General features: G+C 38.9%; 1 protein-coding gene and 1 long non-coding RNA gene across 6 annotated transcripts; one reads left to right on the top strand and one right to left on the bottom strand.

Annotated features, from left to right (window-relative positions):
* Positions 1 to 6,875: 6,875 nt before the first annotated feature.
* Positions 6,876 to 38,178, bottom strand: CPSF6 (cleavage and polyadenylation specific factor 6). 5 transcript variants are annotated; one of them, XM_054846715.1, is made up of 11 exons: positions 38,036 to 38,166; positions 29,597 to 29,806; positions 27,000 to 27,103; positions 26,048 to 26,193; positions 25,129 to 25,302; positions 23,509 to 24,013; positions 22,198 to 22,290; positions 21,082 to 21,197; positions 20,600 to 20,753; positions 19,394 to 19,588; positions 6,876 to 11,720 (listed from the first exon to the last, which is right to left on the bottom strand). In XM_054846715.1, exons 1-10 carry the CDS (start codon positions 38,093 to 38,095, stop codon positions 19,399 to 19,401), a joined length of 1,752 nt encoding a protein of 583 aa, XP_054702690.1. In that variant the 5' UTR covers positions 38,096 to 38,166; the 3' UTR covers positions 6,876 to 11,720; positions 19,394 to 19,398. The 5 variants fall into 5 exon arrangements, with proteins under 5 accessions (XP_054702690.1, XP_054702709.1, XP_054702726.1 ...); XM_054846734.1 differs by having other exon boundaries at positions 19,394 to 19,585; XM_054846724.1 differs by lacking the exon at positions 6,876 to 11,720 and adding an exon at positions 11,727 to 19,252.
* A 302-nt stretch (positions 38,179 to 38,480) lies between these two features.
* On the top strand, positions 38,481 to 45,403 carry LOC129214739 (uncharacterized). The gene is made up of 4 exons (XR_008579789.1): positions 38,481 to 39,480; positions 39,780 to 39,892; positions 42,350 to 42,492; positions 45,127 to 45,403. It is a non-coding gene; the product is annotated as an uncharacterized LOC129214739 (long non-coding RNA).
* Positions 45,404 to 58,877: the final 13,474 nt, after the last annotated feature.

Below are 58,877 nucleotides of genomic sequence, written 5' to 3'. Positions count from 1 at the left end.
CACTTTTTGGGTGCTCTGCCACCATGACGTAACTGTTGAGCCCAGCCTCCATCCAAGCATGCAGTTTAGGTGAAGCTTTATCATACGCGGCTGTTGTGAAAGAAATGAGCCACTTACAGGCAGCTGGCTGCTCCTCACATCGCTGAGTCCTTCACCTGCCAGATACTGACATAACCAATAAATAAAGAACAACTTCCAACTCCAGACTCAGCAAAATTACCGCATGCCTCAGCGTCCTTACCCGGGTTAGGTCAATCCAATATTTAATTCCAGACCTGTGGTTTTAAATTTGCCTTTTTTTTTTTTCCAAGTTAAAGAGAGGTAGGAACATTTTTATTCTTTGTAAGGGCATTACATACAATTTCACAGGATTTGGCCCTGCACATGTGTCATATAAGACTTTCCTCAAACTTCTTCCAGTCCTGGAAAGGACGAACCTGAGTGGGGGAAGAGGCCGCCTGCTCCAAGGATCAGGCACAGCTGGAGGTAGCAAAAACCCAGCTGTGGCAATGAACACTATACTGCTGTCCCTCTTGCTAGCCTCGAGGGTTTTAACAGACTATTAATTTAATTTCATGGTAATGCTTTTTTGGTTTTGGCAACTTGCCAGTTTTCTAAATAAAGACTTGAATTTTTAGAAACCTCTTCTTCAGTAATGCACCCAAGCCCCTCACAGTTAAAAATCCAAGCTAGTTATTGCTGTAATTATAACAAAAAAATGCTGAAGGAGGTGATAATGTAGGGTTAAGAGTTTTATTTCTAAATTCATTTTGAGTAAAAGGCATAAAATGACTTTTTTTTAAAATACTATAACTAACTGAATGGAACAATCGGGATAACTTAAAATTATGAGGGCACAGTAGGGATACCACATGACAGAAAAAAGAAGTTATTTTTCTGAAGTATCATACTGTTAGCACTGTGAAAGAAACACCAAGAAAATTTTCCTGGACTCCAGCTGAGATGGAAGCCAGCCAGCAGATAGCTTTAATCATTATGGAGAATTTATACTTACACAGAAAAGCTCAAAATACAGCTTTTCTTGTAGTGAAAAAGGCTAATCACTCTCATCTGTTTTTATAGCTGCTAATAAAACATTGGCTTCTCTGACCCTTTTCATTGAAAGTACTTTATGTATTAAAAAAAGAACCCACCACACAATTTAGATGTTATTTCCAACAGTTTCTTCTGCAGGGCTCTGTTGGCCATTCTACACCGTTCACCGTTTTCGTTACCCTTACACTATGGGTCTTTGAGAAAATGGGGCATGTGGACCTTCATCTTGCAAAGATTCCAGGCTAAATGATTCAGGAAAGTGAGAACTGCAGTTTTAATTACATATAGGCTCCAATTAACTTTGTGAGGTGGGAGCCCAAGTCCCTTACAGCTTGACCCATGAATAAGGATTCTGTTTGGGATGAATGGTCTGTTTTCATCCCCTCCCACCAGTGTGGAGTGGTAACACATCCAGGCAGAGCCACGTATTTTTTAAGGGAAGTACAGTTGCAGATTGTAAAAGGTGGCGAGGGTAGCTGCCTGTCTGTCAAAAAGAAGTACATGGCTGACAGGGAAAGGGGTACCAGTGAGATTTAGAAATCAGTTTTAAGCATCAATTTAACCATTCTGAAATACAAGTAACTCTGCAGAGCTCCTTGCTCCTTCAGAGGCAAATGTTGCCTGTCCTGCAAGGGAATCCACCTACCTTCTGCCGGGTTTTGGAGATGCCTTCAACTACAGCCAACATTTTCTCATCCTGTGTGGACACTATCTTCCAGTGTTTTCAGTGTGAAAGGCAGGCTACTGAGCATTAAAGCATTTCTTTCACTCCAAGGGTATTATATAGGAAAACATGCACAGGAGTTTAACAGCAGCGCACTCAGAAGGCAGTCAAAAGAATATGCAGAAAATAAGGCAAGAAACACAGACTTTTTCATGAGATGGCAAGACAAGGACAAAAGAAAAAAAAAGCAGCTTGTTTATTTTGTGGAAAAAGGGGAAGAAGCAACTGCTAATATTTTCTTGAATTTAGGGCAGTTGAGGATTATCAAATCTAGTTCTGCTGACAAAAGTCATAACTCATAAGGAGTTGGACATGTGGGCTAAACGACCAATGTGTGGACCTCACAGTAGTTGGACAAACAGGGGTCACAAACAACAATTTATGAGATTATGAATTAAGTGGAGAGGTTTTTTCGTGCCACTAGATGGCAGGAGGAGACCCCTTCACACCACTTGTGCACATCTGCACCATCTCCGACCTGTCCGTCCTTGTGTGACAGAACACCTAGAGGCCTAACTTCACCATTAATATACAGGATAAAAAGAGAAAATCTGCTCAGTGAGTGCCAGTGCTAAGTAGATTCAAGTGTTTTGGAAAAAATGTTCAGCAATATGTATATATTTAAAAAACACCTGTTTACACTGGGTCATTTTCTGTAAAATTGGGAAATTCTGTTTAAGAAATTAATTCTATTTCCCACTTATACAAAGGGTACAAGGTTTACAAGACTTACAGCTACTGCAGTCTGACAGGAAGCAGAGCGCCAACATGATTTTCTGCAAATTGTTCAGAAGAGATAAACAGATTCAGATAATTAAAAGGCATCACAATCTTCTGCCTGTAGCAAAAAGACCTGTATTTCTACAAATAAAAATGGCTTGCAATTGTTTTTCACGCCATCTCTCAAGGAGTGGTAAAAGATCAAAGTAAGAAAGGTAGAAGGTTTTTGATCACTTTTGACTTAACCAGCAAAAGTTGCACCTGTTTGTTTAGCACCAACCCTTCTCCCTCCCAGGGACAGGGACAGCACCAGACCGCCCAGCCTGCAACGTCCTCCAGAGTAAGTGTGCTGCCGCTGCATCACGCTGCTTCTGCGCCTTTCACAAACCCTCCTTTTGTCTCTGGTTGAAGAAAGGCAGTATGTTCCCACCTCACTCTGGCCTCGTCCTGTTTCCCCTCCAAATGCTCTCTCCTCCACGCCTCCAAACAAGTTACTTTTCTGGGATGTGGGGCATCTCCCCATCTCCAGCTATTTACTCACAGTTTTCAGAAGCAGTCGTTTGCTTTTCGATATTCTAAGAGATGAAATAGATAAAAATCCAATGTGACTGATACACTTTCTTCCTCCTGCACTCCCAGTTAACTGTCCATCTCTTACACGGCAAACCGCTGAGCAGCAGCGGCCTTACCTGCTCTCATACGTGAATGAGCATCAACTCTTTAAAATTAAATTCTTCACTATGCTTGGAGTAATTTTGTGGTGTTAGCCAAGATGACTTCAGAAAGTCAGACAGGTGTGTCATACTTTAGGATATGCCAAACCCACTGTTAGAGGCGCTGAACATGCAGACTACATTCCTTCAATGAATACACTATGCTACCAGAGGGTTCTCTCTGGAAAAAAATGCAGAGGTTAATTTGGGAAACATCTTTCTCAGCAACTGAGAGTGTGATGCTGCAGGCCTTCAAGAGGATTCAGGAAATTTCCAATGCAAAACAGAGGTTCTGGACCCAACGTGATTAAATCATTGTCTGGCATGTCATGATTTGTTATAGTCCATCATTTCAGGATGTTGGGAATAAAGACATCCAGGTGCCTGCATCTGATTTTCCCGTTAACCATGTTTGTAAAAAAGGTATCTTTGTGATCACAAACTACACAGCTGCTACGACCTGTTATCTTCCCTTACTCAGCCCACACAAACGAACTTACCTTTCACAGCTTCACAGACTTCACTTTGCCAATTTTGGAGTCTGATTTGCTTTCTGGTGCTCTTCTCTTTTGCAACTTACTGTCTCCCCTAGACCAGCTACAATATTATGAAAAGGTTCGAAGGACGAGCCAGAGGAGAATAAAAAGGTAGAGAACAGCACTAACACTATGAACCCGAGCAGCTCTCCCCTCCTGCAATCCAAAACCGACCCTTCACCTGCAGCCGGCATTAAGAACCCACAGCTCACACAAATGATTACTTTGGGGCCCCCTGCTAAGCCTCCCGAAGGCCTTCCACCTCCCTCTCCTCCCAAAAACCTGCCAGTCAGTATTAAGGGCCACAGAATGATGCCTCTCAGCCAGGACAGCTGTGCTCAGAAACACGTTTGTCCTGGTGGAGGTCATTTGGGTTTTCGGTTTTTGTTGTTCGTAGCCCTGAGAATAGGGTAGATGGGGTTACCTCTCTTGTCCGAGGCCAATCTGCCTGCAGCAAGAGGCAGCAGAGAGGCTTCTGCACCAGTTTCCACAGTGCTGGGGACTGATGGGAGCACAAACAAGGACAATCATCTTCTGCTGAAGCCTGGATTCCAGCAGGATCTCTTCGTCCTGGCTCACCTCGGGCTCCGGGCCTTCCAATCTGCAGCAGCTACAGAGGGGACACTGTAGAAGGTTGGAGGCAAGGTTCTTGCAAGTAGAATCGAGCAAGAAACAGCTCTCTCCTACTAAGTATTATCAAGTTATTTCCTTGTCTCTAGGGATGATATTTTCCCTAGAGAGCTTATGTGGAGGATAAAGAAAAAAACCCCACACTTGAGTGCTTACCTTCCTCATTCTTCTGAAACCGTTTCAAGTCATGCCTTCAGGATCTGGCATCCTGGCTAGCTGACCTATGCTTGGATGCTTCCACAACAAATTCATCCATGTACTACTGAATCCTCACTGTGTTTAACTTAGAGTACACACCCTGTGTTTTGGGGGACGGGATGCTTTACAATTCTCTCCCATTCAGTAATGGGAACTGCTGAACAACCTAACCTGGAGGAAAATTGCAACAAGGTACTTTAAAAATCAAGTTAGTGCTGATTTTCCCCTGTGGTCTCCCCCCAGAAGGAAGCCTGGAGTCTCCTGAACCTCACGAGCCGCAGCCCAACGCTCCTTCCACCCTGTCCAAACCTTCACTCCATCAATGAAGCTGAGCTACAACCCATGCTCATCTAGTTAAAAAACCCAGCTCAGCTGTGAAATTCAGACACAGTGCAGTAAAGAATCAGTGGCCAAGTTAACAAGCAACAGGATGGCAAAACTATTTTGAACGATTAAAGTTTGAGCCCTGTAGAGTAAGTGAACAGTATTTTGGTTATTACAGGTTTAGAGCACTAACCAAAGAAATTCAAGTTCATTTTCTAATGAGCATGTTGTTTCCTCTACACAGACCTGTACAATCGCCCACCTTCATTCCATCAAAAATCATGTTTAAATAAAAATCACAAATGTTGTGATTTTCCAAGCCAATCCGATTGCATTTCAGACTTCTTTTTGAAGCTATAAAGGTTAGAAAAAATAGTATTTTTCCCAAATGAAAGTCAGCCTTCTCACATAATCTTCTCACTGCCAATGGTGGAGGCTCATCACAGACAGAAGTTGGAGCCGACAACACTGCAAAATGGTACCAGTAATCTAGGTACAACAGACACAGCTCATTTTGTGCTACACTAACTGAACTTCAGCAAATGTTCGGAATTATGGCAACATGAACGACTTTTTGCATGTAACATACAGATGTGTTTTACATATACAATGTTCTGATCTAGCAGCAGAGTAAAACATTTGGCCATGAAAACAGAGTGCCAAAAGTCATTTTACATCATTACAGGATGGATACCTCTGTCGTTGGTACCACAGCAACTGTCTGCACAAGATGAGCTGACAACAGTTCGAGATGCCATACAGCTGTTTGACCTCTGCTCTGTTTAACACGCACTTTGTAACAATTAACATTTGCCAGATCCAGTCAACTCAAGAAGTCAGATTAAAATAAAAAGATTTATCATCACTGGTTTGATGCCTCCTATATAGAGGCACACAGCTCCAAACATGAATACATGTTTGATTCTGAAAATCTAATTTTAAAAGACTGAAATTGCTTTACACAGCTAGCTTTTGGGTTTTTTTCTTAAGTTGACACATTACATGTGGGTCCCTGCATTTTACAGAATTACTGACAAAAAAAAGAGCTTGCCTTAAAAAAAAAGTCTGCACTTCTCACTGATTTTAAACTCTGCAAAAGTCTTTAAAGAACAGATGAGAAGGACGAGCTAGTTTCAACAGAACTATTTCTGGACTCAGAAATAATTTATAGCACAGAATCTATCTGTAACTATGTTACAATGTCCACGCTCTAAGTATTAATGTCTGAATATCTGAAAAAGCTCTGACATAATGAGCACTGCAAAGATATTAGACAAGCTGAAATGAAGACAGACAAAAGTATTTTTTAATATAAAAATGGTCTTTATTTCTTCAATACAAGGTAAACTACTATTGCAGTTTAAGACCAACACAAAAGTTGGACAGCAAATTGCTTAACAGTCTCCTAAAGGCTGAAAAAAAAGAAACCCATGAAAGCTAAAAGTTATGCAATAGTTCAAGTATAACATCTAGAAAAGATGAAACGATCCCTAAACTTAACTAAGTACCTCTGCTGAAAATGTATTAAAATCTGCATTTGCTGGGATACCATCTTACCTTGTTGAGAAATATAGGTCTCCAGAAACTCAAGTATTTAACAGACTCTTTGGCCTGCCAGTATCAGGAAACTGTTTACTTATATATATATATAAAATCCTTTGGAGTCAGGCATTCTGACAGGCAACCATTTCCTTACATTTTGCTTTGCAATCCTGCATTCTGACTTAGACAAGCCCTCCTGCTGTATTTCAAAACCATTTCTTGAATAGTTTACTCATACATCCTTGTGCAAAATGGGAATCAGGAAATGGAATGGTACAGGAAGACAATACAGCCTTTTGTTTAGAAAGTCAGCAGTGCTGGTAATCGTCATAAAAATGTTAAGGAATGTATTTCACCTTTAAACACTTGGTGGTTGTTTTTTTTTTTCCTTTGTCTTATTTTAAAAAAGGACACCTGCAGTATTAAGGAAACTGAATTTGCAATCACTTGTATTTATAAAAGCACACACATTCCTCATTTTCTTACATTTCAATATCAAGGGAATGTCTGTTTCATAATGTAATAATAATATGCACAGTTTAAAATATTTTCTATTACAAAATACAGTATACAAGAGGGTGAGGCCAAAGTCTATTACTTGAATATACTCCAAAGTGTTAGCACTGAATCATGTAAAATCACATTACATGGTACGAATATATGGGAATTTTTACAACTTAAATGCTCCATTTCATTGGGATCAAAGGTATACTGTTCACTATTTTCAAGAGACTTCAATAAAACTAGTGTATTTCCAAAGAAACTTTAAAATATTTAAGCATAGACATAGGTTATACCAGAACCTAAAACCCGCTGCAATAACTGAGGCTATAGAAAAGATTCAAGAACTAACAAGTGTAGAATCACAGAATGGTTTGGGTTGGAAGGGACCTCAAAGATCATCTAGTTCCAACCCCCCTGCTGCGGGCAGGGACACCCTCCACTAGACCAGGTTGCCAAAGCCCCATAACATACAAACAGAATGAGATGCTTTAGCATATTTTGTCCAACATGGGCAAAAAAAAAAAAATCCCACGAGAACATCAAATTGAGGAACTTCTATGCTCAAAACTACATTCTCTAAAGCTAAAATTAATCTAAAAGTACACAGCATGTCAGATTTTAATGTCAGGGGTGGGGAGGGGAACAACAACAAAACCAAAAAACCACCTCAACGCCCCCACCCACCTGCAATATTAATTGCAAGGCAGCATAGTAAACAGTTGCAAGAAACAATATTTGTGCATGAACATCATGACAAATTAGCATGCTGCAATCATTATGTTTAAGACTTCAACCATTATGTTTAAGACTTGTGCAATCAATTCCCAAAATAATTTAAATCCTAAACAAGTCCATGTTGCTTCTTTCCTACATCTAGATACTTGTTTTGGCAATAATTCAATCTTCTTTAAGTATTTGCACACCAACCTGCACCTTCCTTCTCTAAGATCTTGAGGGGTTTATATTTCAATGCAGAAGCAATTTAGTGTCTTGGATCTCTGAAGACTATCAGTCTTAAACATGCACATTTTATATTTGAATCTACATGACTAACAGTATCTCAAATGAGGATCATCTTAAGAAATTTAAGGCTGTACCTCAGTTTACACAAGAACCAATGATAACTTTAAGAGGCTACGTATAAAATTCTATAAATAAAAATAGGAGCAAAGTCTGCTTAACCTGTACACAGAGAGCAAGTGGATAAGAAAAGGAAATCAGGAATTAAGTATTTCTATAAAGAATGCCATGTATTTTTACTAGAAACACAGATGACAAGTATATACAACATTTCAATCTCCAATTATCCACATACAACTAGGAAAACATTTACAAGGGTTTGGGTATGCAACTAAAGAATCAAGTAAAAAAATAGTTAGAAAAACTAAGCCTCACCAATTTCAAGAGGAACAAAACCAGAAAACACTCACTCCTTTAAAACAAAAAAAAAAAAAAAATCAAGCTAATGCCTAAATTTAATAAGATATCTTGTTTAACACAAAAACAACAGCTATCCAAGCTTATAAGTCACATTGTAATAAAACTTTGAAGAAGTTCTGACAAATGTTTTTCAAAATGCAATCAGAACTAAAATTATTGGCACAGAAAGCAAAAAAGGAATGAGGAAAACAAGACTGTACAGTTTCCAAAATGCTATGTTGTTCTTTTGAAGTATTTTTGACCTGTCAAAACATACAGTCCAGTAGAAATGTCACTTAAAAAAACCCCTCTACTTCTAAAAAACAAACCTCTAGTAAAACAACTTCTGTTGCTAAAGCACTGCCCCTCCAACCCTCAGTCACTACTTGTTGGTTTTGTCTTTCAAGATAAAGGACAAAGCCTTAAGAAATTATTTTCAACGTTACTTATAAAATCAATATTTGAAAGAAATAAAGTATTTCCTCATAGACCATTTTGTCCTTTCATCAAGCAAAAGGAGATGAAATACAACTGGATGAATATCAAAGAGCACAGCAGTAGCCGTCACAGCATCAGCAGCAGTCAGTAAATTACCAAACTGCTATTTCCTGAGCGTGCACAGGAAATTGCCAGTAACGTTTAATAAACCAAAACCTGGTAAAATTCTACTACAGATCCAGATATACATGATGTGCATTAGACATATTCCTTTTTTGGTGTCTATCAGGGTCTTTGGATTTTTTTCTGTACATTTTTTGTTTCATTAAAAAAAATAATCTAAGAAATGAAACTCACAACAACAGAAGAGTATTATCTAAATTGCAACACAGTACATCTATCAGTTAAAACTAAGTATTTGGAAAACAGGCAGAAATAAGGGGCTCCACACAGGGACCTCATCTCTCAAGTCACAATGATCACTTAGTTTAACTTACGTTATTTTCCCCCTCCTACTCCCTCCCTGCTATTTCCATTGCCAGCAATGGAAATCTGTATGCGAGTGAGAAATTACACTCTGTGTAAAAAGAGCAACAGTCTCCTTTAAGTCTATTTCAATGTGGAGTAAAATATCAGTTCCTGCATAAAATGCTTGTAAATTTAATTTTTTATTTTAAGATTTAATATATCTACGCAATGGAACATTACTTACCTGCTGCCTCTCCAGTATTAGCTATTCCCCATGTAACAGCTACAGGCAGGTTATTTCTTCCTTAAACTTATTACACACAGCAGTAAACAATGTTTTTAAGTAAAGAAAAAAAAATTACAACAGTACTGTTTGTAACCAACACCTATTCACAAAAAGCAGAAAATGAGTCATGACTTGTTTGATACAACTTTCAGTTTTACAAAATTTTAAAAGGCAGTTTTCATTTTCAAACAGGATTAAACAAACATGTCAAATATCTTCTCAGTAGCAAATAGTTCAATAAACACCAGTGATCCCATGCATGAGGAACTGAGGTACACATTTTAAGATTAAAAAAAAAAAAAAAAAAAAAAAAGGAGGGGAGAGTCTGAAGCTGTAGCCAAGTCCAACAGCATCAACCTGGCTGCAGGAAACCCGGCTGAGTGGTAGGTGACAAAAATATTAGAGCACTTCAAGCTTATGCAAAACTTTCGCAGTTGCACAGGCTACTGGTCCCAACTCAGTAAAGCATAAAAATCACTCACGTACGCAAATAAGGTACTTAAAGCAGATGTTTACATTCCTTGAAATCTATGGAATGTAAGCACATGCTTTAAATGCTCTGGAAAACCAAATGGATTTAAGTGCTTTCCTGAACAGGGTAACATTTTTAGGTCAGCTGTAAAAATCTTCAAAATTGGTAAAAAAAAAAAAAAAAGAAATCAAGAGGTGTCCAAGAGTTGCCTCTCAAAGCCATCTGAGGTCTTGAAACTTAACTTAAAACATTAAGTGCAGCTATTGGAGTAAGTGAAAACTCCAAGAATAAATCCATTACATAACGATTTACAATAGACTAAAAGTGAGCCTTTGCGCAAGGCTGCCAGCAACTAAGTTTTTGCAACTTATATGAACTTTCTATTCGCTTGCATTTCACACTTAATGAAATATAAAACAAATTCTTACAATTTGAAGTCAACTTTCGCTGTGAGCTCCAATAATTTGTTTTTAGGTAAATTTACAAAACCTCATCTGACAGATTTAATTAGCGCCACTTTTTGCTAAGACATTTAAATATTGTCCATCACTGAACAAGGACATACAAGTGTACCTTCTCTTTTATATGCATGTGTGAATAAACCCCAAAGTATTAAGAAAATACCAAACCCATAAAGTCTGAGAAATGGGAACATCTGGTTTCTTCTGGCACATTTCTAATATACAACTATGTACAGACTGCTACGGCCTTGGGGGCGGAGGGGAAACACACACAAGCACTATTACTATAAAACTGTAAATAACTGCAGGGTTTTGTTTTGGTTTTTAAAGCTCACCTTTCAACCCCTCGTTATGGAAAGTTCAAGTTCATAGGAACAGTTTCAGTTTATATCAACTGTAGTGTCAATCAGGATCAAGGCAGTACCAGAGAGAAAATTTTCAGCTTGCTAAAAATCACAAACCTGGGACCACCTCTCCTCAAAACAGACCACAAAGAGCTGCAGTTTTTACAGTTTTATATATCAATGAGCAAATTCACAAGCCACCTAGGTAAACACTGCTAGAAAGCAAAATAGCATTAAAGTTTTTATGTAACCACCTATTTTCAGATCAAAATTGAATGTGTGAGAGCAACATTAGTATGTTTAACTCACTGAATGCAAGATTAGGTTGAGGCATATGCAAGAACTATTGCGATGTTTTTAAAGACAGCATCAATGTTTTCATTGTAACATTATCTTTAAATATTGCTGAACACAAGACTTTCCCTGAGGTGTAAACATAAAATAACTTGAACAGCTTTACACATCAGCCCCATTAAACAGTTTATTACAACACTACATCTACTGTAATCAAAGTGGTGCTGTGTACAGACATTATCATATGAACAGTTTAACATGAACAAACTACTATAAAAACAAGCATTTACTTGACTTTTTCCAATTGCTTGCACATTATAATTGCCAAATGTATATAACCAGTAATAAAGTTGCAAAAGCTATAAGGTTTAAATCACACAGGTTTCCCTCAAATAAAACAGTTAAGCAACATAAAAAAGTAAAAGAGCTACTGGTTACCATGTATGCAGATTTGCTTTATTCAGATCTATTCCTGTTCATTTTATCCATGAATCCTTACAGGCTCAGTTCAATCACATGAAGCAAACTGCTGGACAAGCATCTTTCCTTGAAGAATGTATCTTGTCTTGCACGCTGTTCCTCTTCCTTCAGCTGTAATGTGTCAAAATTTGTGATGTAGATTTTGCTAGTCCCCATAATACACAGAAAATTGTTGGCTTATCTATACATACACAAGTCGTGCATCTACTTCACCATAATATAAACTAACACAAAATACCCGGAAGCAGTAGCTACTTGTTTGTGCACGAAGTTGTTCTCTAATACAATAGCTAAAAATTAAACTAATGTTGTTGTACAACAAAGTTGAAAGAATATCAATTTCACAGTTGAAGTATCAAATGATAAAGGAAGAAATAGCTACTGTTCCTGTGACTGATGGAAACATTTATATAGAACATTTCCTGAAGTATGCATTCTGCAAGAGTAAATGAACAAGCACATAAAGTAATTTTGCCACAACTAGATTTTTACATTTTTACCTGCCCCCTTACAGAAGTTTTAAGCTGGTTTGACATTTAAGTAATGCACTGATTGTATAACGAGGTGGATGGCTCACAGCTCAGTAACATTTAAAAGTGCACAGAATCTGATACCAGTACTTCAAAATTTTCAGACTAGCAGCAAGCAGGATGGGCTTCACACATCTAAAAATACACGCCTGCAGTTTAATCACAAGAACCCACTTTTCAAATAATACAACAGAGAGTTGCAGGTTTCCTCACCTACTTGCCCTAGAGAAAAAAAACCAAAACAAACCAACCCACACCCTATTTCCTACTCTCCTCTATTTTGGCAAATAAGGAACCACACCCCACACCATTCAGAGTTAATTACTGTAAGAGTTCACAAAATACTTGGGATGGTATAATTCCATACACTGGATTTCAGTTGAATTCCGTTACAAAACAATTAGCTGTCTTCATTTCATTAATAATTCACAATTTCAACATTCAATAATTTCAAAATAATTTAAATAAAATTGTTCAAAAAACCAACACATTAAATTGTTCATTTGAAAAACAAGACATTTAGAGGAGCAATTTCATGAACGTGCACCAGTACACAGCTGTCAAATATTCTTCTGCTAGTACAGTAATTTCAAAGCAGTTGGGAAAACAAAGTACTCAATTTTGGCACAAACAATTGACACATTTCTGCTTCCTTTCCTCAAAGTGACTGTTAATAACTTTTAAAAAACATATAACCAAGTAGGCTCTATACACTACAGTATGCACATAAACTAATCCAAATCCAAAGCACTGACTGGAATTTTTTTTTCTTATTCGCAGACTTTGTTCCCAAGTCATGAATGTATCTACCAGTAACTACTTTTGGGGAAGTTCCTTCCCTGGAGACCAAAATTTCCATAGGTGTTATGGACTTTTAAAATCAATTAGTAGCAAAGTGACCAAGTGCTGCCTCCACAAGAAGACGCGTTCAGAGTTGCGAGCTAAGTTAGCACAAACAGACGGGAGAATCTCAGGTTTTTAGTGGAGAAAGTATATGACAGCTGTGAGACTGCATGTCAGAATTTGCTGCTCTCATCGTACAATTGCTGCGGCAAGAATTATGGATCTTTATCACTTCTATGGCGACAGTTAACAGATCCAAAGCACCATATATATGATTTATAATACTAGCATAAGAAAGCTTCAGTTCCTGGGAGTAATTTGCTAGATTTGTAAGGGTACTTATGGAACTACAGGAACTTTAAAGAATGCATGATAAACTGGGTTTAGGATTAATACTATTCATTATAGGGCTCTTAAGATGGTCAGCACCACACTGAACCTTCACTTAAAAAACCATGACCAACTAAAATTCAAAGTGGTGCACGTTTTGGTTCCAAATATTCTGCCACTATCTTGGCAAAACCGGAAGACCTTTGGTTTCAAAAGGAAGAAATAAATCCGTATGGATTATACCTTCATGCTCAGCCCTTTTCAGTATTCTACAAGCAAGTAGAATATTGAAGTAAGAAACAACTTTAAAGTAAAAAGAAAAAAAATTAAATCTCTAGTCAGTACTTCTCAGCAATGTTGTTTTCCATCTGCCTCAAGCTCATATAAGCTAGCCGGTCTCAAGCATGTGTTAGGTTTGTACAATTTAACACCATACAGCAAGCAGTTTTTCAGCATTTCTACTAATAAACCCCAAATTTCAGACTCATCTGTTAGTTATTTTGTGGTTTAGAAGTTACGATTTTATGCCAGAACATTTCACAAATGAAATCCCAGAACTTAAGTGATCAAACATTTCTGTATTTAAGCAAGATGCAACTTAAGCATTTTTTCTCCACATACTCTTACAACAAAACCCAATAGATTTCTTATATATATATAAAAAGCATCTTGCAGTAGCAACTCTAGGGTTTTTTCCCCTTTAATTATCAAAAAAGCATATAAAAGCTTTAAACAGCTTTTAGAAGTATGAAAATTCTACAGTAGTTTAAAGCTGTATGTGCATACACCATTCAAGTTTAGTTCTAGCAGTGTAATTTCTGATATTTTTCTGAGATTGAATTTCAATCTCCCAACATGATCACATTTCAGTAAAATGCATGATACACATTTGTCATTATATTCTAAGAGCTCCTAAGAATTACTTTATGTAATTCTCCTTTATTTTATTTTATACATAAAGAAAAAAAATACACAAAGCAAAAATCCCACAGAAAGTATCAGCTTGAAAGCCAAAATTTCATTTGATTTAACCTACATTCCAGAACATCAGAAACCTCCAAATACTGTGATGCTTTAGCAATAACACAGTGAGAAAGAAGGAATTTCAAACTTAACTCTGTATTTGTCTTTCTGTGTGTAAGCTGAAATACATATGTGATTCTCTTCACCATACATGTACAGACTATTTTACCACCACTAGCATCTTCTTCCATTTGTGGCATTCCACCCCCCCACCCCATTATTAGTGTACTTACCTGGTATCTTTTTTCAATCTTAGCGTATAATTTAAGATCAACACCAGAACAATTTCCTGATTTTATAAATAATTTTACATGGGAAGGAAAAGAACGCTTCCAAACTAGTTTCATTCATCATATGTCTTTCTCCTACTATCCCAGCCTGTCTATTCACCAAAAATAACTGATGAACAGAGAGGTGTGTTCAGAAAACTCAATCTTTAGTTTGCAAATTAAAAAGATGTGAATTATTGGCAAGTATCTTTCACAATAATGTATGAGGAAGACACAAAAAGGTAGATCAGGCTGCCACAGGAAAACATGAAAATGGAGATCACTCTTTTATCTCTTTTTTTTTTTTTTAAAGAAATCTTAGTTCTCAAACCACAATGAGCAAAAGGAAAAAAACGGGATTTGTTTGTTCTTTGGAGAACACTGCACCAAACCAACATTTTCACTTGCAAGTAATCTCTCTATGTTTCAGATGCTATAAAGCCTTGAAGTTTCTTGGGGAACCTTCACACAGCTCAAATGTGTCAAAACTACTGATTTCACAAACAAAAGAAAAAAGCACAGGATGCAGGGAACACAAAAATATAAGCGTGTCTAAAGACACCTCATAAGACAACAAAATTACAGCAACACGTTCATGGAAAAAAATAATAAAAGTTATGCAGTCATGCATTTGAAAATAACCAATAGCGTTAAGATTTTCAGTTCGGTTTTCAAATCATCTGATCACCCTCAAGAAAATGAGAGAAATCACTGAACATTAAGAAATAACTCTATGTTTCTGTAAAGCACCAGAGTAGCCATACAATAGACTTTAAGAAGCACATAAAGCAGTGGCACTGCTTGCCTCTCTCACTCTGTGGTGGATTTCAAATACTGAATCAGATGCACAAAGCACAATTTCTCTGCTGAATGTTAGATGCAACAGAATAGTGCCAGCCCCACATATGTGCTTCCTCAAAAATACACATTTTTTTAAAAAAGAGAAACTACATACATAATGTTCGTAATAGCTTAATACTAAGAAAATCTGAAATAATCCTAGACAGGTACATATACCCAGGTCTTGAACAATGCTACCACATGATTCACTTAGAATTCCATTATTAACTAGGAGCTTATTATTAAAATAACTTATAAAAATAGGCATTTTCCTATTAATTTACAAGGTTTCTTAAAAGACTAATTTCATACTTCAGTTGATGTTTAAGTGGCTGCTAACACACTGTTACAGGACAGTTCCTACTTATACAAGCAAAATTACAATGAATATTACTTCAGCTATTAGTACTATTTCCCCTCCTACTGACACCCAAAAAATTCCAACCATGTTAGTTCTTAGATCACTCCAAAGCTGAAACTATTTCAGAGAGCTGAGAGCAGTTTTTGAAGAAGCATATGAGCCTCAGAAGTACATTAGACTTTAAATTATTTTGCTTACAGTGGTTTGAGAGCAGAAAAATCAGAAAAAACCCCATGAAATATGGAATACAAAGTCTACATACATATCAACTGTTACAATGTTAGTGTGTTTTTGTTTTTGCAATTCAGTCCAAATCCAGTTTAAATAGGAAAGAATCAATCAACCCAGTAACAAAAACATAAAATGAAAAATTTGACATTCAGCAATTATAGAAATTCAGACAGATTAAGATTGGGACAACGTATCAGCTAGAAATACATCATTGAGTATCAGTTAAACTAAAAAAAAAAAAATCTGTCTAAAAAAAGTCAGGACTCATGCTGATGAAGTTACATTACTATTCTGTTTGTACACATTAATTTTGCTGTTAATCCTTCTAAATATCATTCTATTGTATTCTTAAGTTTTTTGACTAATAGAGGTTAGACATTTGTCTTAAATTCATTGTTCTCTTTTACATCTATAGGCTTTCTATAAGCAAGATGTTTCAAGGAAACATTCAGTTTACAGTAATTCTGTAGAATGGATTATCAATGTACATGAAAGCCTTACTCAAGTGAAGGCACAAAAGTCTTGCAAGAATTTAATTTTAAATCATGAAGTGTACAAACAGAAGTGTAAATACCCACTAATGTACATCTAAACTTTTTAATAGTTTTATTATTATAAACACATTTAGTAAGTTATTCCAATTTAACCCATCTCTATAAATGTAATACAGTACAAACTGAATTTCACTGTATACAAAAATGTTCACAATGGACCTTTAAAATCCTTCTAAACTAGATGTGTAACACTTTAAAAAAAATGCCAGTACAGTATCACAGTTTTGACTATAGGTACACAATAAAGAGAAGTATAGGTGCCATTCATAGTGTCCAGGCACTGAGCCAACTTCATCTTATCTGGCAAAACACAGTAATATGGGGAGTAACTCTTTTCAGCACTGCTGATATTTATTAAATGACTGAGACTGTTAAATCAGTTTATGAATATTAATCAATGTAAAGAACGAAACAAAAAAAAATGTATGGCAACATACATCTTAGTGAAAATGAAACACACAAACCAGGAGATAACTGTATTTCTTTTATATGTGTGTGTATATAAATATATAAACCTGTGTGTATATAAATATATAAAACTACAATAACCAAAACTACAATAAAGCCCTTCTTCATTAAGACAGCAACAAGACAAAACATTTACAACTTAACTTTAAAAAAAATACCAAATGCTTTCATTTACATGCAGCATACTAAATTTGCCCTTTAAATCAAGTTCTTAGGACCTATTTTCTTCTTTGCACAAGGGAATCTTACCTACGCAACCCCTCTGAAAGAAAAGAGAAGTCCCAGCACACAACAAAGTTGAAGGAAGTTGCATATATAAATCCCACCTGAACTGAGACTGAAACCACAGTCCTGTTTTAAAATTGTGCTTTGGAAATTATAAAATGCACCATAATGCTATTTGATGTGTTTTCTTGGGGACAGGGTAGGGAATCTGTACTTGGCACAGAAACTCCGTATCTACATGCACAACACCAAATACACAAAAATTAAAGCTAGACTAATAAAGTTTGCCAAGGGTAAAATAAAATTATCTTAAATTCCAGGTTATTAACAATTTTTAGTATGGCTTGCTCATCTCCACCAGAAGGAAAACACTGGAAATGCATCCATCAATCAGCTTAATGGTTACCTCCTGTTAATAACAACTATTTGCAAACATCACAAATACTCATTTATTATAAAAAGTAAAAATCCAGTTCAACAAAAGAAACTACATTTACTTTTGTTAAATCTGTATTTTTATGTTCCAATATTTTACAATTAAGAACCACAGTTGCTATTTTTACGCAATTCCAGAAATATTTCTACCAATTCATTTTTTATGACAAGTGGCATTAACAGATATATACTGTCAACTTTATTTCAGCTGCCACATTTCACCTTTTTAAGCCTTTGACTCCCCTTCTCTAGGTGGATTACTGCTTTGTGTGTCCTGTTAGTATATGAACCTGAGACAATGCCCAAGCCAACACTCAGACTAGACCATTTAGTATCAGAATTTGTTCTTTCCCAAAGGAGTCAGTGACACAAAAGCCTGACTGCAAAACTGACATTTAACTAATACAAAACTGTATTTTCACTCAGGAGTATACTACATTTTGTATGATTTCTAAAAAGTTTTGCTCTACTTAACTTCTGTAAATGAACTTCCGTGAATAAATACCACATGCAAATCTGGAAATGAAATCTGAGGGTAAATGTAAGAACCAGAAGTTGGGCAAACAGGCAAGTCTGCAAGCTTCAATTTTAGTGCAGATGTAGTGGGAAAATCTTCTAAAAAGGGAAAAGACTACTGCAGAGAAACTAATAGGTAGGGTTTTTTCCAGTTGTCAAATATAAAGAATCACGTGTAGCTTGAATTCCCAGTCCTCAAAATGGTACATTATATAACGTGATGAACATTTCTATGCATTTTAAAGTTCTCAGCAGTACACTGACAAAAGCATGATTTAGCATGCTACTCTGTAGCTATCTAGACATTTGATGCATGCAAGACTGCAGATATATGAAATAAAAGAACACATTAATTTGTGAACAACCAGAAAAAGAAACAATCCTTGTGTCATACGTTTGTTTGCTAGTCTTCAGAAAATCTTTACTGTCATAGGGGGGAGGGAATGAAAAATCAGGGTAGTGGGGAACAACTGATCATAAACCTTAGTGAACGTAACACCTGAATTTAGCTAGAAGGCAGAAGGTACTGACAGGTCACATTTCATAAAATAAAGAGCAAAGTCTGGCTATATTTCCTGAATTTGAGTAAAACTCACTGGAAAAAAACCAAAACCAACCAAACCCCAACCAAAACACTGCCGGACTTGTGCAAGGACAACAACTGTATGTACATGTGTTTCCTAAATTGAAATAATGCACACATGACATATAAAGGGCTAAATGCTGCAGTCCTTACACAATTAGATTTTAAAATACAAAATTAGTATTTTAAAATACAAATAAGAAATACAACCGTAAATTTAATATCATCTTCGAAGATTACAAAGAGAGCAGACTTATCAGTCTGGCTTACTGCTTTTTTAAGAATTGGTTTAATTGCATTTCGTAAAAACTGCAAACATTAATACCACCTAAAATTAAAAAGGCAGCATGCAAACTGCAGAAGATAACCACACAAATGCTCCCTCCCTCCAAAGACCAGTTACCTGTCATTACTTACCCATGGTCATGTCAGATGCTGCAAGAAGAAAGTGATTCAGTACATACTGCAGGGCCATTTAAATGCAGATATTAATGGTGTAAATAATCCCAAACCTAGAGTAGCTACTTTTAGTAAGTCAGTAACAGTGAAGTTCAAGAACATGAAACAAATGCTCACCTTCTTTAACGATGACGATATTCTCTCTCTCTGTCTCGTTCTCTGTCGCGATCTCTGTCGCGATCACGGTGCCTCTCTCTTTCACGGCTTCTTTCCCGATAATAGTCATCGTGACGATCTCTACTACGTGATTTGTGGCGCCTACTTTTTTCTCGTGACCTACTGTGGTCCCTCTCTCTGGATCGCTCACGTCTTCTAAAAGAAATTACTTCATTAAATTTTTCTTGAAAATACAAGCCACCCGCATGCCAATTTTGTAGTCTGTTTAAGAGTATGAATTTCATCAAAAAAGGATATGAGAGAAATATCTGTTCATTGTGATGCAGATATGTTTTTGTATATAACATGTAAGATAGCTGGTATAAAAGGTGGTGGCTAAGAAATCAGTTACAGATAGTGAGGTGCATCCACCTTCTAACCTATCAAGAAAAAGTCAGAAAGTACACGCTCAGAATGGAGGACAAAATGGCTGAAATCAACTGGGGGAATGCACCATACCCCAAACAACCACTACAACATGGCTGCTAATCTGCATGCTGAAAGTATGTGCACAAACCAGCTGTCTTTGTGTTTTTAATATTCAAGGCCAACTACACTACTGCTACAGTATCCAAATGAACTAGAAGCTCAGTGTTTGTCCTGACTCTGAAAGGGGCATTACTTAAGTTTTGAAAGAAACACCAGTCTCTTATTTGTACTAGGCAGAAGACTCCATGGATTTCAAATCTACCTACTCTCGATTTTTAGATTGTATGATAAAGGGCAACAGACAAAATCATTCTGCCCAACTCTTGTATTTCTATTGTGACAAGCGTGGAGAAAATTACTTTTAAGCAAAATGAAAATTGCCAGCAAATATCATCCATCTTATTTTTCAATAGCAAATTCTAATAAAAATTACGCACCGGACATCTTAATTGGTTAACAGATAATTCTATTTTGAAGTTTACACATTGCAAGAGTAACATGTAGGAAAGGATACTAAATAAAACAAAGAGTTAAATTTAAGCTAGTCAGATCAATTTTGAAAAAAGGGTTAAGAGGCAGCTAAGTTGGGGAGACTCCTGTTTGGTTCTTTCACATATTTCTTGTGCAACTCAGCAAATCACTAAGCTTCTTACATGACTTAGTTTCTTCTCTGTGAACTAGTCCTGCACTACACCTTCCCTTTTATTAGTAAAGGTGGATGGAAGAGGAAAGTTTTACCTGGATCCAGAACCATAAGACTTGGACTCAATCCCATGAAGGCAGTCCTGAAGAGAGCTAATAAGTACTTTACAGCGATCATCTGCAGATACTTTGGACTGTTTAATTAAGGAAATTGCAGTTACCAAGGTCTCTATAGCACTTCCATAGTCCCCTGAAAAATGACATAAGATCATGATCAGAAAATGATGCAAATTAAAACAAAGATTTTTTTTTAATCCGTAACAGTATTATCTTCTCTTCAACAGCCATCCAGATCATTTACTGTAGAACCAAATATTAAAATACTGTCCAGAACAGTACTCAGAAGGAATTCTCAGAAACTAACTGGAGCACAGTACAAAATCAGTCATAGGTTGTACCTAAATTCAGCCTCCTATTAGGAAAATGTGGCTTCAGGACTGCCAGTTTCCTAATAGAAAAAACTTTAAAAACTTTTCAGCTGGGTAGAATAGCAAATGCATTAATTGAGTTTTACTAACCAGCACTGGCATCTGATACAGCTCTTGAAATGGCACTGCTTGAGATCGCCCTATTTCTATTCATGATTTCTTCAAATTCCGCTTCACTTAGAGGTGTCCTTGCAGCATCCATTTCTCTGCAAGCAATAAAACTAGTATTTAAAAGGTTAAGAAAAACTTCAGAAGATATCATTGCAGTTTTAATAATCCAAGTTTGCAACTTTAAGCAAAGTGACAAACAGAAAAGAAAGCAGGATCTGGGTTTGGTTTTGGTTTTTGTTAAGGACCATGTTACAGTACAAAATCCTGAAAGCTAAAAAAAAAAAAAGAAAAAAGAAAAAAAAGAAAAAAGGTAAAAAACAATTAAGACATTGCTGTATAAATAGACTTATTCTTGTTCATCCCATCTATTTTGAAGATTCAGCAGCACTTAATATTGTGCTTTACAAATATTTATAATTTTCATAAAATCCTTGAAGGTATGTAAGTAGATATTATCCCAATTGAATGGATGTGGAAATGCATGTACATAGGCAATGCGACTTTGAGCAAAATTAGAGATCATTTTTATAACAATACTGGAATTAGAACTATATGATCCTGTTTCCCAGATCTTAACTAAGACCAGAATGCTATAACTTATGAAAAGCAAATAGAGTCTATCATCTTTAAAACACTCAATTTTCTGAATGATACTTCAACATTTTACAGCTAATTTTGGTTTTTTATTTCTGGTCATGTTCAAAGTACTCCAATTCAATCTCCAAACCGGTCACAGTAAGGAGGAAGCAATAAAGCAGAATCCTTGTACTCATTACGTTTTTTTACTTTAATTAGTAGCTACCTATATAGGGTTTCCAAAGTAACAGAAGTTAACCTATACATAAATTTTCCTAAAAGTTTTGCAGTGTCCTATTAGCCAGTCTCTGTATCATATAGAAAATTTGGAGAAATGTGTTAGAGACAAATGCTGAGACTGTTAAACTGGCCCACTGCTTCATTTTTCTAGAACAGTGTTAGTTCTTCTGGTAGAAAGAAAATGCAGAACAATAAGCAATGCTATCCTCTTAATTGCAAGAAGTGGAACAAGATCCTATAGCCAGTTTAGCATAAGAGGAAATGTCTAAAAATTCATACCTCCCTGAGTTTTGAGTATTATTTTTCGTGTGCCTCCCATAGAATGGAATATGTAATTTTTCTCTTATGGACATGTTATTTCCAGTGAAACGCCTATGATATATAATTAATGACAATTTAAATAGTTATGGATGATAGTTTTAACATTATTAATGAAAATACTGGACAGTAAGTTAAACTGTCCTATTCCCACTCCTTCCCTCCCCAGACATTCTATAAACTGCAGACAACTGATGACTTTGTCCATCAAAAAACAACCAACACCTTATCGTTTTATTATATTTCAGGCAATTAAGCCAAATGCTTGAATTTCTATAGTTTCTGTATGAACACAGTATGTACAGATGCGTGGGGCTTTAAAATTTGTGATAAAAGAAGAATCAAAACAAAGTGTCTTTGCAGAAAACATTTTAAGCAAGAGAAGTGTCTCATGCTAGCAGTAAAATCACAACTGAAAAATCCAAATGTAACTATGTTAAAAGTGTCTTTCTTACAATTAATCCCAAAATTTTCTGTGACCAATACAAATATGGTGAAAATCAAGAAACAGCAGCAAGACAGAGATGCTTGAAAGCAAAGATGAAAAAGATGTTTCAAACAAGATGTGAAAAGCTTGACAAGTCAAGTCAGAGAGACTCAAAAACAGTCCCAGGTAGGATTAACCATACGAAAAGCCACTGCTACAAACACAGCAAGGTTGCACCAAATGAGCAGAAGCATCTTGACAGAAAAGGAAGATGTAAGTCTTGCAGTAAATTCACGCCTGGCTTTTGAGACAAAGACTAACTTTGAATTGAGTCCTGAAGAAAAAAAAAAAGGGACAAGCAGAGCTGCTGAAAGATGAAAATGGAATGAGCTTGGTGTGGCACTGTACTCAACATACACACATATTCAAAAAGGAGAACTCCAGAGCATTCTAAAAAGACAGCTTGCGAAGCACGATGATAAAGGTACAAGTCAGAATTTCAAGTTAAGACAGAAGCACAATCAGAAGCTGCTGCATGAGAAGTGATATGTAAGTTTGCATGTAGAACACATGGAATGGTGACACTGCCAAATACAAACAGTGAAGACAAACAGTTCAGAGTGAGATTACTGATGTTGCATTTCAGGATTTTCTTACTGCTACAAACATGCTTCTGAGAGATATTTCACTGAGAGAAGTGAAAAGGGGCAAATTAGAAGACTGTTGGGATCCCTTCCAGCTCTACTTTTCATCATTTCTAACACTTGCATTAAAAAGGAAAATAAAATGCTTCCTACAAGAGGAGTAAAATCTGCTACCAAGCACATTACACCAAAAGCACTCACCTTCCAGGTGGCCCATAGTCACCTCTGTCATATGGTGGAGGTCGGCCATATGGATCTGTCGGAGGTGGGCCACGACTGTCTGAAGTAGGTATGCCGCTATTGGCGGGTGGGGGGAAGAAAGCTGGATTCACATGTGGTGCAGGTGGTGGAGCACCTGGAGGTGGCCCAGGGAGATGTGGAGGAGGAGCAAGAGTCAGGGGTGGCCCAAGAGGGCCAGGCGGACGAGGGGGAAATGGACCCGGAGGTGGAGGTGGACCCTGCTGAGGTGGTGGCGGACCTGGTGGTGGCCCGTAGCCTGGTACTGGTGGTGGAGGGCCTGGAGGAAGTGGCCCAAGTGGAGGCTGACCAAAAGGTTGTCCTGGAAACAGAACTGGTGGTGGTGGACGGTCACCACGATTAGGAGGTCCAGCTAATGGAGGTGGGAGGACCTGACCAGGAGGTGGAGGGCCTGGTGGGCCTGGTGGGCCAGGAGGACCTAAAGGTGGACGTGGGGGAGTTTGTCCAGCTAAAATAAAAATAAATAAATAAATAAAATGGAGTTAATAAATATAAAGAAATAAAAGACTTAGCAAAATAATTTAAATTCTTATCTTTAAAAAAAAAAACCCACACCGAAAAAAATCCATCCAAAACACAACAAAAAAACCCCAAAAACAACCTTCACTGAACAAGTTGCAACTTACACAAGACATGCATGGTCCCACTTTGGGTCTAATAGCTTAGAAAATTTAAACAGTTCCTTGACTATCAATCTCTAAAGAGAACAACAACTTGAAAATTGACAACCCGCCCTCCACCCCAAATCACTTAATCACCTGTTATTGTTACCAAACCCCCCAAAAGCTTACAAAAACTAGAAAACATTGCGTCCTACTTACACCTGCAGCTAGTCTTTCATGTGGGGCATAAGACATTAGAAATATGGGAAAAGCTATTTTGGAGAAGGTAAGGTAAATGCAGTATCCAAATCTACTATAAGGTCCTCACTAGTGGTTTTTCAATTTGACCATGACCCTTTGACTGTTAGTAAACAATCTAATACCGAGTGACATTTATTAAAAATACTTAAGCTGAAATGAGAACTTCACTGCAATGCAAGCCTGTTTAACAGAGATTTCTCCCCTATCAGATACCTGAATAAACATGAACACCTGCTCTTCGAATTTGTGGTATTCTAACTGGCAACTAACTGACCTGTTAGTGGGCATGAATCAAAGCTGAATCTCTGATGATGTGCAAAATTGTAATGCAATAAGGAACAGAGTTACTTTATGCTCTGCAACAAAGGCATTCTCATCCCACATAGCAAACCAGAAAATCTGAACTACACTGCACTAAAAACATCTACTTGCTAACATGATCTATCTTAATTTTTTCATACTTTAAAAATACATACATTGATGCATTATAAAGAATGTCTCTCAAAATGTTATTATATTGCTATGAAATTTAGGACATACAACTCCCTGTTTGAATATCAACAAAGAAATATTGTCAAATTCTACAATCCAGCTGTGAACACTGATTACAGCACATCACTCAATTGCCTTGATCTTTACAATTCCCCAAATAAGTATGCCACACTAATACAAGAAAACAAATGAAACTGAACTATTTTACCTGGGAAAGGCGGTGGTGGCCCTCCTGGCCCTGCCGGTCCAGGGAATCTGTCTCCACCTGGAATGGCACCTGGAAAACGTCCTCGCCCTCTATTACTAGGTGGAAACGCTGCTCGTGAGCTTCCTCCTGGGGGACCAGCTTTACCTTCCCCAGACATCTGGCCAGACTGTGTGGCTGCAATGGAAAAGCAAAAGTATAATTACATAAATCAAAATAAGTCAAAGCTTTTCAACTCTTGATCTAAAGTTTTATGCAGCGCTAAAGCATGACCTTAGGAGCACCAACTTGTTCCTCGGTACCCAAATCCAAAGCTATTTGTGAAGGAAAAAGTGCTTTGCTAAAATATGGTGGTGTTCCAGCACGCCCATACTAATGGAATAGCATCTGGGGAGACTGTCAATCCTTCCTTTAATGCAGCCCAAGGCCACAAAGAATACATTTACACATTAGGACTGGGAAGCAGAACACAAGGTCCTGGAGGAAAGCACAAGACAGAATCTCTCTTCCCCATTTTATCATAAGCACAACTTATCCAGACATCAGAATTTAGTCCAATTTGTCTACAAATGTTAAATTTCTAAATGCTGTTGTGCTTTAAAAAAAACACAATAAATTAAATCGACAAGAAAATGAGAAAGCTTCTCCAACTCTAAGACAAGTTTCACAAAGCTGCAACCTTCTTCCAGTAAGTGCTCTCTTGCCAGAACAACAGATCTTCAGTATATTAAGTGATTTTTTTTTTTTTAATTTCTACTTTTATTTTTAAGAGGAACATCTTTAACCAAAGCTGCAACTTACTGGAAGTACTTTATAGCTATTTTAAACCATGTTGAAATTATCAGATGCTGAGAGAAAAGCTGCAGTACTGCTTTTGGAATAAACTTCTATTTCTCTAAGACAGTACATAAGAAAGGCTTACTTTTCCTTGACTGCATTTCAAACTGACTCAGAAATTGTTTATTACATGGAGTCACAACAGGATTCTGCCCATGCAATTCTCTTTTAGGCAATAAATCCATCAACTTTTTGGAGGATGCTTCTGATCCCACACCCACAAGGGCAAACCTGAAAGAGAGAGAAAGAGGAGAGAGAGAAAGAGGAGAGAGAGAGAGAGGAGAGAGAAGACAAAAAAGTTACATCACAGTTTTTTCCATTTCCTGGATATCCTGATGCCTCATGAAAAAGGTTACAGAAAAGAAAAGCAAAAGAATACCTGAAAACTAAATACAGAAACAGTCTCACAGGTCTTAGTCCAGTTTTCAGAACAGATACAATAACTCATTCTAGGACATCTAAGAACCACCACAAGTGCAAGTACAAGATGCACCAAAAAATATCACAACAAAGGCAGCTTTTTGGTAGAGTATCAATACGCTATATATGAATTCATATGATCAAGTTATTATTAAGCACCTAGTGTGTTCTCATTACTCTAAGGAGAAAGAAAGGCACATTCATGCAAGGAAGATTACGTTCCCAGTGAAAACCTGGCTCACGTGCTCACTTTCAACAGGTAATGGAAAATAAAGCATGTAAAGAAAGATTTAATAATGGAGGTTGGGGGAACAGTATTTAGCTATGAGGAACAACAAATATCACCACCACACTAACTGAAATCTAGGAATAGAGTCTTAATGAAGATTGCCAACAAGATTTAACTCACAATATGAGATACACAATACCGTCATAACAATTTATGCCTGAAATTTAAGTCATTAGTATGAAATTATATACCAAATCATTGTTGGATATCAGTAAACAAAGGTTATCAGTTCACATACTGACAGTTATGAAAATTGAAAACTTTTTCCCCATTTCTACCCTCCCAAACTTCAGTCTATTTACAGAAAAAACAAATGACAAATTCTTACCCTTTAGACTGGCCATTAGCGCGATTTTCAAAAAATTTTATCTCCAAAATATCATTTACCCCCAGTGAATGAACTGCTTCAGTTAAGTCTTCATCTGTTGTCCACTGAAAAATATTTTTAATATTAAAATATGAAAGCTTACCTAAAACACCATGAAAAGGGCGACTAAGCTTTCCGATCCCTTTTTTTTTTTTTGGTATGAAATTGGTCAAGAGGAATACTTTATTCAGACTATCAATATTTTCTAATTTGGAGAGCAATCATTTATATTTTACAGTTCTCAGAAAATTAATTTTAAAAATACACACACTTCCCCACATGCTACATTGCATCAACTCTTCCACACAGTATACCAGCTACAGTATGCCAAAAAAAAAAAAAAAAGTATTTGAGTAAATTTTGTTTTCTGAGAGTGCAAGGCTTCAACTGAACTATTTCAGTAACTGTTACTTTTTCCACAATTGATCCATTTTTTTCTCCCACTGATTCTATTCTTTCCACAGGAAAGTCAATTTTAAATGCCATATTAACCAGGTGCTCTTTATGAGAACTCTAATGAGTTTATTATTTGCACAAAACCAGCAGGATTTACAGACAAAAGAAGTGAAACTAGTACAGAAACTGTGGTTAGAAGCAACTGCGTCCATGTAAACAAACCTACTTGCTGTAACTTCCTAGTAATTACTATGTAACATTTAACAATTTCACTCATATCCGAAGTTACACAAATATACCAATACTTATAGTTTTCTTTCTACTTCTGTAACTCCATCACCTCTTTAAATTTCATATGGGAAGTGCAAAGCAGGCTTTCAAGATTCTGAACTACTTATGTGATCTCTCTCAAATCCAGGTTTCTTTCATAAATTCAACAAATTACTTTCCTGAGAGCTAAACACAAAGAAAAACACAACAGCAATGCTAAAGTAAATAAATGCACTTTTTGTGGATAACTTCATTTGTGAAGCCAAATAATGAGCAATATAGCTAAACTGCTGCACATTGGGCCACCTGTTTTAGAAATTGTGACATTTGACTTGAATGAGTTCAGCTAATTCATGTGCATTTTACTGACTCCATTCATGTATTTTAGAATGATAGAACTGTTAAGTCAATATTCCTTTACATACCTCTTAGCTCCTGAAATTACGATACTGTAATAAGTAATGAAAAAAACACCTAAGCCCCCATAAAGCATTATTTTCCAAGTTTAGCACTAGTAAGAAATTCAGGGGAAAAAATCTTGAATGAGAACTTTTCATGCATGGGGTTGGAAGAACTTTATTTCAGGTAAACAGATATAAACTCCAGCTAATTCAGCTACTGACCAGCTCTCGCACTTTGTTTGCTTAACTGCAGTTGACTTTAAAATGCTTTAATTCTAACAAAAGTAACTGTCTTGAGGGCAACTACAGTTCAGTGAGTTATCCCAAACTGGTTACTCCCAGGACTACAGAAATAAACCTCAAGGCAAATACCTGAAAACCATTTTATCGCAAGAGTCACTGCCCTGGAAAAAGGGAAGTGGAAAAAGGACTTGGAAAAAGGTGAAAAGTAATTACAAGAAAATCCCACACAATCTTCCAGTTCCTTTTTAAACTAAAAACTTCAGCAAGGGTTTACTATCAGAAATAGTTTTGTATCAGAAACAGGACTAGTGATGTGATCGTCCCCCTGTACTCAGCAGTGGTGAGGCCACACCTCAAGTATTCTGTTCAGTTTTGGGCCCCTCACTACAAGAAGGACATTGAGGTACTGGAGCATGTCCAGAGAAGGGCAACGAAGCTGGTGAGGGGTCTCGAGCACAAGTCTTAATGAGGAGCGGCTGAGGGAACTGGGGTGGTTTGGTCTGGAGAAAAGGAGGCTGAGGGGAGACCTTATTGCTCTCTACAACTACCTGAAAGGAGGTGGTAGCCAGGTGGGGGTTGGTCTCCCAAAGTAACAAGCAATAGGACAAGAGGAAATGGCCTCAAGTTGTGCCAGGGGAGGTTTAGGTTGGATATTAGGAGAAATTCCCTCACTGAAAGGGCTGTCAAGCACTGGAACAGGCTGCCCAGGGAAGTGGTTGAGTCACCATCCCTGGAGGTATTTAAAAGACATGTAGATGTGGTGCTTAGGGACATGGTTTAGTGGTGGACTTGGTAGTGTTAGGTTAATGGTTGGACTTGATGGTCTTAAAGGTCTTTTCCAACCTAAACCATTCTATGATTCTACGAAAAAACCCAGGTTCATTCAGTAGCCATAAAGTATCTGCAGGCATAATTTGATAGTTTAAGCTTGTTCTCCTCTTTCATTCAGTTCTCTGAAAATCTTAATAAGATGGTAGCACAAATATCCCTTCGTAACACTTAAAACACAAGAAGAAACTTTAAAGTTCATATTTACTGAAGATTTCATCATTTTTTTGGTCATCAAGACAGCTCCAGACAGGCTTACTAATTCAGGTAAAAGAAAAAAAAATCCAACCAAAACCCACTTGCTTTGCTGTACTCTTAATATTTCATATAAAACAAATTTAAAGCCAAAATATTTACAAAGAACTACGTTCATAATTTTAAAATTCCTGGCTACCACCTAAACAGTAATAAAATACTTACCCAAGTAAGATTTCCAATGTATAAGGCAATTCTTTTTCCAGTATATGTATAGACAACATTTGGTGCAGCTCCTTTACCTACATCATCCCCAACAGATGGTGGGAGAGAATCCATGTAATCACGATCTTCTGGGGCATCTCCATTATTTGCAGATGGAGAAATTACATCATCATATAAATCAATCTGATCATGTCCACCATATTCAGCTTCCTGAAATACAAAAGACACCTTGATTATATTTAACGTTAAACACTCGTAAAATTTACTTGAAACAAAGCACTGCAACAGCTGCCACATTCCACAGACGTGGTCAGTCTGATCCAACACCTACGCAACATCCCTGCTGAAAAGCTAACCCCCAGTTTCAGCCACACTAAAGTATACAAAATTCTTATGACTTCTATTATATTCTAAATTGACACTTGGAGGGGGGGGGAATCCACAAAAATACTTCCGGACACTGTTTTGCAATACTTTTGGATTTCTGTTTATATCACAAGGGCAAAAATCCTACAAGCCCTACTCCCAGAACTAGAGACATGAGCAAATATGAGTAACGTGCAAAGTAAGAGGCTAACATCCACTCTCAAGCAAATCTTTTTTCCATCAAAACATTTAGTGGAGTGAACAGATCAAGCTTCAAGAAGAGCCCTACTGACAAACACAACATTATATCTTTCAGATTTCTACTGCATTCCTAACATGATTTTTAATCTCCTTATTCACAGAAGGGCCAGACAGGGACAGAATTCTGGTTTGCTTCATTAAATTTAATAAACCCAAGGGTTTGTATTTATTATATATTTATTTATTCATGGGCTACAGAGGGATTATTCTACAGCGTCACAGCTGCCTCTGGAACATTTTGGTTCAGAAAAGCATCGTGAGGTTTTGGAGTGAATCGCTCCCTTCTCCCTTGGGTTGGTACAGGTTACAGCACAGTTCTGGCCAAGTGAACTAGATTCCTTTCAGAGGGAATGGAAATGAGAGTTTCTTTCCAGCAGCTCTGCTTCATGTGCTCAACAACTGCATCCTACTGGCTAAATGGGAACAGATGGGTCAAGATCAATCAGTGGTCCTTCAGACAGCTTTGAATCCTAAGTGTGGTAGGAATTTTTGGTCCAAAAGGCCAGACTAAATTTAGTCTGAAGTAGACCATGCAAACAGCGTGTTAGGTAGACAGAGGGGCCTGAGCACCAATTGCCTCCATCTACTGATGTGTTACTTTTTATTACAGAGAGAGCTGTACTGTCATCACAGAAGACAGACAATTAAGAGAAAGGTAAAATATGTTGACTGTAAATGATAATAATCTTCACAAAAATATGCAAAGCTTAATTCCAAATGTGAAGCTGGGTGGTTGCCTTAAGGAACTATTTTTAAAACAAAGACTTATTTTGATACTTGCCATTTTTCATCTTATATACTGTCACTCATCATATTCAATGGTGATCAATTCCACAATGGGCTGCTGCTATCCTTTTTTACTACCCTAGCAATCACTTATGATAGAACAGCCCAATCCGCGTGAGAGGCGCACCATCTAAATGTCTTCTGACAGGAAGGCAGTAACTTGTCAGTGAACAACAGTGGTCTTACAAAGCTCAGAAGTCTAGCAGTGTTTAATGTTAACCTCCAGCTTTTATATTAACTTTCACACATTGCTTTGCCACATGCAAAAGTTGGACTTCCAAAGCCTGCGGAGGGTTCCTGGACTCTTCCACCCTGATCCAGAACAGAAACCACCTCACCAGATTTTGATATCAGAGATATTTAGGATCCACTATCTTGTGAATTTGTATCTAGAAACCCACACAAGCATCCTAGATAGAATAGTCCAAAGTACCAGATACGGCAACTAGAGATAATCAAATTGGATTCCACAAAAAACAGGCTGCAAAGCTAGCAATCACAGTTGAAAACCCAATATATCCACAACCATCATCAGATGTCTTGAAAATATGAAAACATTATCAACTGCTACTCACGCAGAGAGAGTATCAACAAAAATAAAAAACACAAAACAAAAAAACCCACCACACCAGATAAGGTAAGTTTTGGCATTGTCAATCAAGTAGATTTGATCGTCAGTAAACTGCGCTGTCCCCATCTACCCTAAGCTTCAACGGAAAATTCATCTCTCTTAAGGTGAGTTTATCATCATTAAATTAAGTAAGGGTTTTGTATTTTCACCTAGTCTGTTCAATTCGCCATCTCAGTTTGATTCCTCCTGTCATCACAGCTAATGAAAGTAGGTTCAAAGAACTGCCTGGGACAAGCTGAAACATGACATCTTACAGCAAGATTAAGGGTGATGTCACAAGGCAATTAAGGAAATCCTCTACTAAACATGCAGTAATTCTAGTCATCTGTGTGTGTATGGATGATGACTTGAGGGAAGCAGAATTCAGTCTTGGTAGACAGATCCAAAAAAGCAGCCACCAGTCTTACAGCAGATCTACACTAACCTATCACTCCGAGAAGGCTGAGGTCACCATTGCCAAAATACCAGAGTAGGAAGCAGACTACAGCTCTGCTGCACTTCTGTAGCAGCAAGAAACTCCTCTCAAACAGATCAAATTTCTATCACATAGGCTTTAGGTTACCAACAAAGGAGGAAGAGAATTATCAGGGCAGCGCAGTCTGCCCGTAACTTTTGAGGGGCCCAAAGTGCCCGATAGCATCAGTGCCTTAATTTAAGTCAATAAAGACACAACAGAAAACTTGGTGTTGCTCACCATAATCTCTTCTTACATCGTGCTGGTTTTGCAGCCAGCATGGAATTAATTCAGTTACCAGTCTGTCAACAAGGTTAAGTGTGGTTAAGTGATTAAGAAAGATCTGAGTCAGCAACTGCAAGTGTAGATGGGAGAGAGGTGTCCGATGGCTGTTGCACAAGATCCAACAACTCTTCCTCCTTCATATGGGTACCATGAAAACTTACTTAAACACACCCTTCTTTCCCAGATGCATATGATTAAGAAAAAGCATACAGGAAGCATTACTTCTCTAGTCTTAGCTATTTCAACAAGTGCTCAGCCTGGATTAGGAATTGTTTTTCACCTCTTCCTTAACAGAAGACCATCAAGCACAAAGAGAAATTATTTCTGCTCAATTATAGTAATTCACAATCTTACAGATAAACATGCTATGAAATAAAATCAGCATCGTTATTTTGGCCCCCTCTACAACAAGCTCAGTGTAGCTATGCATTTCCAAAGCCCATGTTTTAACTAGACCACAGTCTGAAATACTAAATCATTTACTCAGGGAATTCCACATTCTGTGCTAATAAGTGGGACTGGGTGAATAAAAAGGGTACTGAAAAGATATGCTCTCAAAGATTCATGCCAGACTAGCTGTTACATTTCCAGTTACTTAGCCCTTCCTCAATATTTTGCATTTTGATTACTGTTTGCAGTGTTTTGCAACATTCAAATATGGAAGCCATAAACACATGGAACATGATGGTCATGTCCAGAAGGGACAAATTAAGTGTATTATTTCTTTTTGGAACTTAGCAGCCAAACTCCTCTGAGTTGCAGAGAACTGGTCACTCCCTTTACAAATACTGTTTTACAAACAGCTGTTTGTTTTGGTTTGGTTTTTAAATAAAATTTCTTTAAACTGTATATACATCTCTGAGATTTGCTTTTTCTGCACAACTCTTAAATTTAAGAATTGACCACTAAATTACATTTCCCAGAAGATGTTAAAAAAAAAAATCAGTAATGTAAATAAAACGTCATGAAAAAAAATTCTGCTATTTTTTCTGAAAAAAACATTCATATAAGAAAAAGCAAATTATTCAGCTTCTCCCTTATCACTTTTTTCATTCAAGTTACAACATACGTGATCAAAACCTCCAAATATATGTTAGCATACTCACTTTAAAACAAGTTTGTAGGTCCTGAAGTTAAAGAGATAAGCAAAAATCTTTCTGATTTCAATTAGCTGTCTGAACACACAGACTGGAACCTTAACAAAACATCAGGCCTTTGATGTTTCTAAAATAGCATGCTGCCTACAGCAGAAACACCCACCACGGTGGACAAGCACACTTACATGCCCAAACACTCTCGGCTCTACAACTCTACACCACTAAAATTTATGCAATCTGATCCCTTGTCAAACAGAGTAACTAAAAATTCACAAGTAGTCAAAAGTATAAATTAAATGTAGGTAGGATCGCTGTTTGCATTAGGACAAAGCTAAGAGGCACCAGATGAGATGGTCTCAAGTTTTCTTTGTAGTTTGATATTTGCAAACATACAAAAGTTATCTCTTCCCTAGGCCCCTGTCAGCAGATCAACAGAACTGACGAAATACATATGCAATAAGGTATTGCACGTACATTTTATAATACATGCAGGTCTGCCAGCTTATGTTGCTTATGACCAGGACAGCTCTGCCCTTCTGAGCAGAAATTTAGTATACCACAATGTGTCCATCCCCTCCCATAATGAGACAACTGTCTTCCTGATATAAAGGCAGTTTTTAATAACCTGGTTTATGTGGCCATTAAATGCTAGCTTTTATTATTTATTACACAAAAAATATTTTCCTCTCTCTGTTATAGACAAGATGTCAAGAGAGTAACTAACACGTTCCTAAGAATCTGTAGCCACACAGGTTTTCAGGTAATTAGCCTCTTTGCTGCTTACTCCATCTAAATCACTTTTATTATCCAGTTACAAAATACAAAGTCAAAACTCTTTCATTTCTAATTTGTTATCATTTAAATATCAAACTGGAACACTACATGCACGTTTAGACGTATCCACAATGCAACTATGCAAGTGTACTCAGAGTACAAACAAAGCAAGCGCTTTTCCCACAGCATTAAAATAAGAGATCTTTAAATTGTTTTGTATGCTCTGTTTGGTTGGGATTTTTATACATATACATATGTATAACAAGAACAGGTTTTTATTGTTTAATTAAATGCATGTGTGTATGTGGGGAAAAAAACCTTGGAAAATGCAAAGCTGATCAGAGCTTCAGAGAACTTGACAATGCATGGTCACATCTGGATGACTGCAGGAAAGTAACTCAGTTTGCTGGCCAAAGTTGCAGGCAACCTTGAGTCAGACCCAAGCTGGCCTCACGCACAGGCTCCTCATTATTTCAGTATCATGCACTGATACTCTAGGTTTCTGTATACAAAAACACACCCTAGTATTTGCTAAAACGCCCCTAATCTTAGTGTGGTCTTCTGCCATCCAGAGAATGCCAGCCTCAGCTATTTGTATGCAGGTAATGCAATTCGTGTGTGCAGCAATCTCTTTTTCTTGAAGAGCAAGATGTAGAACGTGTAGGGAGATGGTCAAAGTAAAATATGCCATGCCATACCTATTTCTTACAGGTCACAGGCAATGTATGCAGGAAGTATTACATTTATGAGACTCTCTCAAAATGAGATTTTAAATAAATATGAAAGACCGCTGGATGGGGAAGCCAGCTTAGAAGAAGAAAATGAAAAATGACTCAACCACATTCACAAAAAAAAGGGGCGGGGGGGGGGGAAGGGGGAAGAAAGCACAATTTAAAAAAAAAAAACAAAACTGGTGGGACCCAAATTGAGTAAAGCTGTAAGCCCAAGGAAAGAATATGATTATGATGAACACTAAGTTAATGAAAGGGTAAGAAGCAACACAGACAGACATAGTTTTGATGAGCTCCAGATGGAATGGGAAAGATGCATTTTCACTAAAAAGATCTGACTTCAAGTTAGCCAGCTCATCACAACCAAAACTAAATACACCCCGAGACAGTTCTCAGTTGTCATCCATCTTAGCCAGCTTGTAAACTCATGGCTCTGTGGTCTTTATTTCACCCTTACAACCTACGGTTCATTTAGCGCTAATCAAGCGGAACATCCCTACCCCCCTTTCTCCTGGAAAAAGGCATTAAAAAAAAAAATCCCTGAAGAGCCTCAAGGATGAGTACTTGAGGCCCAAAACAATGAAGGGAAGCTCATCCAGCTACAAGTCCTAAATGACCCATTTGCTACAGATGCAAACAAAAGTTTTGTCCTAGCTTACAGTATAACTGTATTTATACCTACAGAGGAGAATGACAAAGCTACACAGTATATTCTTCAGTCCTTGCTACTGGCAAAACTAGTGGAAAGGGTTCTTACAGTGCAACTGAAACAAATATTGGTACGTCAAATTAATGTAGCACAACACAATCCAAAACCAATAGCTTATTGCTTTACACATAAAGCAAATTTTCCTTACCAATATGGTGTTCCGTAAAATGTCTGCTACATAAACAAATTAATAATGCAAATCACTTTCTCCCTACAGCATTTTCTCAATTGTCATCCTCAACCATTCACAGATATGCAAAACCATGTCCCTTCTTATCAATTTGTCAGCTTCAAATCAGAAACAGTATTCATGAATAGAAGCTTCTAGACCTTCTTCACATAATACTGTAGACAGTAACAACCAGCCTTCTTTTGCACTTGACAGAAGGAAATGGGAAAGCACAGAGGTGTCAATCTCTCCCAGTAAAACTTTCAATTTTAAAGTAATATAGTTCAACTGAGCAGGTCCTGAGACAAAGTGAAAGTCACCAAAAATGGAACTTGGAAAAGAATGAACAGCAAAATTTTGAAGAAAAAGAAAACCAACGAAAAAACCAAACCAAAGCCAAGCTGAGGGAACGGGGGCACAAGCCTCTTCTCACTTTTCTGCCCTACACTTTGCAAGGTTCACAAACTGAGGAAGCAGACTGCAGAAACGCAGGCCCAGCAGGAGAGCAACTGGAGTGAATAAAGCAAAAAGAGCAAAAGGGTCTCCTGACTGCTGGAATAAGCTAAACCAAATTCACAAGACTCTCATCTGTACCACTACCCTTCCTTGCACAGTGGCTATTGGGAATATCAATATTAACCGTAACCTGAGCAGACCAGGACCGTGTAAGTGAAACTCCATCACTTTTGTTCTGGCAGTACCTGTCTGCACTATACTCACAGCACAAAACTACTCTATGCTGAGGGCTTCTGCACACATGAATTTATACAAACACTACTGGATTCAAATTAGTTTTTTCTGAGAAGCTTGATTTGTTATCTGGAACTGATTAAGACAAAACCAAGTTATTAAAGAAACTAAAGAGACATACTCTTATGCTAAATGGTAATTGTGCTAGGGTTCACTCCCATTTAAATTCATGTAACGGGTCTTCAATTGCAAGGGAGAAACCTTCACATGTAGACAAACTAAGAGCAAATCAGTCCTCTCCATCATCTGCTATCTGGTATGGCATTCTTTTATAGTCTACCTTTATGAGATTACTCATCTCCTGAATTACTTTATCAATAAATATATAAAGAACTAAAGTTTCCTGGGATAGTTATAAGATGCAATCCAAATTAACTGTGACTTTTATAACCTATTACCTATTTCCTAGTCCTCTGTAGGGCAGGCATACAATTGGGCATCACTCAGTAAGCCCAGTAAATATGTGAAAGTGCAGTTGTTCCCAGTTATTTATGTTCTAGGGCAGGAACAATGCAATCTGGGGCAACACAACCTGGAGAAGTGCAAGAATCACAAACAGGACAGATGGCACACAAAACTGATGTGAACGTCAGGTTTCGGTAGGAAAGGAGGCACACGGATTTTTGGGAAAGATGAGGGGTAAAAAAAGAACTAGAGCAGTGGACTACTTGTAATTCAGGGAAGTTCTGTTTATTCCATTCACATTTCCTCACCAAAAGAGAGCTCCTGCTCTAAAGAACAGCTATGTGACTTTTTTAACGACAAGAATAACGAATTAAAGAAAAAAAATCAAATAAAAAGTAAGATAGTTTCTCCAGTGCTGCAGAATAAAGCTGCACTAGTTCTGCCTCCCCCGCAAAGAGCGGACGAGAAACTGCTACCGCTCGGCGGCTTTTTTATTCATCTGCGAACAATAGCACTATTTCCCCTCCGCCGCCACGGCCGGGAAGGAGCTGCTGCTCTCCCCACCGCATCCGGGAGGGTCCCGTCCTCTACGGCCTCCTCCGCGCCGGGGCGGGAGAGGGATCTGGAGCCACTCCTGCGCAGGCACTTGACAAGGGAGAGAGGAAAAGCGCTCAATCCCGGCGCACTGTGGCCTCTCCCGCTAGCAGCCTCCCCTCAAAAACCGCGGCCGAGCGGCGCGGCGCTCCCCGCCAAGCCGGGCCCCGATAGCCCCCCGCGGGCTGGGCCGGGCCCGAGGCGCGGCCTCTCCCCACCCCATCTCCGTCCCACCGAGCGGAGGGAGCAGATGCGCGCAGTCCGGCGGCGGCGGCGGGAAAGCCTGGCGGTGGAGCCAGCCGAACAATGGCGGCGCGGCCCGGCCGCCGCGCTGAGGGCCCTGCAGGCGGCGCGGCGGCGAAAGCGGGCGAGAGAAGGGAAAGGAGGGGAGGGGCCGCGCCGCGCCGTACCCGTCGGCCGCGCGTACCTGGTTGAATTCCTCGCCCACATCGGCGTAGATGTCGATGTGGTCCACGCCGTCCGCCATGATCACGCCCGGCCGCGCCTCGGGCCGCCGCCAGCCGCGCCCGGCTCTGGAGCCGCCGCCGCCGCCGCCGGGAGGGGGAGGGAGGGAGCGAGGGGGTGGGGCACGAGGCGTCACTTCCGCGCGAGGGGGGGAGCTTCCGGCAGCTGCAGAAGTGGCGGCTGCCTGGGGGCACTGCTCCGTCCCGCTCTGCTCCAGCCCCGCCCCGCCGGGGCTGGCCCCCGGGCGGTGGGGCCGGGCCGGCCCGCCCCAGGACGCTTGCCGCTCACCATCCGCAAGGGCCGCTTCCGCCTCCAGGCCTCGCCGCCTGCCTTCCTTTCCCTTCCCTTCCCGGCCACGTTAGGCCGCCGGCTCGCGGCGCCTCAGAGTGCGAGGGGACGGCGGGAGCCCGGGCTGCCAGGGGCGCGCGGCGCCCGGGGACGGCGGTGCTGGGCCCGCCTGGTACCGGGTGTGCTGCGGGGCAGCTCTCGGGGGCTCTTTGTCTCCGGGGATGGGGCTCATGCCCGTTGTGCTGGGTGCTTAACTCGTGTTTCTCACTGGCTCAGCTCTGAGGAAAGTGCTCCAGCAGAGCACTTGATTGCTTAATAGCCAAGGACTTTAATTAACATCTGTAAAATGAAGCGGGGTGCTGCGTCTTCAAACTGGGGATGCACATGCTGGGCTCAGGAGCGCAGTATAATGTGCAGAAAGGACACGAACAAGCACACGCTGTTCTGTCTGTAGCCGGACTCTGAAGTAATCTGCTGTTAGAGAGCTCAATTTTAACATCACAAAGTGAAGATAATTAGCGTCAAGATGTATTTTTTTTTAATGCATTCGGAATTGTTAGGGTTGCAAAGACAGCTTGAAATTATTTTTGAACGAATGTGCCTATTAGCCAGATCTGCGTTTAATCTCCAGGTGATTTTAAAAACAGCATCTCCTGGAACACCATGTTCACAATGTTCTACATCATAGATTATGTTCTGAGTTGTACATTATGTTGCAGATCCAAAAATAAAGCTGCTTTTTTTACCTTATTGTGAGCTGACAATAAGAAGCTTGTGTTTCCCAGACTGAATTAAAATAATGTGAAAACATCATTGCAAGGAATAAGAATGCTAAGTGTTATTTTTAGCTTGACTCAAAATTTCTTTTTCCATCACTGGGAGTACTTCCCAGTTCCTGGATCAGTATCTACATCCCAAACTGTCCTGACTTCATGTTGGGTCCAGGACTTGGGTACAGACCCTCCCTGTCTATCTTGCTGCCCCATGCTGTAGTCTCCATTGGAAGGAAAGATGAACAGACCAGAAAAGAGCTGAAAAATCAGAGAACCACAACAAGGGATATGCTGTGGAGCACACCTGCCAACAGGCCAGATATGCCTCAGGCGTGGAGATGCTTAGGTATTATTCCTGGAGTTCTTATCCAGCCTGTGGCACATTAAATTTATCAGCTGCAGATCTCTCGTGTCGTTCCTGGTGTTAATAATTCTGGAAGACAGAAACCCTGTAATTGAGTTTGTTTTCAACTATTGGAGTCTCCTGGTTAGAGGAACTAGCAGATCCCTTACCCTTTGGAAAAGTTCAGAGTAGCACCTGAAAAAAACCCCATATTTTAGAGATGATAGGAACAAACAAAAAGTCTTAATTGAAATTTTAGTGTTGGTTACAATTATGATTGATAATACTACATTTGATTGCAGCTTAAAAGTACAAGTTCACATCTATGAATGCGCAAGTCGTATGTGAGTGAAATGATTCATTGGTTTTGCAAGGAAGATTCACTTTTCTTCTGGATTTCCCACAGCCTATACAGGTACTGTAAAAGTGTTGAGATTTAATTGGCTTCACGTGTTTGCTTAACGATGAACTGATTTAATGGCTAGTCTTCTACAGAACAAAATGAAGCACTGTGACAGTTAATACTTCTGGCCGTGCTGAACACAGTTACTGAAGTCAAGAAGACTTAACCCTTGCTATCCTAATGATCAGAGAAAAATTCACAGGAGATAGTAGGTTGTGTGCAGTGGAATGTTTTATATGTGCCTGAATATCTAAAGAAGTTATGCACAGATTGTAATGATGTTTAAAAGGGCAAGGAAATTAAATATGAATGAGAAAGTCATTATCGTCACCTCAAAAACGACCTCAGGGATTGCCACTAGCATTTGAAGGACCCCGCCGGGGGTCTTTGAAGAGGCAGAAAAAGACATCAGCCTCTTCTTTGCTCTTTAAGATGATGAAGGGTGATCAATGAAGCCCTTGGACTCCCCCTGCGCTGTGTTTCATGTTCAGGGGGCTTTTCTACTTTGGAGCCTTTCTGAATAGTTTGACTTGCTAGATTTATTGCCCACAGGCATTTACAGAATAAACTATGATAATTTTTGTTCTTGTATACATATCATTAAGCAAATTCTGTAAACAGCGTAGGAGACTAAATATTATGCAAGCTGTTCTGTTTATTTTCTGCTGTGTTTTCATTCTTTTCCTGAGTAGACTTACTAAATATGTCTTCATCTTTCTTGTGGTCAGCAATAGCTTCTTTGTGAATCATTATCTCTCCGTGGAGCAACTTCAGAGTTGACACACTCTAGTGAAAATGTTAATGCTTTGTATTTTGTACACATCAAAATTATTTAGATCGTATGTTGCCTTCACCCAGTAAAGTTCAGAAGGCTGAGGTGGAGCGTGGGCTGAAATAGAAATGTGGTCATGAGAGAAAGAGTTATCGGTGGTACAGCCTGGCCTGGGAGAAGAATCCTGGTACGGTTTGTTTGGGACAGCAAAAGCCACAGGTTGTGAAGTAATTGCACACCTTCCAAACCCATAGCCCACCATGAGAACAAGTGGCAGCAGATGAACTGGTGTCTTCCATCAGTTCCTCTTTCACACCATGGGATATTCTTTCATCTGACAGCAACAGCTGGAGCTCCCTTGATACCAAAAGCAGGAGGAAAAAGGGACACTGGCAGCTCTACGTAAGAAAGTGGCATATACGTTAAGTCCCTGTTTCTCATGGATCCGCAAGAGCTTATTTGTGTATTGCTCCTTTGGTCTCTTGTGCTGTAATGATGCAAATTCAAGTATAATCCTCATTTTGAACATAAAAGCAGCAGCTGGTGCTCTGAGAACCTTATGACACATGTGGTGGTAGCCCGCAAGACCTCTCCATGCTTTCCTCTCGAAGGTCTTTCAAAGCCTTTTCTATTAGGATGTTGCTGCTGCAAGACAAAGGGGAGGAGAGCGCTTTTCCCGCTCCTTTGTATTGTATGTGATTACTTCAAAATACATTTAAATGTATTACTATAGGTAAGAGTGGCAGAACCAGTTTCAATATAAAAATGTTTTTTAAAAGTAATCTATTTTGCTTGCATCAGCACAGCAAAAATATATCTTTATATTAAAAAAATAAATTTATGTTAGAAATTTCCCTGAGGAATCGAGACTGAGAATGGTACAGGAATTTTCAAATGTTTATTTTAATATCATAGTAAACTGTTCATGCAGTAATGTTATAGACGACAACGTGAAAAGATAAGATAGAAGATAAAAAATGCTGTGTTAATCAGGATAGTACTCAAAATTAGAAGAGGTCTCAGCTTAGTTGAGATCTGCAATGTATGTTTTGCTGTATAAACTTATATCCTAGCTACGTTAGTCAAACTCCAGTGAATATGTTTTGTTTCTTTAGTTGTAGTCCTGAAGCTTTTGATCTTTCCAAAGCTGCCTGGAGCCACTGTGCACGTTCTTTTATTGTTTTTCTCCCAGTAAAATAACTCAAATGGTAAAAGTCTGTACACTCTAAACTGTAAGAAATTGTCTTTTCCACTGCCTCATTTTATAAAACTGCACAGACAACAACTGAGAAAAAATGTTGTATTCCGGAAGAGCTGGCAAATAGGCACAAGTCCTTGACTGCGTACTTGCTTTCAAAGGCCAAAAGAGCAAGTTTTACTAACTCTAACGTAACTGCAGGCTGAGAAGGAAAGGGGCAGTCATGTTCCCATTCCTAAACAAAGGTGGCAACAGCTTGTGCTGGGAAAGGGGGAATATTACCTCCTCTTTTTCTTGCGGCACACAGTTAGGTTGGATTAAGTGTAACATGAAACTGCATCCGAAGGCCATCTACAAGAACTCCTGCTGGCACAGCTGTTGGAGGAAATTAGCTGGTATTAATCATCTCTTGCCCAGAGTTGTTTTTGTAGGTATTCAATTGTTCTGGGTTCATACATGTGAGCATAGCGTTCCATCTTTTTTTTCCTGCCCGCTACAGCTGCCCATCAGTCTGCTCATTCTCCTGGTTCAGCTCTTCACTCTGTGGTTCAGAGCCAGGTTGAAAATTACGGGGAATTAGGAGATGATTCACAAATGGCATGGGTTTCCCAACCCTCAAGGCAGAAAGGTGTACTAGATAAGGTAAGTATAGTGCAAGAGGTGATAATATATTCAGTTGCCCTGTTTGAATCCACTTCAATATGAGCTGTTAATCAGAAGGCTCAGTTGCCTCCAGAAAAAGTATGAAATTGAATTTTCAGCTTTAAATCACATGCTATTTTTTTGATAGCTTCACTTTCTCTTTGTTTAAAAACCTCTCTTCTGAAATTCGTTTTTACTCTTAAGATGAACACTAATCTATTTTTTGCAATACCTTTCTGCAGTTAATCTCCTCTTCTAAATGGACTGAAACCTCCTAAACATGTTAAGTGCATTAAACATATCTTTATCTGAATGGGCTATACATATACACAAACATAGGAATAAAACTATCAAGATCACTTGCAGATGGTTTTGATTATTTTTGAAGAATTTGAGCTCTAGGATAACTTAATTGCATAGGTTTCTGTTATTTTTTTTTTCCTTTTAATTTCTGTTTACTTTTGGTATCAGGAATCACTCTGAATTTGAAAAAAATCTTTGCTATTCACTCCTGCACCTTAGCACATTGAGCATAGGTTGATACAACACAGTTCTCCGGGCTTCCTCTCTTTCAAGTTCAGCTATTTAGAGATACAGTTTCAGACAAGAGAAGCCTCCTGCCTAATGTTCAGGTTTGGTTTTTCGAAACTAGCTTTCAGGAGTGGCAATATCTGTCGTTACTGTGTTATAAATAAGTAGAATTAGTGTGGAACTGGGAAGCAATGTAGCTTTATTCAGACAGCATGCCAACCTGTCTCCCGCTGGTCCTCAGCCACGTCTATGCAGCTCCACTTAATCGCTCCTGAGGACTATCCCAGTGAGGATGTTGTCACCTGCGGCACCTTGGCCCCATCCACGCAGGCCGTGTGTGTGACTTTGATCATTTTCTGCTACTGTGCTCTAGGAAAAAGAGATGGGGCAAGAGGAGAGGAGGCGCGTGGGCCATACCCATATCCGTAGCTGGGAGGAAAGAGGTTTGGTGCAGTGGGTAGGGCTTGGCTGAAAGCGTGACGGGGAGGAAGGGGGCTGTGCGGATGCAGTGGTACCTGTCCTAAAGAAATGCCGTGCCATCCCCAGGAGCGTGGACTGCTCTGCGCTGGTTTTGATCTACACTCAGGGATCAGGCTGCACTAGATACCCATCTGGTTGGGAGCGGGCTCTGTGGAGCGATACCCCGGCTTTCTCCTGCAGCGCACTGGCACTGTGGTGTCCCCCACCACAGGAGAGAGACAGAAAGGGAAGGACAGAGAAGGTGTGAAACCAGGGGGCCAAAGCAGAGTGTGTGAAGGAGGAAGGAGACTTTGCCCTCTGCCTCCCGCCCTTTTCATGCATTCTGGGCAGCACTGCTGGCTGCTCAAATATGGTGCCAAAAGCCAGGACAGTGTTTGCTGGTTGGGAGGAGAAGGGAGACAGTGGTGAGAGATGCACCCTGTTACGGTTTAACCAGCACCCCCCCAGGTGCACAGAGCTGGCCAGCCAGGCGCACAGTGGGGGTTTGGCAATGTCAGGGCTGGGATGCACCGGTGCTGAGCGGTGTCCGTGTGAGCAGTTAGTGATGGTCAGAGGGGACATGCCCATCACCCATGCCTGTGTCCTCCAGGAGCTCATCACTCCTGCTGCTGGGACGGCATTTTCTGTGGCAACAGGGAACAAGGATAGCCCTCATCTGTGGCTCTCTCAGGGGCCGTCCTGCCTGCAGAAACAGACAGCGATTCAGAGGTTTTCCTTCCAATATCCCCTGAGGGGATGAGGCTGCGCAGGCAGCCAGGGGGTTTGGTCTTGAGGATGCTGTAGAATAAATCATTGCTCTGACTCTCATGGCAGCTTCTTGCTGTCCTACAATTCAGGGTGGAGGGGACTCACCCCAGAGGAGGAGCCGTCAACCGCTGCCCATACCATAAATCACAATTATGTGTGCACTGTTTACAGTTCTTACAGGACAAAGGCTTAGATTTAAAGACAGCAAAGGGAAGCAAATGAGCAGAATATGAATTGATGAAAGCTGTGTGCACCCGTGAGCTGACACCATCAGACTTAGCGTCAGAATACTTGTAATGCAGCAAAGTTGGGTTTTTCAAGGCTCTTCTCGAGGAATGCTGCAGTGTTGTTTTCATGTGTCTAAATAGAACATGCTTTTGCTGTTAAGAGCTTAGTGGCAAAAAAGTATTCCTTACTCTTAATGAGGTTATTTTTTAAGGAATTTTAAGGGTATTTTAGGAATAAATAATATTCATATGTAATAATTAACTTCTGGTGTGTAAGGTCTCATTCTGAATCAGTTCTAACCCAACTTCATTTTATGTTACAGAAAATACACGAAGTACTTAAAATTATTTTACATTTTCCCAGCACTTTAAATCTGAGTTTATTATATAATTTGCAAATGTTATAATATTTTCATTAACTCTCTCTCTGTAAGTTAGGTAGGTATACCATGATATTTATTTTAATCAAAGGAGACATTTGGGCTCAGATTTCCATCTATTGAATTTGTGAGAATCTGGAATCTAGAGTGCCAGCCCCAGCAGTATTAGCTGAAGTTAGTAAGCGCTGATGGAATTTAGCACCTTCATGTATTTGAGCTACTCAGAATGAGTGGACATTTTTACAAACATTAATTTTCTCTTTCTGCAGGTGTGAAGTCATAAGATATCATCACTAAAGCAGTAAAAAAGAAGTAGAAAATTTCAGAAATATTGGAAGAAGACCTCAATGAATGAAAACAATCACAAAAATTATATAATTTGAGTCATTTAAAATGCAAGTAAATGCAAACTTCTGTTTTGTGTTTGTAACCCATCTGGGATGACAGAAAATGAGCAAACTAAGAGAATAAATGAGAATTTATATTAGATTCATTAGAAGGGAGATATCATCCTAATGTTAATCTGATACTCACTTTATTGCAACAGAAAAGGAAAAATATCTATAACTGTAATTTTGTTTTGTGTGTGTCTTTATTCCTTTTGTTTGGTTGAGTTTTAACTAGAAATAGGTATTTTTATTATAAACTGAGCACGTATATATGAGGAGCAATGGAGAATTTCATAGACAAAAATAATAAATCTATATTTGTGTTTCAGGTAGAAGTTATGTTTCTGTTAGACATTTTGCATTGAAATAAAAATCAGACATGAAAGAACAACAAAAAAGAAAGAAAAGCCAGAGAAATGAGAAAAGCAGGATCAGAAAACATGGGGTTTGTCAGCCAGATATAAAATGGCTCTAATGGCTGTTTCCCTGGCAACTAAAAATGAATGGCTCTGAAGATAAACTCTTTTTTTTTTTTTCAGCAGAGACATTAACGTTGCTGTCTACTGGCACACACTCCAAATGATACTCTCTGCCCAAACTTGAGCATGTGAAGATTCAGTATGACGGTCATATAATTTCACACAGATGACCTGCAACAACTTTTATGGACAAGGACTGGTCCCCGGTACAGTCTCGGCCGCTCTGCCCTAGGCAGTAAACCAGAGCCCTGATCCATTTCTTTTCTGACCTAAAGCCCACCAGTGCCCACCTTTCTTTTACGTATGCCAAAGCTGACTCAGCAGCTTTTAACTCCTTGGAATTACATTCCCTTTTGTTAAGATCAGTTTATTAAACATCACTGCCATGAGAATCATGATGTCCCTCCAAGACCAGTTGAAGTCCTCCAGGCACTTGAGGTGGACACTGCCACCGGAGGAAAAGGAGCTGCCCTTCTGCAACCCTTCCTTCTCCTGCCTCCTCTTTGTGCCTGGGCAGGCTGATGATATAGTTCACTCCAGGATCCCCCTGACTGGGCAGGATGGATGACCCTTTACTAATTCTGGGTCATTGTGTCCTACACAGTCCCCCAAATTTACTGCATCCTTATCAGCCCCCACCCTGCCCACATTGTAAGACAGCGTGCAACACATACCCACTGCTTCATGCAATAAAAAACCTCTCCTGGTAAGCTGCAACACGGCCATCCCATTCTTTCAGACTCTTTGAACTGAAAAAACCCACACAAAAGAGTAATTATGTCTCAGGGCCACAATGGCACTATGTGTGATCTGTAGAAGACCGAGGACCAGTTTTTTTTCTGGGGAGGAAGAAGCCATTCTCCAGAGGTGACCAGCTGTAAAATGAGTAGCTACAAGCCCCTCTGCACCACTTGGGACTCTCTTGATTAGCAATAAAGTCATAACCCATGTAGACCATGGCAAACTGGGTCAGAGCAGTGGTCTGGCTCGAAATTACCACGATAAAAAGAATAAAGCTGACATGAGGACGTATGAGCCTTTGTGTGAGCAGGTGGGAGTGGCAGCGGCCATGTGCGCAAGGGGAAGGGCAGGGTGACCTCTTTCAGTGGCAATTCTGGTTTATGCCAGTTCCAAACAATTGTGAAACGATGGCCTCGCTTAGCACCTTAGCCTGCCTTTTAGTTTGTTAAAGTTTTGTTTGTTTTTTTCCCCCCAGAAGTTCTGGTGTCATACCCAATGAAAAATAGCCATTTTTTTCAGCTACGCGTTCTATAAATGCGTTGAACAAAGGACTTTCAGCGAAGAGTGCCTTCAAGCAGTAATGTGCTTTCACACAGGCTTAATAAAACGCCCAGCATCACACTCAACCTGCTGATGTGGAATTAAATCCTTAGGAAGCCCCATCTGGGACGCAAGCAACTCACACTAGTCTTTATGTGAGATGACCTCTCAGTGAGCTACACTATCGTGTGTTCCTTTAAGGTTTGTTTTCCGTTGCTCAGTAAAAATTCCAACAGGGGAATCATTCACAATACAAGCAAAAAGGAGAAGGACATACAATGCAGTTCACTGGGAAGAGAGAATTAACCAGCTGTAAATCTCTGCTGTCTTTGCAGTGCAGCCGTCAGCTGCAGAACGGTCAGAGGAATCAGCAGAAAGGGCAGGCTGGTTTCAAGAAGTAGGTAGGAAAAAAAACAGAGCCCCATCAGTCTAAACACAAAGCAGTATAGTCTTGTATTGAATTTGACGTTCGGTGATGCAACCCGGTGCATTTTAGATGTGAATCCTCCTGAATTTACTTGGAAGCTGATGCAAAGGTTTTGAGGAAGATACGAAATGTTATTTGGCTACAGGTTCAGTAAATTAGTGGATGTTGTCTGAAGCGTGAACAGAAATCATAGACTACAAATGCTCAGTCACTCTTCAGAGTGGAGATTTCTTTCTTTGCGTTTAGAAAACTACAGCCTGATGCAGAAGTAGTGCTAGCACCTCTTTCTTCATTTGCATCGATGTAGAGGGTCTCTGGAACATAATTACTTCTGGTCTAAGGAGCATATAGAAAAATGAGATAATTGTATGTCATTGACTACTCTGCAGGGCTGTCCAGGCTACAGCTGCACAATGAATACATGGGCTGGAAAACTGTGGGCCTTGTGTTAACTGTCCCTGTCCTAAGAGCTGGTTATGTCCCAGTCATGATACCAACGTGCCTGAAGGCTTTCTGGAGGCTACTCTGTATCTGTCTCCACATTGCTTGAATCAGGGGAACCATCTCTAACTAGTGTCTGTCCCTGCAGCATGTTGTAGTTGTCTACAAAAAGGCAAGATTTTCAGCCCCAGTTCTGTCTGAGATCTCAACATCGATGTCCTGTAATATTTTACATATGATCATCACAGTGGAGCATTGTGGGAGGATATGTATGGAAATGTACAACTTTGCATCCCTGCTCTAGCAGATGGGCATAAAATTCAACTCTATGACATCTTTTTGGGGAGGGAGGGAATTAAGGTTAGCAGAGAATGCATTTAATAGAGCAGAGTACAGAAACAAAATCCCCCTTGCAGCAGAATGGTTCATGTCTCTGGGTATCCTCTTCAGCAGCTGCATTCTCAGAAGTTTCAAAAGAAGGTGTGAAAACTCCAGACCTGGCAGGTATAGGAAAACCCAATAGCAGGAAAATTTCCTTCTAATTTTAGTATTTAAAGACTGGGGGTTTTTGGCCATCGTGGACTCCAGAGCAAGTTATATGCCCTCAAAAAATCTTCATTGTAGTTTGTACATCTGTGTGGTTTCCTAATAGCGCGTTCCAACTATGTTGTTGTAACTCTGGATGTCCCTTCTATTTATATTCATATCTGATACTATTTTGAGTGCTTCTAAATTCATAGCTTGATTTGATTACGACTACTGTGGAAAATAATTGAAAAATAAGCTCAGGACGGGGAAATTTTATAATATATCTGGACTATCTACTACAGTAGGTGGCACTATAACTTAAGTCAAGTCAGTCAGCTGAACTGGGATCTTACAAACCTCTAAATAATGGGATTCTTTGTGCAATTTTAAAGAACATTCCAACAAAGTAAGTAAGGATCAGGCCTTTGGCATGCATCTGTGTTGTGGCCAAATTCCAGTTTTAGATTTTTCAGGTCAAATTATTTCCTTAGGAAAACTATGAATCATGCATTTGCATAATAGTTTTTCCATCTGCTTGCATTTCTGCTCTCAGAGACTTATTTTTGTTCCTTTTAATATTTCACCTGAAAACACATACATTGTGTTTTCTTTATTAAATTCTGTGTAAATCTTTGGATTGCTATCAGCAGCATACAACATAATGATCTAATCTTGATATCTTGTTATTACTAACTGAAACAATCATGTCTTGCTATAAATCGGGAGGATCACATCTTGGAATGATACTGCGCATACTCAGTATTTGCACATTAATTTGATCTGAGTAAAAATGTATATTTGACCCTATGCCCACAATATTGGAGCACCCCAAAATGATTTACTGCTTGTGCTCTCATAATAACCCAGGAGCTAGGACAGCAATGTTATTCATATTTCCAAATACAAAATTAAAGAACAGATAGACCAAATAGCTTCATCTCATTCACTCAGGGGTTGTATTACAATGGAGACTTGCATTATATTTGGATTATATCTGTATCTCAGATATACAGAGAGCACATTTTTGTTCTGTGTATCCTATTTGAAGAAAATAGTCCACATTCCTCTACACTGGTATTTAGGTTGTTCTGTTTTTCTGCAGAACGAAGGCTTGGTCTGAAGCAAATCTTGCCGTTAAGCTCTATATACTGTCGAAAAGGCCCTAAATGCTGGATATCTGAAATAAAGATGGTTGCTTTAGACAGCATTTACAGCTGTTACTAAACCTCTTTCCCGTTACTAAACCTCTTCCCTGTTACTAAACTTCTTTCTGGTGTATTGAAAAAAATCACAGAGCTGTAAATAAATTAATTCTCTGGCTTGACAATGTATTTAAAAGACAAGTTGAATCTCTTCAAGAGGCAGAGAAAAAATTCCAAAGGAAAGCATAAGAGATGTAGACCTTCCCATGATGTATCGTTTTATTGTCCAGTGTATGTTGAAATACAGCTGTGGCGGCTACTGCATTCCATCAGGGTCACTGCTTTCTTCAAGATAATTTTGGATATGTATGGACCTTTGTTCCTTCAGTAATACACAGCCAAAATAAAACCAGATCTTGAGGTGTAAGGTTTTTTGTTAGTGTTCAAGAAGAAGTACAGAAAGGACACTGGTATTTTTTATTATATTTCATTGACGTCTGTATGACTGTGTTCATCAGACCAATTATGTTGCTGGTAGTACTTCCTATAATGCAAGGACATGTTTTTCTATTATAAAAAAGAGCATTTATAAAGACAACAAGAGCTGAATCTGAAAGTCAGGGAGAACAAGATATTGCTGCCGTAGGAATATTATTAGTTTGGTAAAGAGCTCACAAAGCCTTTCCAAAAGCTAAATCTTCTATGATTTAAGTTTGCACTAGGGTACACTAGACTGCCAGAATAAAAGCAGAGAGCACACTTTTATGCAAACAAGGAAAAGCCTCGGAACTGTTATTCATAATGTACATTTTTCATAAGACTGATTTTTTTTTCTTACCTTGACACGTAAACAACCATGTAGGAAACCTCAAATGAGACATAATTTGAAACAGTGAACAACTGTGCCTGGGTAAGACAAATAATTGAACCAGTAAAAAGTGAATCTAAATAAATAAGTGCAAACTGCAGGCACATTTTTTACTCCAAAATGAGAAGTTGCCACGAAGTATTTTAAAATAAAAATTTACAAGGTAAATTTTGAAGCAAATTATATCCACCATGAAATACAGTAGAGAAAACTCATCTTCTGTTTCACAGGTGTCTGCTTTCTGTGGAACCTGTCTTAAAAATGAACCTAATGAGGATTTTCATATACGTCATCTTTAAGGTCTTTATATAATTATTGGAAATAAGTTTCTAAGTGAGATTCCCTGAGCTAACCTGCAGAGGAGCCTCACTCACTCCATTAACAAGGAGTTCCTGAGCTAGATGCCTTAATTCAAACAGTGTGAGTGTCCTTCTTGGGCTGCTATAATTTTTTAATTATAATTTTAACTTTTAATTCACTGAAATATTACATACGTAATATGTAACTTGATTATTGGATGTTACAATTACATCATTAAACTACAAATATGAAATTAAAGGATCAGAATCCTTAGATACAGGGTACTGCTTTAAGGAATGTGTCTCTGAAAAGTTTATGGTTTAACATAAGTGTTTATATATATAAGTGAAAGAATAATCTTGAAAATCTGTTCTTATACTAGTGGTTATATTAATTTCATAGGTAGAAGGATTCTTATCATCTGCCCATAACAGATTTATGAATTAAAACAAGCTCGCCATGGATGCACTCAACCTACTGTTTGATTCTACTTTGCAGAATTATCTAAAGTCCTTTATGTCTCCCGCAGGTACTGTGAGGTTATGAAAATTGTTGAAAAAAATGTTTCACTACCAACTCTGTACAAGTAGGCAGTGGAAATACCCTGCTTTTGACCCCTTGAACAATCTGGGATGACTCAGACTCACAACTTTACTTCTGGGAAGGTTAATTTTAAAATGCTTATATCATTTTTTTAAAAAAATGCATTATTTGCACGTATGCTTTCTAACCCCTCAGAATTTGCATTGCAGTTTGTTTCCTAAAAAAGAAACTCGTGTAAACAGTGCCTATCCCTGATCTTCACTTGCTTCTTTTCCAGTTCTTCCGTTTTCTCATCATCTGGGGTTGGAAAAATTTATTCTGTAGTTCTTTTGCAGGAATGTAACACAAAACTGGTATTAAATTGAGGCCTTATGATTTAAAAAATTTACTAAAAAGCCAAGTTTGTGTACTGAGCTGCTATACACTGACTCAGTCTTAATCTGACAATAGGTGACATTTTCCACCTATATGATCAGGGAAATGTAGCCCACGGATCACAATGCATATGGTTATACTGCCTATTATGGAGAGCAAATACATTTTCTCATACAGTCAAAGATGTTTCTTTATCTAGAATTACTTTTTTATAAGTAAAAAAAATTCTGAATGTTTTATATTGTATTTAATGCACTTAACAGAAACAATAACTCTTTGATTTCTCATATTACCTGATACGTGACCATATTGACCATGACTGACATGGGAGTTACCAGCATTTTTTGTTCATTTTTCTCTAATTTTTAAGGGAAATTCAACATTTAAGTCCTCAGTAGGTAACTGTTTTCTTGTAGGCATGTTCATATTGCACCTGTTATGATGAATTTAACAACCATGAGCCAATCGAAGCAGATTCACTTAACAGAAAAGCTTAAGAAATGAACAGGAACAGAACAGAAGGAAGACTTCAGTGTGACACTTGCATTTGGAGATGGCAGTAATGGGCAATCACATGGTTTCTTGCATTTGTAATTCTTGGTGCTGTGCCAAAGTGATCAGAGTTGTCAACTAATTTTTTTTCCCAACTTCAAAAGCATCTCCCAAATCCTCAGCAAACTCTTTAGCCTTAATTGAAAACACCGCATTGCCTGTGTTTTCTGAAAGGAGGAAAAATGTCAAAATATTTATCTTAGAAACAAATTATTGGACAAATGGTGTCCTGTAGATAATTTGTTGGGACAACAGGATACTTGGTTGGAAAAAGGGGGTGATTATGTCAAAAAGATTTATGACTTACACAGTTCTCTGCACTGGAGTCAAATCTCCTAGTAAATGAACTTTTCTTCTGGTTCTGTCTCATGCCGTGTCACGGTGATGGAGGTGGGAAGAACATCAGGGACAAATATTCTGAAGAAACAGCAGACATTTCTGTTTGCTTTCAGACATTTTAGTTAATGCTCCTCCACCTTAGAAAAATAGATGGGAGTTTTTAATTATTAGTTGGATCTCAGAATAAGCTAAGCATGGGGTAAGCAGATAGGAAATCTAAACAAAAGCTAGAAACTAAAAGAATTGTTCTGGTGATTTAGCAGCAGTGTTTGTAACTCTGTACAAACCTCAGGAAGCAAAAGGGCTTCTTGCTGAGATGACAGACACAAATGGCTGATTAAATCTAAAAGAGAAATAAAAGGGCCAGTTTTGCAGGAGGTAGGTGATACCTCTCCCGGTTACAGCAGAGTGCTTGAGTTTCTTAAATGAGCTTTTGTTATGTTCGCGCTCACAAGGGGAATGCTTAATGTGGATAATCTCTCTAATCATTGTGCAATCTGTAAGTTTATTTTTTCTGGAAAGGTCACTGCAGAAAGCTCTTGAGAGAGAGGATGAAAAGGGTGTGAACTCTGAGAAGTTGTAAACTGAGAGGGGAGAAAAATCCTGTCCTTGTAGGGCTGTGGAAAGGAGCAAAAGAAGGAAGGAAGATGAACCTGAGAACAGTGGGGAATACAGCAAAAATGTTACAAGAGGCATGAAATGTTTTCTGTAAGGGAATCAGTGGGAGTTGTATGCTATCGGTGTCTGAAACTGGCAACAGAGACTCTCAGGACAGCAATGAACACTATTTAACTGAGGAAAGATATCTCCAGATGTTGTTTCTTCTCTCTTGCATTCATCATTCTTTTGTCTGTTCTGATTTATCTCTGGTTTATATCCTCTGCTTTTACCCTTCTGTGTGTGAACATCTCTACTCTAAAAGCATCCTTAGTCATACATAGTGTGAACTTGCAGTTGTGATAACTGGAAAGAAGTGAAATATATTCCCTATGCATTTCAGAGGGGTGGAGGGGAAGATAACCTTAATGTGGGTTTTTTCCAACACATTTTGTAAAAATATTTACACTCTATGCATTGTTAGTTTGAATAGTTAAAATTATCACAAACACTGTAACTTCAAGGAAAACTACGATACTGTATTGATTTCATTGGCTTACACAACCAGGACTTATAATGTAGCAGTGTGAAGATTATTTAATATTTGATAGCAAAAGTCCCCAAACCCACTGGAAAAAAAAATAATTCCTTCCTTCCTTCCTTCCTTCCTTCCTTCCTTCCTTCCTTCCTTCCTTCCTTCTTTCTGTCCGCCCGTCCGTCTTGAAAAATCTCCAAAGATGGAGACTGCACAGCATCTCTGGAAAACCTGTTCCAGTGTTTGACTCTCCTCAATGTGAAAAACGTGTGTGTATATACTGGTGTACGCCAGTGAGCCAGTATTGTTCTTCAGGAAGATGTACGGGTCAGAAGCATACAAGGGCTTCATGTCGATATTTCAAAATATTCATACCAGGATTCCCGAATTATGTTTTTTAACATCGCTGTATGAGTGTAAGTACATAATTGTGGAAGGCTGAAGCAAATGATGAGGACTGCTGATTAAGCGGAGACCCTCAAAAATGCCCAGCTGGCTAACACCCAAACCAGCTTAACATCTAAAAAAGGCTAGAATTTGTACATTCAGGTGAGTATTTTATGATATGTAGTACAAGAAACATCTGTGGTTCCAGCCAGCTTCTCATGAAAGGAAGTACTGATTACAAAGCTGTTGCAGCAGTATACACTAATCTATATACTTAATGGAAATTTCGAGGAGAGGAGAACAGTGAACAGTTCTCACCCTCTGGAGCTGGGAAGTGATGTGAATCGCAACCCTTCAAAACCCCAGAGACAGAACCTAGTGATTCATGAGATTAGTTTAAAAATAGGGGGGTTAAAAATAGTAAATGTTCTTTTTGTTGGTATGCTGGTTTTAAATTCATATAGTTCACATTTTCTGGCTACACAGACCTGAAATCTATTGAAAAATGCAACTACTTAAAAAGCAAACAAATAGTAACTGACACCATTGTTATAATCCAATGAGACTATGAGCTTGTATTTATACTGACAAACGGGGCCTTTACACTGCAAAAGGGCCTTGGTAAGTGTCAGGCCCAGGAGTTTTAGTCCAACCAGATCGATACCTTCTACTGCAGGATGATAATTAAACCCACAAAACCTAAGGCATGAGTTTCTGCTTTTTATTAACGGAAATCTCAGCTCAAGAGTGAAGAAAACTGATGCTTTCCTCTGAAACGCTGAACTGCTGATTCTGCTCCATAGATCATCCTTCTTTCCTAAGTGGAGGGGCCAGCGTGAGAAGACAGATGGGTCTGACATCAACTATCTTCTGCGTGCCACCCTGCTCGCTTCACGTCGGTGCTGTGGGCTACAGCTGTGTTTCTGATGTACCCTCCTCTGCTCTGTCCTTCTGATGCCCTTTGCTCCGTGACTTGGTGGGGTTACTGGAAGACAGTCCTACAGCTGTTTTCCTTAGTGCCTGCCCGCGCTCCAGAAACCATCTCAGTTACGGAGTGTTTAGGAGCCTTCCAGAATATTTCTTATTTTTTAAAGAAGTTTTAGGGTGCTGGTGAAAATCTTGTGACAAACCTAGTCCTAAACATCCTTTCTCTGATATAATTTAACTTTTACTCAGTCAAAACTCCCACTGACTTCACTAAATCTTTTGAGATTTGGCCCTATCACATTAGCACATTGCAAACAGCTATAAAAGCAACAGAACTGAATCCCAGAGAGTAACATCAGAGGAACATACATTATTTCCATCCAAGTAAAAAGATCTGTCGGGATTTTCTTTTCTGGCCAAATCTAAAGCTAAACACATTACTCATCTGTGCACAAGTCTGTTTGCTTTCCAAGCCAAAACTCACTAGAAAAACAGGAAATAATAAGATTGTGATATATAAAACTAGGTTGCTCTGCTCTGTTGATTTGTCAAAGCCACAAAATGTGTTTTCCATTAGCTTTCAAGTACGGGGTGAAATGTTTAGTGCATCTGTCTGCCCATCAATCCATCCATCCATCCATGCACCCATCCATGCATCTTATTTTTTCTAAGCAGAGCAAAAGTTCAGCTATATTTCTTAGAGTTATTTATTTAGAGAAAGTGAGACTATCCCTGTGAAATGGCAGTAAAACAAAGTCAAGAACCCCACGCTTAAAAGTGCAGTTCTGCTGGTGCCAGTCTCAGCAGTTCAGGAGGTGCTGTCCTTCCTAAACTCCTTCCTAAGGGCAGCTAAGAGCGAAGAAAACTCGTTGGAAAATCCCATCGATTTCCAAGTGCTCTGCATTACTCCCTACAGAGCAGCATTCACCCTTCATTTCCACACTCTTTGACTTGCATTCTCTCACCAAACCTCTATGCAATGACAAACCCCTATACCTCTTTATTTTCTGACCATTTTTTCAGAACTGAATAAAGCGATTTGGTGACTGGTGATTTTTGAAAGACTCTTAGAGAAATTTTAAGAGTATGTATACTGCATTTAAGCCTTGGAAACTGTGGCAACTTTGGCAGCCTGTGCTGAAAATGGAACTCCAAAAATTTAACATAGTAAACTGCAAAAATCTCTAGATGTGGGAAATGTTCATCACCGAGTCTCAATACACCCAAACACTCCAATTTTTAACAATTAATTTTACTGGAAATACATTGTATTTTTCACTTACACATCTATATTCATTGTGTTTGTAATGACTATATATGAGAAATCAGAAAGTCACATTTAATCGTAAATATATTAATCCTAAATATAGAGCCTAGGCGATTCTAGTTCAAGTTTTCCTGTTAATTTATTAAACCTTTGGACAATACTAAAACTTCTTAAAGTGTAAAAATATTACTGATCATGCTATTATAATAGCACCTGAATAGACAAGCAGATGTATTTAAGCTAACTTTAGTATGACTCCAACACTTACACAGTAATTTTTAAAGAAAAGTAATTATATCCATGTGCTACATTTGTTCAAGTGCATACCTCGTCCTGTACTGAGCTTGCTTGGGTAGGTAAGCCTTCAGTGGTGCTATCGGTCTCTATGTCTGTTATCTGATCCAGTAATCTTTGGACATCACAATTTTGGGGGATTAAATCATAAGAATCTTCTATGAAATTAAGACTGGGTCAGGCAATTAAATGGCCATTTATAAACTAGTGATCAAATGGTTTATCGGTTTCATGAAATTATTCCAATCAGTCCTCGTCTTCTTCCCACATTCCCTCCAAAGTTCGTATTTTATGACGGACAGGTGGAACTGCAACATCAATACGTATGGATGATGGGGTAAAACACAAATCTTTGCATACTTCGTTGGCTTCCCAATTTGGTAGCACTACGCTTGAAGAATCCACAAAAATAAAAATTCAGTCTTGTGGATTACTGTTTACAATAGACAAAGAAAAGATAGGAATTACGGCTAACGAAAATTGGGTGATTGTTGCTGGCAGTTCTTATAAAACCAAGTGAATTCTGGGAATGCTGAATGTATCTTTAACCAAATTCTTGAATATTCAATAGAGACTACAGATATGAAGTCATTGAAATAATATATTAGCAATTTTTCCCCTACAAAAGATGATTTTTAAAAAAGGCAGAACCTATAACAAATTTCAGGACTTTGATGAGGATTACATAGTGACAGTACAGCTATGATTTTGCAATTAGGTGAAGCCAGAAAATGTCATGATAGTGGAGAGTTCATGGACTTTTTGTCAGGACTAACCCCCTCTTTGGCCAGATGAGCTACAAATATGAAACTGAAGCTAGGTATAGGCTTGGCCTTGTGTGAGGAACAAACTACATTTTATTATATTAAGTAAGTAGGCATTTAAATCATTGTGCCAAATTTCTTACTGGCATGTACAACCCTAGGTGCCAATAAGCACATGCTACATATGCCCTAGCCATGTAATCACTATTATTATTGTCTATTTTTGAATAACAGTTTAAAGAGCAAACTCAAAGTTTGCGGATGATGTATGTTGCTAAAGGCCATACACTCCAAAGAGTGTCCAAAAGTCTTAAGCAATTCCACAATTCCTCACAGAAGCAGAATTGCAAGATAGGACCCAGAGGCAAAGCCAAAATATGTCCAAGTTTGTATCTAATTTCTGTGGCAGGAATATATTCTTTCAATGGTAATTGAGATGGGTTCAAATGTGCTATTGTACCTTGGCCTGAATTTTTCAAATCTGAAACATCATATTTTGAAGATCATATCTGTTCCTAAGGCTGAAAGACCAGATCATGTGAAGGACTTTGGTACCCATAGTGGACTGTTAACACTGGCACCCAAAATTGTTACCCTTCAGACTGGTGCTCAGATATGACCTCAGCTGGGGGGCTTTTCAAAGGTCCTGAAGGGTCAGCCTCTGGACACATGCAGAAGCACTTCAGTTTTGACAGGGCTTGGCAAATCGTTTTCTGTCTCATGCGTGTACCTCACCAGAATTCAGAAACGAGAGTTTCTATGCTGAAGTGTCTTTGCTGGTTTGCTCCAGGAGGTCTCAAAGCCTCTCTCTCTCATGCACCAGGAAGGACAGTCTCGGAGGTTACTGATTCCACTTAAACCACAGTCTGGTTGGTGGGGCGCAGTCACTCCTTTTCCACAGCATTGCCTCAGAGTTGCAGTTCTTTCCTTTGCCTGGGAGCATTAACAACTCCTGTTTCACATCTCCCCCTCTCCTTCAGAGACTGGCCTAACCACTAATCTGCGAGTTACTCCACCTTCCAGTTGAATCTGTGCCCCTGTGAAGAAAAGAATTAACTTCTGAGGCCTGAGGGAATACCCAGACGGAGCCTGGCTTTGTGGGCAGGATGCTACTGGTCTTTTGGCTGTACACGAGCAATACCAGGAGCCATATGGGAAGGGAACCTGCCCTAGAGGCGGCTCCTGTGATACTGAAGAGAGACCAGTTCCCACCAGCTGCTGTTTCTCCAGACAGTGGCTGAGACTTGCCACTGGCAGCAGCGGGACAGCTGGAAGAAGCTGGGAAGAAGGACACTGGGGAGGGGGCCACCAGCAGCAACTGGAAGCAACTGGAAGTGGCTATAAGGAGAGATGAGCGTTCCCAACTTCCTCCCCATTCCCCTGCTCCTTGCAGGCTCTGCGACACAGACAACAGTGTGGCTGGAGGTGCTGGCTAGAGAGGAAGGACATCAGAGACACATATTTCAAGGAAGGCAGCAGCAGTGAAAGCTACTTACTATGGCACTGATTAAACCAAAAATGCCTATTCTGGGAGCAGATGCTGGAGCTGAGGTGACTGCCCTACCACCTGAGCAGCGCTCACCCT

The sequence above is a fragment of the Grus americana genome, chromosome 1 (assembly GCF_028858705.1).
Source record: "Grus americana isolate bGruAme1 chromosome 1, bGruAme1.mat, whole genome shotgun sequence".
Taxonomy (NCBI): Eukaryota; Metazoa; Chordata; class Aves; order Gruiformes; family Gruidae; genus Grus; species Grus americana.
The sequence above is the reverse complement of the archived record's forward strand: the minus strand, read 5'-3'. Positions and strand labels throughout refer to the sequence as shown.

Excerpts from the sequence above, each read along its gene's own strand:
- CPSF6 (XM_054846715.1), bottom strand. The coding sequence starts at position 38,095 with ATGGCGGACGGCGTGGACCACATCGACATCTACGCCGATGTGGGCGAG. Across the intron at positions 20,754-21,081 it reads TGTATCAGATGCCAGTGCTG|GGGACTATGGAAGTGCTATA; the intron begins GTTAGTAAAACT and ends GTCATTTTTCAG. Across the intron at positions 19,589-20,599 it reads TCTTATGGTTCTGGATCCAG|AAGACGTGAGCGATCCAGAG; the intron begins GTAAAACTTTCC and ends AATTTCTTTTAG.